Raw genomic sequence first — 72,089 nt, forward strand, 5'->3', positions numbered from 1 at the left:
TATAATGATAATTCTATTATAAAATAATAATAATAATGCAGAGGACACAATAATAATATAAGAGAACAAAGAGAAATTTCTATTGCATTTCTCTTCTTTTCCATCATCGTTACAAGTAGTATGCTCCTATCTATCTATCTATATATATATATATATATATATATATATAGAGAGAGAGAGAGAGAGAGAGAGAGAGAGATTAGACTCCTCATTTTCTAATATATAAATAGGAAAGGGGTTACAAGAAAATGAAAGGTGAAGAGTTAAGAAAGATGAAAGGTGAAAGGTTGATTATAATGAACATCCACTTAATAGCATTCATAACACTCCTCATTGGATGTTCATTGTATGAAGGATATGCCTCATTAAAAACTTTATTAGGAAAAACCTTGTGGGACAAAAACTTAGTGAAGGAAAAATGAGTACATTATCCTTTAATACACATTATGTCACAACCTTAAAAGAAAAATGTAGTGCGAATTTACTTCCCTCATGTAAGCATCACTTAAGATATTTGAAACTACACAATACAATTCTGAAAATTAACTTCTCAAATGTAGCGGTAGGGAGTGCCTAATTGAATCTCGATTATTCTTTGCATTGGGTGAAGGGTGTTACAACAGTGCATATTTTGCTCCCCCTTATTTGAATATCATTTTATAACTCAATATTGAGTCAATCAATATTATTTATCAATAATAAATCATCAACATATACAAAAAATTTTGTTGACGCGTATCAATATATCAATAAATTTCAATTGCATTCTCATCCTTTAGATGTCACCAACAACTTTATAAAGCATGATGTATTGTGTCATTCACTATTACTAATACAATGAGTGCATTGGACACATAAAGAAATGGCACTTCAAGACCATCGTTTTATAACATTATTGTTTGACCATTTATATTCCTCTTCAATATCTACAATCTACATGAAAAATTAGCTCGATTAATTTTGATTATATAAACACTATTGGATACTCAAAACAATTTTTATAATATCATTGTTTAACATTTTGTCATTATTGAACAATCGATCTTCACGTCGAGAAAAATTTCATTTTTAGATATACGTTCATTATAAAGTTTATCTACTGGATAATTATTACTCTTGAAAATTCTTCAAGAACTCCAATGATATTTGATACATAAATATCAACAATGATAATAATAACCTATATGTATAAATGAATTAATTAATAAAACTCCTTAACAAAATCATATTTACATTTAATGATGTTCCCATGAAACTCGAGTTTTATGCTTGAGAATCAATATTATCAAATAATTTATATCAACTTAATACAAATTCACTAGACCTAAATAAATAATTTTATTTAATTCTAGACTATTGTATCTACAACAAATTAATCATTTTTCATAACCAAATCCAAGTGTCTTGTGAAAGTTTGTGTTACAAGTCAATTCTATATATTATGACTTGTATTTTTTCACTATTATGCTAACATGTACTCCCCTTGACTTTACACCATCTGGATGTTTGGACTTCATATCCGAGATGCATTTCATAAGTTATAATAGAAGCCTTTATTTATTTTGATGGCTTGTTCTCATCTCAAAGCATTCAAGTATATTCTCATTCAAAATCCTCACTTTTCCATAATATTTCCTTTTTTCAGCCTCATCATCCTTGGTTTGACATAACTTATTGAGATATCTCATTTTATTCATAATTTTAGGTACCTGAACCTCTTTTAGGGTTTTATCAAAAGTTATGTCTTGGGTCTCTTCATGAATACCCACATCCTTTAGCATGTGACTATATTCGTTTCTTTCTCCTTTCTTTCAAGAAATTTTCGTTTTATGGAATCGAATGGTTTACCATGTTTCTAGCATGCTCAAGACTTATTTTTATCACATTGTCCTTCTGGGACATATAATTATTTGGAGCATTTTAGCTGTATATGTATCAGCTAGTATATGCAATCTCTAAATGTCATCACTAAACATGTTTGGAAAATTATTTTATCCTTCAAACTTTGTGCATATAATATTAGTGAAGATCAAAAAAAAAATGACATAATTATTTAACCAACTTGTCTCCCTTAATATTGAGAAAATTTGCAACATGACAATATATTTTTAAAAATTATAAATATATCTCCTTTCAACTTTTATCATCTAATGAAAATTCTAATTTTCTCAATTTCATACTTGATGATTCATCTTAGTGCATTATGGTGGAATATGAAATAGATATTGCACATCTAGACATTCTTAGATAAAATCTATTGGCTTATAAAAGAAAGTCAATTCTCATGAGACAAATATTTCTTACATGTTGGCTTGATGCAAATAAAATTACTTGCTTATTGTAAAGTTATTCTTATATTAATGGTTAAGCAATTAAATGGAGACATAGTTTTGCTAACCATTAAGTATAACATATATAGGCATAGACAACTTAATATTATCCCAGCTAAAACTACGAAAATCAAGCTTGGGATATAATGCATCAGCGTTGTTAACACAAATTGCATACTATAAAGATTGTGGACAAACAAATTATTTCAAGAAATAATATCGCAAACTTCGGGTTGCACACATGTGATACATGAGCTCATATATTATTTGGTTATCATCCAAAAATTCAATCAACCTCTAACTTTAGCTAGTGTTAGTTCAATATGTTGTCCAAAGAACTAGTATTGATGACAATTATTAAAATGTAACTTCTAATTCTTCAATAAAATCATATAAATTTTCATCAAATTATTTTGCATCATTATTGACTCGGGATGGTCTAACCGGTCATACCAACACTATGAACTTCTTTTCACTATCTCATATGTCAATCATATACGTGTAATGTATTCCTTCTAGAATATTTATAATACAAAAACATGAGTATCTCATGTCATTTTCAACCATGGTTTTAATGTAAAACATGTAAAGATTTCCTTCAATATTTATATCTTCTTGATCTAAAAATAACAATATTATGTTTTACAAGATTTTGCATCACAATAAGGTGCAACATTAGCTCTTCAAGAGCTTTTTACAATCTAATGCAATATTAATTAGCTCTTGAGAGTCTGTAATAAAATATTACTTTGTCATATAACCTTAATGAATGTCTAATTTATTTTAAGTAAAAAGAAATTTTGCTATTCATTTCAACATTGATGATAAAAATTTGGATCCTTAAAATTGTATTTATCCATATAAAAGAAAATGTATATTTGTATAAAAAATAACTATAAATAAAACAAATGTTAAACAAAAAATTCATGTCACTAATCAATCACTTTAATAAGGATGCGATTAGATAATCTTTTTTATATCATAACACAATAAAATACAAAATATTATAAGGTCGATTAAAGTAACTTTACAGATATAAAAGTTTAAACATAAACATTTTCTCAATCATGAAACTATCCAGATTTGGTAAATATCCCAAAATTCATGACAAGTATTTTTACTCCCATTTTGTAATAATCATACATTTTAATCAAAATTAAAATTAAATCAATCAATTCTATTAAAACATTTATCTCTACATAAAAATCTCAATACCTAAATGCATGGAGAGTTTATAAATTCATAGAGTTATGGATAGAGAATTATATAAATTACACTTAATAGAAATCAAATCAAATTTCAAAAGAAGTTGATTAGATAGACTTAGGTTACCGTAGATGAGAAATGATTATAAACATCCTTTGTAATGAAGAGAAAAATATCATCCCTGAGAAAATATCAAGTAGCCATTGATTCTAATGATTCTTAAGCCAAAAACTTGAATTTCAATGCTTGGATCCCAACAAAGTTTGACACAAATTAAGAACATATTAATCATCCTTGTATACATGGTCAACTTTAGCATCATAGTAAAAATTTTAATCTTTTTCCGAAAAATTATCCTCCATTTAATCATTTTGGGATAATAAAATTTATCTCAATATTGTTTCCCCTTTTTTTAATGGATGCTTTGGTAAAGTTTTACTAGATGCTTAAACATATGACAGGTATGTGACCAATGCATTTTCATACCACATTGGTAGCATGAATTTTCAATAACCTTCGAATATTTTGACCATCATTTTCTTATTTTTCCTTATTATTATTTTTCTAGTGGATAGAAGTACCACTATTATAACCACCATGATAATAATTATTAATACGTCTCCAACAACATCTTCAATTAAAACGAAAACCATGACTTCCATATTTTAATTTTTTATAATTGTTATGTACTATTACATTCACTTCAGGGAATAAAACCTTTTTCACTAAAAGGCATGAGATCGTTTTAAAATAATTTTTAAAGCATTTTTCACAATATTGTCGCTGCATGAGCACTGTAACACCCTGCCCGGTGTAGTCCCAATTGGTTTTTTGTGTGGGCGGATTGTTGGATAAAGTATAAGTCAAGAAAGGTTGATTTACGCCCTATCCTCCAGGTTAAGATAGTGCTAGTTGTCGCGTCATGATTAGCAGATTGTTTGGCCAATCAGGTAAGTTGGTAAAGACTTGGTTGAAGGTTCATCTTTTGACGAAGTATAGGCTATTGATCTATACGTCTTGCATAGTCGTTGTGTAGGACCCACCAATAAATAGATTCTCTAGGCAAGCCTTATGTTGACGGACCCTTCTATTAGTATCCACCAGTGGCAAATTGTTAGTTCATGGACCTGATAGTTTTCTTTATGACCACATGGGTATGTTGTATAGTTTTAGTTAGTGTCTTATTAAGACCTAGATGGAAATAAAATAGATTGCAAGGATGTTTAAGGTAGGATTTGTCTAGAAATTATATGTCAGCCACAAAAGGGTGTTGAGTCAGCTTTGCATGGTTGGCTACGTGTAGGGTTATTGTGAGAGTTGTGTGGGCTATAAATAATGGTGTGGTTGTTGTAACGAGGGTTCTTTTCTTTCTTTTCTTCTACCCTATTTTTATTTCTGGAACCCAAGAAAAGAGGGAATAACCTCGTCAGAGAAGAACCAACAAGTGTCCGAATAAAAGTAAAGGTTGTGGAGTGTAGAAAAAGACTTGTGGGGTAACCAGCTACTTGGATCTCTTCTGTGAGTATCCAATTTGTGTGGGTTTCCTATGAGTTTACTCTGAGTCCCTGTATATTGTTAGTTTTTGGGATGTAATAGTTAAAGGTTATGAATTAAAGTAAAATCGTCTCCTTTAAATGTGGTAAGTTGTTGCATGTAACCATTTGCATATCAGTGATAAGAAATAAACACGACTTTCTTGGTGTGCAAACTCGATATCTGAATATGATGGGCCACTGGTAGGACATGTTAGTTGCTAACTAGATTGGTGTATGTGTTGGGCCACTAGTAGGGCATGCTAGTTGCTAACCAAGTTGGCAAAGATGATGGGCCACTGGTAGGACATGTTAGTTGCTAATCAAATTGACGTATGTGCTGAGTTTTTGGTAAGGCATGTTAGTTGCTAACCAGCCTGACGTTATAGGTAATGCCATCAATAGGGCATGTTAGTTGCTAACTATGACAAAGTGCCCTAATCTTGTGGGAAAACATGCATATGTTTGAAATAACGTGGACTAAGACATCTTTGATGAGTTGTAAATGTAACACCCCTTACCCGAGACTATTGCCGGAGTCGAGCACAAGGCTTTACCTGACTTAACTTACTAGTTCGGAGCATAAAAAGTGTTTTTAAAATTAATTCACACACATTCAATCAATATGTCCCTAAAAGAACTCTCGAGACCCTAAAACATGCAACAAAAATGGTTCAGGTTCAAACCGGGAACATTAAAAACTTTTCGAATACTTAAACAAACCTAAATAATTTATTTCATTGTTCACGTTAAAACTGTCCACCTGCGCAACAGTCACTAATTTAATTATAACTCTAGTTACAAAACTTGAAATTTAGATCCGTAAATTTTCCCTGAAACTAGACTCATATATATTTTTACCATAAAATTTTAAGAATTTTTGGTCTACCCAATTAGTACATTTTATTCATTAAAGTCTCCCATGTTTCACTGCCTAATGGTTCTGACCTTTATTCACTAAAAATAAATTTTCTCATAGTATGATTTTCATATGGTGTTCTCACTTGTTTCTACAGAAAATATACTCACTAAGGAATCTATACATATAAATTATAACTCATAATTATTTTTTTACAATTTTTAATTATTTTCTAAAGTCAGAACAGGGGACTCCAAAAACCATTCTGACCCTGTCTAACCTAAATTCAAATATCTCAGAATATAAAATTCATTTACCCACACCGTTATTTTTCTATGAAAATAGACTCGATAAGCTTTAATTCTATATATCATTCACTCTCTAATTCATTTTATAATATACTTGATGATTTTTCAAAGTCACGTCACTGCTGCTGTCCCAAAACTGTTTTATTGCAAATTTTTACTCTTTCATAATTTCTAGGTATAAACTATCACCTAGGCATTCATAATACCAAACTTATTCTTACTTAGCCATTTTAATAGCTAAAAATTATCAAATATTTACACATCATCCTTTAGCAATATCATAAGGACATACATTCAAAATGACTAAGTCCCTATACATGTCATAGCTCAAACATTGATCATCATAAAATACTGAGTTGTTGTTGTTGATAGTGTGAGTGCTCTCCGACGTCTTTAAGATTCCCGACTTTGCTTGTAATACTATAAAAGAAGGAAAATAAAAGAAGTAAGCATAAAGCTTAGTAAGTTTACAAGAAAATAAATAACAACATTTAACACAAATAAATATACTCAAGTGTCATGATCTCTAATTTCCTCTTTACTTAATCTCTTACTGGTTCACTTACTTGTTTACTTAGATAACTCATGATTATAACTTACTCTTCTCTTGCTGAAATGTTGGTTCTCAATTGATAACATAATATGTTCTTAAATCTTATAACTCACCTAAATTTTCTATTTATACTTTTACCTGAACTTTCATGGAACATAATTTGTTTACTAGCTCGTTGAGCCACATTGGGATAATAAGGATACTTGGGTCTCTTTTCTGATAATAACATGCCAAAGCCATGTCCCAGACATGGTCTTACATGGGATGTTTCCTGTACTGCCAATGTCATATCCTAGATATGGTCTTACATGAGAGTTCTCAAATCGGTTCCCATGCCATGTCCCAGACATAGTCTTACGGGGGACCTCTCATCTCGGTGCCAACACCATGTCCCAGACATGGTCTTACATAGGACCTCTCATCTCGGTGCCAACGCCATGTCTGAGACATGGTCTTACATGGGACCTCTCATAATCTCAATGATGCCAATGCCATGTCCCAGACATGGTCTTACATGGGATCTCTTTACCCAAATGTCATGACATTTGTATCCGATACATTCCTTATGTTTCAACGGGACTTTTTAACACTAATTCTCTATCATCTCATACTTGAGTCAACATTAAATAATTTCATGAAGTAATTTCATAATTGCTGGAAAATAACAACATTATTAATAATTATTGAAATATTGCATTTATTTACCGTAAACTTACCTCAGTACAAAATATGATCAAATCTAGCACTTTAGTCCTCAACCTTCTTCTTTTCCCGGTCTAATTCCAGATTTCGTTCTTCTTGATCTATAATAGCAAATTTAGCTTATTTAATACTCACATTCATCAAAACAATCCTTGACTCAAACTTTGGAAAAATTACATTTTACCCCTAAAATTTTGCATATTTACACTTTTGTCCCAAAGCTCCGAAATTAAACGTCATCCCTTATTCTTATGTTTTATGACATGCTGAACATTTTTCCCTTCTATGGAAACATCAAATTCCCACTCTAACACTTACTTATGAACATTAGGTATTTTTACTGATTATGTTAATTTACTCGTTTTCACTTAAAATAACTTAGCAAAAGTTGTTTAACATAATTTCAAGCTTCATTTCTACCATAAAACATCAAAATAAACACACTTCACCTATGGGTATTTTTCCAAATATAAACCCTAAATTAAATTATTGCTAGAATAAGCTAAATCAAGTTATCGGGACTCCAAAAACGTAAAGAACATTAAAAAGGGGGCTTGGAATCACTTATTATGGAGCTTGGAAGCTTGAAAACCCTAACTATGGCTTCTCCCCTTGCTATTTTCGTTCACCATGGAGAAGATGAGCACATTTTTCCATCTTTTTCCCTTTTTAATTCTTTTTATTATCAAATTACCAAAATGGCCCTAACTAAAAAATTTCCTATTTCACTTATCTCATACCCCTTTTTGCCTACCAACTTAACCAATGGTCTAATTACCATATAAGGACCTCCAATTTAAAGTTTCATAACAATTGGACACCTCTAACATGTAGAACTCAACTTTTGCATTTTTTACAATTTAGTCCTTTTGACTAAATTGAGTGCCCAAACGTTGAAATTTTTGAACGAAATTTTCACGAAATCATTCTGTGAAATTGTAGACCATAAAAATATAGTAAAAATAATTTTTTTCTCATCGGATTTGTGGTCCCGAAACCACTGTTCCGACTAGGCCTAAAATCGGGATGTTACAGTAAATATGAGATCTGGGGTTAGCACAAGGAAGGGCATGAGAAAGAGTAAGAAAATGTGAATCTGGATTTTTTGCATGTAATGCATGTTACGTATATTCGTGGTAAGTTATGAGGCTGCCAAACAGAAAGGTTGACCATGTAGTTGTATTGCATGATAAGTATTAAATATTAATCTCAATTAATGTGTTTTGGGCAAAATGTATCTGTTAGTTGTAGTGCTTGGCATATTCTATCCGCCAAATAAGAGTCATAATCAATAGGCATATAGATGTCGGTCAACAGGTATGTCTAGGATGATAGAGTAAGTGAAGGTAGCTTTTGTAAAGTATTCTTTCTATTGATGTTAGCGAAACTGTTCTTTGGGAAAGTAGTTGCATATTGTATTTGACAGATGATAGAGTCCGCCAAGGGATACTATCCGCCAGGGATAGGTACCCACCATTATCGTATGTAAGAGGGAAAAAGCCCAATTGTCTCTGCGGGAAGTCTGTTAACTTCTTGTTATTTGTATATGTATATATATGCCCAATAATTCCTGCTCATGGAATTTGCTTGGAAAGGGTTGAGCCTTTTTATTGCTGAAGCTCACTAAGTTCTTTCGAACTTACTCCCTTTCTTTCCCTTTTTTCAAGTGGTACTTTGACGTAAAAGGGCTTGTAGAAAGGACTCAACCAGATAAAGTGACCTTTATTGTGAGCCTCATCTATGTTTGTTTTGTAACATGCATATACTTTCATTTTAGGCAGGTGGCATGTAGCTCTGTTTTGTAACCAACATTTTTAATAATTTACATCTTTCGCCAAATCACTGTTTTAAGAGAATGTTTATGTACTCTTGAAGTATAGGTTAAACCTTTGTGAATTATGGTTTATAAGACATATTTTAATCGTATACGCCAAACTGATTCAAACAATATTTAACTGCCTGCGATGCACTTGACACTTTTGTGTGGGAAATAACTCACCTTGTGTTTTATATGAACCTATTGACTTTGTAAGGCTTCTGCCGAAAGTTTGTTTCAATTATGTTTTATATTATATGGCGTATCCCTAATTTGATTGCTTTGTAATTTAAAATTTTGGGTTAACGCCCCAGTTCAGTGAGTATACGCCGAAATCTCAATAAGAGTACGAACCAAGTTTAAGCTTGCTTTCAGTGTAACACCAAAACCTAAACCCTAAACCTCATCGAACATCATTGAATAAAAATCCATAATACTAATAAATGACACATAACCCTTATAATTATACCAAATTCATTTATCCATATATTTATACAAACATTTTCATTAGTTTACCATATACCACATTATATCATATCATTAAGCAAGCTCTCATTATTACATTTCAACCACTATTAACCAAATACGAACTCAAGATCGAATACGCGAATTACTCCTATAACACTCCACAATTATGTGCAAAAGTAGTGGTGCGTGTAAAACACGAATTCGCCTAACACTTCACAATATGCACACAAGTGCCAATATATAATGTGCATAAGCACTAAGAAATGCACACAAGTGCCAAATACAATGTTCACAAGAGCCAAAGCTTCCTCCAGCATAAATGAATCATATGACATGCCAACTATAACCGAACCAAAATCCAACATTGTTTAATATAGTATTTTCAAGGTCAAATATCATTGAAACATATATAATTCATATTTCTCATCATGATACCACAACCAAGATTATACCATTTCTCAATATCATATAAACCAATCTCAAAATCATCAAATCAAAGTAACACATTATATATCATCAAATCATCACTAATAATTACTCAAGCTTGACTACTTAATTATCTTATGTAAGGTAAACAAATTAAGGTTGCAAAAATCGTAATTGTCATGCCTCTGACATCTTTTCCTTCCTTTTTTTTTTCTTTTGAAGATTTACCCAGTTCTTTAGCTTTAAAATCAAACAAACATTAAAGTAAGGTTAGACACACACATTCAAACAAAGAAATCATCTAAATTAAACATGAGATGCATTTCGACTAAATTTTGACTATATAGAATTCTAACATTCGGATTTCACATAACTCGAAAATCTTTCGTTCGAATCTAATTCTTCCACCCCACTTGCATTAGAATCTAAGAGTTCCCTAGCTATCCAAAACGCACCATGAATTCAAGTTTCTCCCTCTCTCTCTCTCTCTAGAATCTCTTTGTATTCAACAATGGTAACTTACACAAACCTTAACAAAACTTCATCCTTAACTTACCCACTCTATTCTAACTTATTCCTAATAAGAATCAATTTTGAATACTAGGGGCGAGCAAAACTCGATTCAACTCGAAAAAAAAATTCAAATTTCGAGTTAAACGAATCGAGTTATTCGAGTCAACTCGAATTTTTTTCAAATTTTGAGTTCGCATCGAGTTGAGTTTTCAAATTCGAATAACTCAAATAATTTGAATATCAAACTATAATATTTTACATTTTTACCCCAAACTCCCAAACCTTTTTATTTTTCCCTCAAAACTTTTACTCCTTCCCACTTTCTCCCCAAAATTTTTACTCCTTCCCACTCCCTCCCCTAAACAAAATTTTACTCCCACAAACCGTCAATTTTTTTTATTTTCCCCCAAAATTTCTACTCCCTCCCACTTTCCCCTAGAACTTTTTCTCCCTTCTCATCCCACCCCACCCCTCATCTACCCCAAACCCATCCCCCTCCCCCATTTTTTTTTAATATTTTCCCTCCAAAATTTTACTCCCCCTATTTACTTTCCTTCAAACTTTTACTCCCCAAAACTTTTTATTTTCTCCCTAAACTTTTACTTCTCGCCCTTTACTCCCAAATAAAAAATCAAAATCATCCAAAACAAAACCCCTAAACATAAATAGTAATAATTTTATTTATATATTATTTATATTATTAAATTAAATTTCACATTTTATATTATTTATATTATTGAATTGTTTAGTCATATTGAGTATTTATATTAAAATTGAATTACTAATGATGCCATAAAATGTACGTGTTAAAATTTTATATTGGTATCAATTTCATATTTTATGTTTAAAATAACTTTTATTAAAAATCACATTTTTACATTTAATATATTTTTAATTCCAAAATACATAGTGGCAAGAATTTGAAGATAATTGAAACAACTAAGCAAGCAAACAAGCTAACCCGTATATTAAATATTAATAAATAAATTATGAGGTGATGAAAGTTAATAAAAATTTTGATTATAGTGGAGAAATTTTTTTACGGTGGGTGACAGTGGTTACAAGGACCCAAAATTATTTTTTAAAAATTTAACTTGAACAAATATATTCGATTCGATTTGATTAGAATTCCATCTCACTTGACTCGATTCGAGAAAATTTCAAATCAAATTAGGATGATAAAATATGATTTGTCAACTCAATTAACTCGAAATTTTTCATTCGATTCGATCGAACACTCACCCCTACTGAATACAACAAAAAATGCAAGAACCAAAGCTTTTTTTGTTTACCTCCTCTTCAAGTTCACCATTAGTCCAAGGATGAAGTTACCTTGATGTACAAACACTACTAGAATCAATCAAGACCTTAAAAGAGTGGATCTTAAAAGTTCTTTATTTAAAGGTAACCTCTCAAATTAAACCTCACTTCTACCTTTGAATTTTTTTGCCTTACACATTCACGGCTTGGAAGAAGAAAAAACCATGGAAAGTTGTCATTTTGTTTATTTTACTTTTGATGGAGATGATAAGAATAAAAAAGTTGATTTGTTTAATTTACTTAATGTTTTCTAAGAATTTTATCTCTCCCACTAATTTACCTAGCGATGTAAATTAAATATGGATAAATACAATCATCGGTTATTTTTCTATTCCTTATAGTTATTTTTGTTTAGTTTGTTCTCGTAAGTATCTTTAGTAAAGGAGTAGGTCTCATTTTTGAACTGGAAATAAAACATTCATTTAAGAATATCTTTGTATTAAGCAAATGTCTGAAAATGTTTTGCAACACTACAATATACATTAAGATGATGCATGCATCTTACATTAAATCTTGAAAACATTTGTAAGTTGTTGCAATGATAATTTATACACACATTGAATCAAGCTACCGTGGGGTAATAATGATCAACTAGTAAGAACATGGATTTCTATCCAATTAGTACATGAACCTATTTCCTTAGGCATTCACATGTACCAATAATCATGTAACGTTTGACCATCACTCTAACTTAAGTAGAGCTTCGTGGAAAGTTACTTAACTAGATCTTGTGTTTATAACCACCAACTCAACACATATCGCATCATGCACCACAAATAAGTCCTCATTGGATAATCTTACCGAGTAGTGTGTTGTGACTAGTTGTCCTCTTTAAGGACAAAACTTCTTGACATATCGCATGATAATACCTACCATGGAGGCTAGTCCAATTATCATACGATCACAAGAAAAATCTATTTACTTTCAGGAAATCCTTTCTAAGATTCACATCACAATCTTACCGTGGGGTAGTTAAATTAACATGCCATCACAAGAGACCATTGATGGAGTTCGTAGGTCTTGTTTAGGGACCTTCTCCCACTTAATATTTTCAAAAACATGCAAGGTTTTCAATGTCCAGTTTCAATCATAAATGATCAATATATGCATGACAAGTACATGTGGCATTATTCCCTAAATAGTATGGCATGCTTATCATACATATGCATGAACATTCGCATTCAAATAAATATCATCATGCTTATCACTTATAACAGCTTAAAAATTTAAATGACCTTGACCAGCCAAAGTTTCCAAGATTCTATTCTAGAAAAAAAATAAAAATTACAAAATTCACCCCAAAACATAATTTGGGTCTTCAATTTTGCCACCACGGACTTCTGCTACGGTACCTGTTCATGTTTTTGTCATCACCGTCTTTCCATCGTTGTTTCCATGTTGTCACCATTGTCGATCACCGCTAAACTGTCGACGACCACCGTTGGCCACCACTGGCCATCGCCATCGACCTTCACCGCTAGCCCTTGACGTCAATCATCATCATCAGACCACCATCGGTCTCGTGCCAGTTTGGTTAGATCGATTTTGCGTTGTCTCATTCAACCTGGATGCGTCTCAATTTTTCAGGTTTTGTAATAAAACCTAGGTTACAAAATTCTTATGTTTGTTTCTAGCTCACATATTTTATTCTACTATAATAAAATAAAACCCTATGTGGAGATGATAATCTATGATTTAAAATATACATACCAGAGAAAATTAACAAATTATATTTAATTTTCTAGAATCACAACTTCAATAAAATTACTTTATCATACATAATAGTAAAATAATATCATAATTTATTTGCATATCTTCCCTAAACATGCATACAATTACAAGAATGTCATATCTTATCAAAATTAATCACACATGAAGAAGAGAGAGAATTTTGATATTAGTTTATACTACAAACATAGCAAATTCTGACGCATTGATACCAATTATTGGAAAAAAATTCGATTTTAAAATGATTTTCTTGTCAAGTGAAAAATAAAAAATTTTGAAAACCGAGTTGACTTGTGATATTTATAGCAATGAACCATTTATCAAAATCGCACGTGTATTTTTGGCTAAACGGATCCATGTCGTTCTTGGCTTTTGACCATATGACCTTTTTTGTTATTCTTGTACCAAGAACTGCTTTGAGTCTGGGCTTGAATGATTCGAATCAAACATAGAACCAAAAATAGTTTTCTTTACTTTTAGTGTGAAAACAAAAATCTCTTCTCAATAGAAACTGACAAAATTGTTATTTCGAAAAATATATATAATACTTAGAGAATAAACTCTCACTATTTTTGGGCAGAGTAATAATATCTTAAAGTTGTATTTCTTTTGCCCTCCCGGTGCCATCTATTTATAAGGAGAAGAAGTAAAGTCTTTGTTGAATTGTGAAAGCTTATTTCAAATAGAAAACAAACTCCTAGTCTAACTAGAAGTACAGGGGGCAGCAACCCTAATTAATAATGCTAGGGTTTGCCATCCCCCCTTTAACATGAGGGGCTTTTAGGTCTCTTCCATATCGGGTCCAATTAAAAGTACTTCCTCGACTTTTAACCCAGTACTTTATAATTCGATCCAACCCGATAATTGTTTTCTATTTCCTAAAATAAACATCTTATCAATTAAATAAATTTCTCAACCCAATTCGAATTCCGTTAAAATCATGACGACTTTATCGTAAAAGAATTTATGAGAAAATATATTTAATATTTTTACATTCAATAGGTTTTCAATGACCAAATGATTTATTTCCATTTTCGAACTTCATTTACTTCGAAAAACATAAATTCATTTCCAGGTCTTTTTCATTTTTCATTTTTCATTTTTCATTTTTCATTTTTCATTTTTCATTTTGAAGAAAAACACATTCATTTCCAAATGATTTCATTTCTCCATTTTCATTTTTATTTTGCAGAAAACCATAGTAATTTCCAAACGTTTCTCATTTCTCCATTTTCACTATTTCTATACATTTTTTGTTCATTTGATTCAACATGCAATTCATTTATGGTTTCAACGAGCTAGCGGAGGGACCAATTGGACATATGTGATTAGGGCTAAATGATTTATAATTAAGTTCTAGTTTTTCGCCTATTAATTATAAAGTCATTTAGTCACGAAATCATTGCACTATAGTATCGTGACTGAGCTCTCCCCAATGATATACTACTACAAAAGCAACTTGATCAATACTCGTTAATGACCTTGTAATAAGTGTGTTACTCTAATAAGATATCCTTAATTTTTTTGGGATAAATTTGTTCTCCAATATGATCCTATTTTATCTCATTGTAACCATTACATCTTACTTCATAAAAAGCTAATTACTATCAAATAGTAATAAAGTCATTCATCACAAAGATGAACGACTCGTGGCCATGTTTACTTTTCATCAACTATGTAATGCCAATAAGAGGATATCATTTACCCATGTCTCGAGCTATGAATTTCACTGTTGTGAATAACACTACATACTATAGAACTTGTATACCCAATGTAATAACCAATTCTGCCCGGGCCCTTAAACAACAACCAAAAATAAAATTTAAAGTCCAAAGTCCAAATGTTACAGACCCAATATGACCCAAACAATTATAGCCCAAATAAATCAAAACCCTAAAGCCCAAATGGCCCAAAATCTAAAATAATTTTCAGTAAAAAAAATGAGAGGCAGAAACCCTAGGTGCGCCGCACCTAGGTCCACCCCCAGCCACCAGCCTTCCCACGCGCGCCACCACCACCGCACACCATCGTCACACTCGTCTGACACCTGCAAGAATTGAATGCAACAACAGGAAAAGCATGCCAAGCAGAAGAAACGACCAGAAAAAATAAAAAAAATAGAAATCAAAGTGTAACTTGGCTATAAAAAGAAAAAGCTTTCTCTTTGTAGTTTTTTACTAACACTAGAAATTAAAAAGCAACACAGAAATATTGAAAGGTGGATATCAATCTTTAAACTGTTTTCTCTTCTTCTTTTTTTCTGCTTATTTTTTTATTTATTATTTCAGTATATTTTATTTTACCTTTTTTTTCTTTTTTTTCTTTTGCATTCAAAATAAAATGTATAAGAAAAGAGAAGAATGAGAAACTCACCTCCTCGCGGTCACTTGTCGTCGGCCACCGGCCATAGTGGTGGTGCGGCAAACCACCGAGCTGGCTCATCAGTCGGCATTCAAGGGGATTCGAAACCCTAGCAGAGGGGGGGAGACTTTTGAAAGTTTCTTTTTTCTTTCTCTAATGCTGCAGCAAACCTTTTTTAAAAAAAAAAATTGGCCCCTTTATAACACTGAAACGACAGTGTTTTGGGAACCCTCCCCAGACGCAAAACGGCGTCGTTTTGAGGGGAACTCGTGCGACCCGACTTCAATAGCTGGGGAACCCGCGTGTTTGGTTCTTTGGGGTTATTTATGCGGATAGTCCCTCTGAATTTTTGTGCTTTTAATCCAGTCCATTTTTTTACTTTATTTCCTTTTTAATTTATCCGCATAATTTTTTTCTTATTTCGTTCTGGCCCATGTCAAAACGCACAGCATAAGGGACTTCGAGCATTTATTCTTTCGCCCCTTGATACTTTCAGCATGTGACGAATCAGTCCATTATTCCATCTTTTAATTTTTAATTAAGCCCTTTAATTTTATTCTAGTTTCAATCACACCTTTGACCCTTTAGCCCCCATTTTTTCCATATATACGTTTTTTTCTCTTTTTAAACTGCTTTTTTTTTATAGTATTTAGGAGTTCCTCTTATATATTATTTTAAACTGTTTTAAATTCATCATTATTTATTTCAAGTTTTTTTATATACGTTATTTATTTTAAATATATATATACATTATCTACTTTAGTTCATTGTTTTGTTTAAAAATTTCTCTTCCTTTTTACATACTTATTTTAATCTTTTATATGATATAAAAAATTTTAGCTATTTATCTTAAGTACATTATATATTATTTTATCTTATATCAGAATGCATTATATACACTAATTATTTTAAAATTGTTTTGTACCTTTTCAACTTCTACATATTTTTTTAATGTTTTATCTATTAGTCATTTTAAGGTCTTTTATATATCTTTTATTTTACGCTTTTATACGTACATATATATTATTTATTTTAAAATTTTTCATATACAATATTTTTAAGTCGTTTTGTATATAGTTGATTTTAAATCTTTTTTCATGATTATTTATTTAAAACTCACTTATTATCATTTAAAATTGTACTACATTTTATTTATTTTAATTTACTTTATACTACTCATTTTGAAATTGTTATATATGTTAGTTAATGTATTTGTATTTCATTATTAATACTAGTATTTAAATAATGTATGTCGAGGGGTTATTGTTATTGTGTGTACCGTAATTCGTTCATTCGTATTTTCATATTATTGTCGTACATTTGGGTAATTTTTTCCATGCATCATTATTCCATGTCCATTATTATATTATCATTTCACGTCATCGTGTTGCAAATTAAACCCCATCATAGTTATCCAATTTAGATCACTGTATTTTATTCCAAACAAGATAAAGGCTTACTTTCAAATATCGTAACCGTTATTATTCAAGAAGGAAATTTTACTAAATAAGGCAATATTTCGCGTTTTAGGAAATTCGAGGAATCGCGCCCTAACTTACGGGGTTTCTATTTTCTCGTTAAACCTAAATAGCCAAATATCCTTTTAAGTTTCAAAATACATGAAATTTCAATAGCAATTAAAGACAAACTTGTGCTCGGGAGTTCAAAGTATCGTGTCCTAACTTACGGGATGTGATACTCCGATATCTCGAGACGAGAGAATCTTTAGCAATCGTTTTGACTTAATTAAAGCATTTTAAAATCAACATTAATAAAAGAGGACCGTGCTTTAAAGTCGTTTCAAACTTTCAGCTTTCGACATAAAGACATTAAATAATCAACTAATGTACCAATTTTGGGCGCATCGAGGGTGCTAACCCTTCCTCATGCGTAACCGGCTCTCGAACCCGTTTTTGAAAATTAATAGACCAAAAATGTCCGTTTTAATAAATTTAAACTTTTATTAAAATGGTTACTTCACGAGGTGATCCAATCACAACTAAATAATAAAAGATTGGTGGTGACTCCCATTTTCGTTTCATTTTCAAAATCCAAGACGACCCCGTTTTAACAAAAAAATGGTTTCGACACCCAAAGCACTGGTTTTTGGTTCTTTATCTATCTGAACTCAGGCTTTTACTTAAATTAAAGTATATGAGCCACGCATACGTAGTCCATCATCCACTCAGGATTAAGGTATGTCACACTATGAACATCACAAGTGAATAAATCCATAAATAGATTCAAGATCTATTCTTCTTGGGTTCAGTCCGATTATTGTCAGTCCAGTCAGTCACATCTATGTATCTATCTTTTAGGAGTCATTCGCTTCGATTCCCAAGAGAAAACTTTTCCCTAATTGTATTTGATAGACAGAATATTATTCTTTCAATCAGTTTGCTCATTTTTTATTAAACTAAAGACATGTTTAGGTTCGTCTACTAATACAATTTGTCTTTTCGTATTACGCTCTGACCACGTAATACCGCTTAATATTAGTTTAAATATTAAACAACCAGTGATAAAACATTTGCTTCTATTTTGCTTTGCGTACAAAAACCACATGAGGAAAATTATACAAAGAATTCTAATGTAATCCAAGAATTATTTTATTAATCAATCTGTTTGAGAAAATTGCAAGTGTACATAGACGAAAATACTATACTTAGGGCAGTAGATCCAACAAACTCAAAGGGTAGTTTTACCTAGAGTATGCCGACGATGAGGATGAGGCTTGGGAAAAGTTGTGTCAGCTTACGCAACAAGGCATATTTAAGGAGTATACGCGGGAGATCAGTGAACTCATGCTCCAAATTTCTGATTTGGGTGAGAAAGAGGTCTTCTTCTCTTTTATGGATGGGTTGAAGCCTTGGGCGAAGAAAGAGTAACAGTGTCGAGGAATCAAAGAACTTACCATAGCCATAACCATAGCAGAGTCCTTAATTGAGCTTGTTACGAGAAAAGACAAGTTTGACTCTTCCAGGCCCAAGAAGAAGGACAATGGTAGGGAAGATGAAGAAAGACTAATTAAAAACAACAACAGTGGCAACAGGAAACAACCTAATAGGAAGTGGAAACCCAACAACCATCCGAGGGATAAAGAGAATAAATGGAGCCAATGAAGTGCTTCTTATGTTGTGGTCCGCATAGGATACGGGACTGTCTAGAGAAATACAAGATTGCCGCTATCAGTAAAGAAGATGAAGTGGAGCCAGAAAGTAAGGCTTTAAACTTGGGTTGATGATACTTAATTCTACAAAATCAAAAAGAGATCACAAATAGAAATGGTTGATGTTTATGGACATCAACATCACAGGCCAAAGGAGTGCTTTTGTTGATACAGGGACATATAATTTGTTTATATCAAAGAAAGTCGTGGGTAAACTTGGTCTCTCAATTAGCAAATCGACTAAGAATATCAAGACTATGAATTCCAAAGAGGCCTCAATTGTGGGAATAACACAATTAGTTGAGCTACAAATAAATGAGTGGAAAGGAAAGAAAGATTTCGAGGTAATTCATTTAGATGATTATGATTTCATGCTTGGTTTGAATTTGCTTGACCAGATTAATGCTCTATTAGTTCTTTTTGCCAATTGAGTATGTATCTTGGATCCTTGCCAATGACAATGTGTGGTGCTATTGAGTCATAATGAGAAAGGTGAAACCAAGGTATTGTCGACAACCTAGCTAGCCAAGGATGTTCATTGTGGTAAGAACATCAACTTGGTAAATCAGAGTGCTATAAAGACCCCTTTGGAAATATTAGAGGTACAACAAACCGACGTGGACCCTGTTGAGTTATCAGTGGCGCTACCACCTATGAGAGAGGTGGATTGTGCATCAAACTTTGTGGGAAAAATGGTGATGCAAACTGGGCGGTCAAATCGAGTAAATGCTATGAGCGAGGTACATATTAAACAATCTGCTAGTGTTTTACATTATGATTTACCATTGGATTCGCAAAAACATGGGGGCTTTTTTAATGTTCTGAAGCGTGTAAGCCAAAAGGCTTACAAATCGGAGTTAGCGACTATACTCAAGGTAAACCCATTGTTCAATATGGGCATGCCTAAGCCTATGTGTGCAGATGAAGGGGATCTCGATCGAGGAAAGTCACGATAGTGTAGAGTAAGAGCGGTGGGCTTTTGTGAATAATATGTACAAGAGAGAAATACAGCTCAAGTTAAAAGACAACGGTGACATAAGTCGAGGTAAATGTTCCGAGGGGTAAAACTACTTGATAGTGGCAATTCTGAGACAAGTTGGACCAATGTCATTTCGAGGACGCGATGAGGTTATTGCGAGAATAGGTGGGGGAAAATGTCATGGGTCGCGAATCAAAGCCCATGACAAATGCACATGGAGCGCCCCATAGAGGTCAAGTGATGAAATGGGGCTCATTTGACCCACTTGAACTGCCCAACTCGGGGAACATACGGAGAAGCCTATCTACTTGAGGTCTTGGTGACCCAGTGAATCACTCTAGTAAAACTAGAGTTATCAAGGTCATTATTGTAAATTCTAAGGGATAAAGATGTATAGAGTTTGAATCTCTTAGGACTCTCATTTGTAGATAGTCACCAATCTTAATTGTTGAAAAAATTCGATCATACCATTGGATATGGGGGAGCCCAACTATAAATAGAGGTATTTTCCCTCATTTGTAATCATCTCATTGATAGTTAAAGAATATATTTGAGAGCATTTACTCTAACATTTGGTGTGCAATTTTTTCTTGTGGCTTTCTAAGTTTTTTTTGTTTCTCATTTGCTTTTAAGTTTGTTTCCATTTTATTTTCAATTCCTTAGAGAATTTCTGGGAGAATTCTCACTTTTCAAGAGTTAGGCTGACTTAGGTAGATTTGAAGTAAAGAAATCGCCTAAGGCGGAGTGGTTCGCCAAACTAAACTTCTAATCCCATGGCACTACATATTTAAAATATGCACTTTTTGGTTAATTGCACTAAATATCTCCAAATTATCTATCAGAATTTAAATTAGCCCTTAAGCTTGAAAATATTCTAATTGAGTCATTAGGTCGTTCCATTAGCTTAGCATCATGACATTAAATGTCAGTTTGAATTTAACATGGAGCATATTTAAAATACGCTAATAAAATTGTAAGCATGTATGTACCTACCACACGAATAACTTGGATATGAAAAGTAGACAATATCAATAAAATTTAGGAGGGTTATTTTTTTAATTTTCCCTCTACTCACACTTCAAATCTAAGTTATCCAAGCAATAGCAATACACATGTTTCTAATTTGTTCCATGTGTTTTAAATATGGTACACATCATATTTGAACTGACATTTAACACCCGGACTAATGACTAGACTAACAAAATAACCTTACGGTTACAATATTGATATTTTGAGTACTCAACCATTTGAAATTTAAAATCCATTTAAAATACAAGTGATATTTGTGTTACATAAGTATGATTGCGTTATTTTGTGTTTGTTCAAACTATGATAATATTTTATATGCTAACAATTCGATTAATGTAGATTTTGGCATGTTCCCTTATATGTTGGTTTTCATTTAGTTTTGTATTTCGTATAATTTGTTGTAGCTATTCAAGTTAATACATGGTATAATTTTTATAGTATATATATATTTTACTTTTGTTGTTATCAAAGACTTAAATATTTTATATTTTACATTGTTGGTTGTAGTTGTTGATTTTAAATTTTAAATTTTAAATTTTTCGAACCAAAGCGAGGATCTATAACCAAAGTAGTTTCTTATGCTAATAGTGAATAATACCAAATATCTTTGTGATGTGATATGAGAGAATTGTTTATTGGATCGTAATTTTGGCTGAAATCTTTTCTTTTGGTTCTATTTGCAATAGTTTTGGTATTAAAACGAATTCAGTTGTGAAACTTAAAAAAGTGGAGAGTAAAAGAAGGATAAATTTGATAAATCAATGAAACTTAATATATCAATGGTATTAAAATGGTTTGTACAAAAATATCATACTATCATTATTCAAAACTGTAGTGAAAGTCTAAATTTTGTCCGACTCGAAGGCCCACTTAAAAATGAGAGGATTTAGTAAAAATATAAGTCCGAAAAATGAGTTTGGGTAAAAAAAAAAAGGCACGTTTAGAAAATAGGTCGGGCCTCGGGCAAGCTTTTTTGGCCCAGTTCGAATTTGCAAAAGAGAATTGTTGTTGTTTTGCTACTATTTTTCCACTGTTTTGCTGTCATTTCATTATTATATTATTACTGTTTTGTTGTTATAGTTTAGATATTAAATAACTCTTGTTTTATTGTTAATTCTGCTACTATTTTAGATACATTTGCTTGTTAAGTTACATATATTTTAGTGTTATTTAAGTATAAAGACTCTTTTTAATTTATTTTCAATTTGTTGAGAAACATTTATTTTAATGTTTTAGTGTATTTTATTATTATATTTTTAAATTTATTTTTATATAAAAAATTTTAATACGGACAAATCGGATCAATTCAGATTTTAATTTTTATATAAGTTGAATTTAGACAAATTTTAAATTTACTTTTAGGTTAGGCTCAAAACCGAACTATAAAATGAGCCTAAAATTTTATTACCGACCGGATGATCCTCTCTACGCAAAACTTAATAAACATAACAATTTAAATAACGATGGTATTAACAAACAGTAAAAAAGTTGTGAGAAAATTAGAACTTGCTATCACTATGACTAATCTAACCTTATATTGTTTTGTGTTTTAATTATGTGGATTGGTGCTATTTATTATGTGATGCTTATTTAATCTAATTAAATTAAATTTTTTAAAAAATATTTCTTTTAATTTAAAATATAATCTAATGTAATTAAATTACATAATTTGAATTTTTGAATAGATAAATTATGTACTTTAAAATATACCTTTTTTAAACGTGATAATTATTTTTAGGTTAAAATCAAAATTTTAAATAGATATAGTATAGATAATATATAAATAAATATTTAAGTTAAATCAAATAGATAAATTATCTAATTAATTTTTATTTAATTAAATATTTATCTAAATTTTAAAAATCCAATTAACTAATTAAATATTTAAGATAATACAAATATATAATTTTTAAGATTATTTAAAATAATGATAAAATCCAATAAAATTAAATTACGTATTAATTGTATTTTAAACTATTTAATTTTATCAATAGCTAAAATCTAAATAGTTTTAAATATTTTTATTTAACCCAAGGCAAATGAGAGTGTATGATTATTGTCCCAATATACATATGATTAATAAAATTATTTGAATTATTTTTAATTAAAACCAAAATTAAATTTATTTTTAAAATTGAGGTTTAACACGTTACCTTTAAATTAGTTTTATTTAAAAATAAAAAATAGAGAGCACCATTTGTTGCATATATATAGTCCGTACGATACTGAGATTATAATTGTAGGGTTTCAACTAGCAACTTACGATAAGCTGTAAACAGCTTATAATAAGATATTAATTCCTCACTGCTAAAATATGTACAAATATTGATGCATTAATGACAAATTACCCTGTTCATACTATAAAGTCTTTGAAATCCGCATCAACAGAATTTTCCAAGTTTCAACTTTTTCTTACTAAAAAATATCTTTGGACTTTTTTCTTCCATGACCGACTCTCAAAATGCCTCCACATCTTTCCCTTCTTCCATTGTTTCTTTTAAGGATTTCTTTATTCCCTCGGTTTTTTTTTTATTTTAAAATTAAATCAAAACTATGGATGTATAATTACTAAAAATATCCTCAATGTTTATAGATTTTTACATTTAAGCCCTTAATCTTTTTTTAAATTGACACTAGCATTTCGATTTTTTCAAAAATCAGCTTAATTTTAACGGAAAATTTTAATTCACCATGAGTCAAATGACAGGTGCCACAAAAGCACGATTTTTTTTTTAAATATTGTTTCCATCTTCTTTCTCTCTTCCCCTCTAGCTGCTGTTAGAGAAAAAGAACACAATGACCCACCACCATTTTCATCAGAGCTCGCACCTTCATTTCATTCTCTCATAACCCATTTCAATTACAGTAAAAATAAAAACAAACCCATTTCTAAACGCTTGTTGAATATGATCTTTCCATTCCCCTTTGTTTAAACCTTGGACCGCCATTGAAGCTGCTTGGACTGCTTGAACTTCTTTCCAAGCTTTGAAAAACGATTTTCCCTGAGGAGTTCATTCTAGGACTATCCACTGAAACCCCCCAGCTTGTCGTTGGTTCTCTCTGGATCGGACTCTGACCCATTCTAGCTCCATCGGTGGATGTTTGATCGGACCGAAACCCTGGTCTTGGCTTAACCATCCTCATTCTTGGTGGGGTTGGGTTAGGGTTTATGTTTCTACATGGTGCAAAAGGGTTGGTGCTTGGCTTATCGGAATCTACTGATAGCCATAGGAGATCGTCGTGTTCATGGCCTGAAGATGATGAAGATATGGAAACTGATTCGAAATCTGAGCTTTTCAACAATGGGAGATTCAATAAAGAATCTGAGGAAGATTTGGAGTTTCTATGAAGGAAATGCTTGAGAGATTTTGGGTTACTATTGGATAATAATGAGACTTCACTGCTTTGAGATTGAGGTTTGATGGTGGATTAATGGTGCTTAGTGAACATTTTTTGAAACCCAGTAGCTCCCTCCACCTGCTTGAACACCTTGGAGCTTTAGGTGAAAACAAGTAATGATTTGACCCCGGAAACCTCCATTAATGAACCTGTTTCCTCCACCTGCATGTTTCTGATGTTTGTTTCGGGGGTCTTTTTTTTTCTGTAACAGCAGTCAGAGGGGAAGAGAGAAAGAGAGAAGAAAAAAGATAAAATCGTGTTTATGTCTACTTCTCCGACTTTGACTGATGGTCATCTAATATTTCCCGTTAAAATGAAGTTAATTTTTAAAAAATCGTAATGTTAAAAGATATCAATCTAAAATAAAAAGATTAAGAGCTCAAACACATTGAGTATATTTCCGATAATTATGCCAACTATGAAATACTCGTCTATATATGTAGAAAAAATATATATCATTTTGGTAAAGGAGAAGGGTATGAGATGTAGAAAGATTCAACCCAAGATTTGATATTAATGGAATTCTATTTTAATTAACAAAATTCAATTAATTTTTCTTATAAGAGGAGATTAAGTTTGAAATTGAGTTCTAGACATAACATCTACAAATACTTTAAATCAAATCAACGAAAGTATTTTATTTTAGAATCAATGGTTTGATTGATAAGTTTGTTAGATTAATTTCTCATGTATGTATGGATATGGTGATGGGTTGAGTTGAAGTCAGTTTTAAAAAATTCAAGTCTCGGCTCATTTTTGGATTGACCCGGTTCACTTAAAACACTTTTTCACTATTTAAAAATAATAAAATAATAAAAATTTATATTTTATATATATATATTTATTTATAATTTAATTTAAATTTTTTAAAAATATTTTTTATTATTTAAATTAAATTCAAGTTAAGCGGGGCTGAGCCGATCAAGGTGCAAAAATTCTTGTCCAAGCCCAACTCGACAACTTGGACAGGCCTACCTTACATGCTTATTTAAATATATAATTACTTTAATTTAATTAACTATATATTTTTATTATATTTAATTAATATAAATAATTATTATTATTTAATAATATATCTCTATTTCATGTAATATAAAACAATTAAGGTATTTTAATAATAAAATATTTTCTTACATTTAAGTATAGAAACAATTTTAAAATGATTTGCTTATATTAGTGTAAAACTCTTATTTTACATATTTGATCACTTTTTATAAAATTGGTATTTTTACAATCCAACTATTAAAATTATTAATATAATTTCATTTATAATATAAATTTTAAATAATTTAATTTTTCTATTATATTATATAAATTTTGACACGCTTTTTAATACATGACATTTTTATATTAATTTTTTTTGCGGTGCTGTAGCAACTCAATTTAAAAAATAATTTGAAATTGCATTGCTTGGTTGTCAAGTACACAATGACCTTGAATCTCCTGGGATAGCTTTTATATTAAGGGTAGATAATTGGAATTTTAAATAAAATTACAAATTGGGAATATATATGTGAACTCATAAATTCTTTATCTCATTTTAATAATTTGGGATTCAAGTGTAAATCACTATTTAAATATATTTTAATTATCAATTTATAATATTTAAGTTTTTGTTGAAATATGTGATGGGCGATTGTGTTTCTAAACTTCTCAGCCAAGAAAATACATATATTCGAAGAACTTGGGATTGTCAAAGCAATTACGTGTGAACCCAGCTTCTTCTTTTTCTTTTTTAATGCAAGATAACTACTTTGTAACATGAAACTTTATAGTTTTGAAGTCTTAGGAATTTTATTATAAATTATACCTGAAATTTCAAACCCGGATTAATATATATATATATATATATATATATGAAATTCTAAATTTAGAATAAATAATTGATAAGACGACTCTGTCATCCTATCATTTCATAAAGCTACTCTGTTACGCGCTCTTTCCCCATATGCAGAATCCTATTTCCATTTATAAATGGTGGTCATGGTCATGTATGAAAATTACTTGTCACTTTTGCTCCTCAGTAAGTAATCTCATTTATCAAACCTACAATAATTTATTTCATTCCCGATATTTTAGCTTGATTTTAATAAAATAATTTGTGCTTAATCCTTTCTCCATAGGAACAAATAAAAACTTCCAATTTTGAGTAATTAAATTTAACTAATATTAAGTATAAACGGATTAAAATCGAAATAATTTAAATTTAAATTTTATATTTTAAGAGATTAAAACAGAAATTTCTCATTTTAAGGCTGTCAAGAATATAAATTTTAATATAATTTCCCGGTGAGGAGTATATTGTAGTAATAAAATATAAATAATAAATAGAAACATATTTTGAAGCCTCCTGCAAAATTTGGGACCTTATATTATTTCTATAATATTCTGTACTTGGGCATGCCGCATTTAAATCTATAATTAGATGTAATTGGTTCATAAGTTGTCATGGATGGACAAATTTTCTCATCATGATTCAAAGATTGTAGAATGCTGAAATGAATAATTGAAAGACCTATCAGGCATCTTTGACAAGTAAATAATTTATAATTCCAGCTAGACTTTGACGAATTTAATAAAAAATTTGTCTATTTAATAAAAACCTGCTCAACAAAATTAATAAAACTAATGTTTGATATCTTAGAAAATTCAACTTGTTAATAATAATAATAATAATAATAATAATAATAATAATAATAATAAATAAGATAGTGGAAAATACATTTGCTATTATTATTGTTGTAGTGATTTGGACGTTGATTTAAATATTTAATATCTTAAATTTAGAATTTGATATTAGCCCTAAACTTAAATCATACATTTAAACTGACATAAACTGTAAACCATAAACTCTAAATCCGAAACGAGAAAAAAGTAAATAATAATTATAACTAAGGAGTAGGAGCGTGGTGATCAGTTACAAGTTCATATCCTTATGCCATTTCAATTAAGGACTGCATTTTCCAACGCCCCTTTGCCTTAATTACAAGTTGTAATGTATTTCGATTCCAATCCTCTGATGGCACCTCCACTTACCTTTGGTAATCTTGTCTGCTATCATACAAACTATATTTAGGTGTCGGAATCAAGAATCAATAAGGATGTTGCATCTCATCTATCCCATTTGATGAAAATAATACCAATCCTATTCTCACTATTATTTATATTTTTAGATAGATTTCTTAATTTTTAATTTTATATAAATCAAGGACAATGAAAGTAATATAGAGACCTTTGTATTAAGAGTTAGATTGCATTTTGTCCTCTCTGTTAAAAAAACATAAGCAAATTAGTCCATGTATATTAAATTAAAGAGCATACTAGTCATTTCACTTAAAATTTTCATCCATTTCTGCTATTAAAAACTAGTGTGCCTAACGGAATAATTAGACAGTTACATATGAATTTTTAATAGGAGAACGGTTTACTCTTAGAGCAAATGTACATGAATTAATTTACTCAATTTTTTAATAAAAAAGATAAAATACAATTTAACTTTTTAGTATAAACACCTTAATGATATTTTTGGGGCCTATAGTAGTATTTAACCCCTAAATTACACTGAATCTGACCTTCATTTGAAAGTTGTTTGGTCAGGATATCTCCTTGCCAGAGGATCAAGTTCCCACTCACCTTCACTCTCTCTATGCTTCTTAATGCAAATATTAGTATAACTAGTTTTATACCCATATTTAGTAATTGATTTTTTTCAAAGAAATGTATATATATCTCTGTGAACTTCTGTGATTACTTTTTCAGCAATTGGATCCTTACTCAAAAATGCATTGCGTCTTTTTAAAATTATCAAATTTTAATGACGTTGAGATAATAATTTATGTGTACTTCATTACTAATTTACATAATTTTTTTAAAAATCTGTCAACTCTTTTTGAATTTTATTGAATTTTAAATATTCTTGGAATGCTATAAGAATGGTCATGCCAGTATCATTACAAAATCAAAATAAAACAAATTGATTAAAAATTAAAAGTCAAAATGAATAATTATTAAAAATAAATTTATGATTAATCACTTTATTATACCCTAATTACTTTTTAATCCTTATTTGTAAAATAATAAAAAATGAATGTATAAAATATTTTTATAATTTTTTTAAAAAATAAATAAAATATCAATTGAAGAATATTATATTTAGTCATTAGCAGCATCCCATTGCCCCCCCCCCCCCCCAAGGCTCAAACGGCGTCATTAATGATTCCAATCCAAATCTCTTTCATAAGCCGAAATACCGCTAACATCACTCAGCTATTACGTCGGAGAAGAAAACAACCACCGAATGTTCGTCCAATTACAGATCTGCCCCACCCCACACTCCACTCTCTATATTTCAGCGCCCTTGTTTGGATGTCAGGAAAATACAATTAGAACGAATCAGAAAAGGAATATTTTATATTGTAGATTACTAAAATTTATCTACTTTTGACACCTGAAATTCATGCAATTGAACTCCGAAAAAGAACCGTTAGAAAAAACTCATAAAGAACCGAATTTGGTTTAAAATTAGCCAGTTAAAAGACAAAATAATGGCTTGATTGTATTTTTTTTAATCTTTCCCTTTTCAGTTTCCTTCAAAACCAAACAGAAAATTTGCAGCACTTTAAAACCGCTTTACACATGAATGACATCTGTCAGAATCTCAAATTTTCTCATGTCTCGCTTCTGTATTTACAGAAAAAAAAAAAAAAGACTTCTTTCTGTTGATTTTTGCTTCCTCCTAGTAACCCAAAAAACAGTCGTCGGAGAACGAAGCAAGGAGATCCTTGAGGTCACGTGAATCAACCCCGAGTCTCAAGGCTTCCATAACGCGCTCAAAAACCAGCACGTGACACGGTATATGAAGCACCCCTTTTTGCTCGTACCCATACTCCTGAGCCGACTTGTTAAGCAATGCAATGAAAACCGGGTGGTTCAGCAACTCCGCGTTCACAACGAACAGCTCCATCTCTTCCCCTACGTAAATGGGCACGTGACCCTCGGGGACCGACCGGCGTGCTTGCTTTTTCAACAAAGAGACGGCGACGCGGAACGGTTCGGGTCGGCGGGTGGAAGTAGTGCGATGTCGAGCGGTGGAGTCGGAACGGAGAAGGCAGTAATGGGAGGAAGCGTCAGCGACGCGGGAGAGACGGCGGATGAATCGCTTCATTTTGGAAGGGTATTTTTGTGGTTAGATTTTGATCTGAAATTGTGTGTTCGTTTGTATGGAAAATAGAGGAAATGTAGGAGGTAAGAAGGCAGGTGAGGGGGAATATATAAACAAGAGGAAGACGAGGAAAAAGAGAATAAAATGCTAATGATGAGAGAGAAAGAGGAGTGTACAGGTAGGCCTAGGAGTACTTTGCAGGTACACTTATATTTAATTCGCATTTTTTTTATTACACTTTCTTTCTTTCTTTTATATTTTTACCTATTATAGATCGCAATTTTTATTAATTTTTATTTATATCGGAATTTTGATTTTTATATTATAATTAGTATGATTCCACCTAGGATTCGCATGAGTCCTTTTTTTTTGCTAAATTTTAAAATAAAAATTAAAGGTTATATTATGTTGTATCTATTTTTTATATTTAGAATTTAATTCTCATATTTTATTTTAAAGAATTTAATCATTCTATTTTTGAAGTTAAAATTTAGGTTTAGTTGTTATCATTCAAATTCTTTTGTTAAATTAGTTGGCATAACATTTTATTTTTTAAAAAAACACTTGGAAGCCATTTGACAAAAAATGACATTGTAATGGACCTATATTTAACAAATATTTTAATAATGTTAATGATTCTTAAAATTCATATAAGCATTTTAATTAGAATAAAATATTTAAACTAACTAATAACATTGTAAAGGTTGAGGTATCAAATTATGTCAAAAGTTAAAATATAAAGGTTAAATCTCAAATTTTAGCGTAGTATAGGGACAAAAATTAATATTTGACCTTTGATACACAATATTAAAAAAAGGGATCGAAGTTAAATTTAACCACTATCTTATAATGTAGAAAAACAAAAGAACTTAGACGTGTGTCATGTAAGGAAGGGTTAACATTATAAAAGTTGAGATACTAAATTATATAAAAAGTTAAAGTATATAGATTAAATTATGAGTGTAGTGTAAGGACCATAATTGAAAATTGACCATTACTATACAATTTGACTTATCTAGCTGAGATCCTTTTGGTGTTAGAAATGAGTTTTAAAAATAATTTATGTCAACATTTTAACCAAAATAGTTGAGGACAATAACTATTTGAATGAACTAATGTCATTGTAAAAGTAGATGTCCAAATTATATCAAAATAAAATGAAAAGATTAAATCCCAAATCTAATAATAGTAGAAGGATCAAAACTAAAAATTACCATCATCTTATAGTGACAAAACAAAGGTACGGAGCAAAACACATATCATGTAACGAAGGCCCCTATTATATATAGTTTATAGATTTTTTATATTTTATTAATCTGCATACAGGGGGTTATTTTTTAAAATGCGTATTTTGGGGATATTTTAACATTTGTGGGTGTCGAGTTCGAGGTGTTTGTAAATGCCTCAATGTTTTTCACGTCTTTTTGGAATCAAGGCAATTACTATTACATGATTACAATAATCTCTGTAACACCTAAATCCCGGCCCGGTTACCGGATAAATGACCGGAATGTTACATAAGCAAACAGAACAATTTATCTTAATTCAGAACAAATATTCAATTAAATTATAAACATATAGTAATTCATAGAATAATTATTCACATGGGCCTTATTTCAGGTTTACGGGCCCTAAAATTTATTTGGAAATAATCAGGGATTAAATTGAATCAAAACATAAAATTTAGGGAAAACTTGGAAAACTTGGAAAATAGGAGTCACACACCGATGTGACATAGCTCAAATCATGTGAGCATTCGAATTAGGGGCACATTGCCGTGTACCAGCCCATCTCATAGACTGTGTAACTCACTGACTTGACTCACACAACCGTGTCGCAGGCTGTGTGCTAGTACGTGTAACCCACTGACTTGGTTCACACAGCCATGTCGTAGGTTGTGTGCTAGCCTGTGTAACTCATGGACTTGAGACACACGATTGTGTCTCAACTCGTGTTCCAAATCGTATGAAACCTATACCTATTTTTATAAATTACACACGACCATGTGGTCAAGCCATGTGAGGCACACAACCGACAACCGTGTGATAGCCCGTGCCTAGGTCGTGTGTACCGAAATTTACCCTTACAACAAATCATATCATCACTCTTTCTGGCCCAATAAGACACTTCATTTGCTCATTCATTCAATGACTCAAAACACATCTTAAACACTCACCCATATACCAAATAACAACCTATATGCCATTCAAGGCACCTCAATTTATAAGCAATTCAATACTGCACTTTATCCAAGATTTTCTTTCATAAAAACAACCATATCTAACTCAACCATATTAACCACACATATAAACATTTCTAATCCAAATACACACCATGATATTCATCAATATGTATGTATATATATAGATATCTTATTTCAACATTACATGACACATTTAAAAGAGTTATTTAGCCTACTATCATCCATAATTATTGACACCAATATTCTTTCAATAAGACTTATATACATGCCACTACCCAAAGTAAGATGCAAAAGCTACCAAGATAGATGTGATAATGTAAGTTTTGTGGTTGATCCTTTCAAACGGTCAGCAACGATTGTTTACAAAACAACATAAAAAAATACCATAAGCTTACATAGCTTAGTAACTTTAAACTAATTGCACTCAAATTATTCAATAGATCAATACTCCATTTTCAGGGGCATCAATGTTTCCATACTGAAGCACTAAAGTGCATTCAGAGTACTAATGTCTGTTAAGGGTATCAAGGTACGAACAAGAGCACGTATGTGCAATTAAGGGTACCGAAGTACAAATAAGGGCACGTGTAACACCCTAAACCCGACAGACCAAGTCTAGAGAGTTACACCATCGATATTAAAAATACCATATTTATAACTTAGTCAAATCATTCAACTCATGATATCAAACACAACGATTAACTAAGTATAGAATCTTCCTAAACATCATAATATCAAAGAAGACCGAAATTTCTAATAGTAGTATTTAAAGGAAAGATAAAAGCTTGACTGAGCTCCCACAGCGCTGACCCGTTCAAGTTTGAGAACCACCTGAAATTCAATCAGTAACAAAATGAGTTGTGAAATCAATGCTTAAAATACGTTCATTCAATTGAAACACATTTATAAGATAATTCTCGAATCCTAAGATTCGGTTAAGTGACAGAAGCAATTTTAGTTTCATTTACAGAACAGATCAGATTCATATATAGATATTTCTACCCCAATCTACTATACACCATCTTCGGCCATCCCAACACACTGTTAATGGCATTAAATACCTAGCCAACCCTACACACCATAGAGTGTCTATCTAACACGTTTACAAAGACGCAACATAGCTGCTAGACCGAGAATGCGACAAAGTGCCTGATTCATGTTTATATGCATCGTGGCTTAGCTACTAATTCAGAACAGATTACTTCCTTCTTCACAATATCCCAAACCATGCAAATGTAGAGTGTAAGTATCCATAACATGTGTTCAGTCATTCACATTCATTTCGCAATAGATAATACAGTTTAGTGTCAGAAATAATCATTACGATACACATACAGTTATGTTATCCATATCAGTCATAGAGCATTAGAGAGTTGTCATACAATCAAATTCAGATAATTCATACATTGGGGAGGTCTGTGTAAATGTTGGACGACCCTCACAGCGTCATAAACAATATTTGAACCCTATTTATATGCCATACGGCTTGGACACTAGCCCATGTCCTTGCCCGTATAGCTCACATGGCCTGGACACATGTACATGTCCTTGCCCGTGTAGCTCATACGGTCTGGACACACCCCTATGTCCTTGCCTTTGTGACTTACACGGCCTGGGCACACGCCCATGTCCTCTGTGCGTGTGGTTCTAAAACATAAGTAGTGAGTTACACGGTCTGGACACACGCCCGTGTCCTTGCCCGTATACCTCACATAGCCTGGGCACACGCCCATGTCCCTGGCCGTGTGGTACTAAGTCACAAATAGTGAGTTACATGGCCTAGACAAACGCTCATCTCCTTTGCCCGTGTGAACCCTACACTAACATGGCCACACACAACCTAGACGCACGTCTATGTGGCTCCAAATCAAATAACAGTGAGTTACACGACCAACCACACGGCCGTATGGCATCAATAGCCACATTTTCTGGAATCTAAAATTCACAGAATTTAAGGTTTTTGGTATGCACTTGAAGAGATTTTGAAGTAGAAACAACACGGAGAAATCCTGGAACTTAATTTAACCATTCAACAACTAAAAAAATGAATCATCGCATACATTAACACTCAAGCAAAAATGTCGAAACCTTGACATTAAACTTTCAACGACGAACGCTTGCTGACAATTCGACAGCACTAATTCGAAACAACATGCGAATGACCATTTTCCCCAATATTTATGCCTAAGGAACAAATTAACGACCAATTATTAGAGAGTTTACGCAAAACAATAAGAAAATTCTCAATTTAACAACACAAATAAAACTAACAAAACTTCGCAGAGACATAAGGTTTTCCGACAAAACTTACACAAAAATCTTCTAACAATACTCCGAACAACTTAAGAGTCTTAATTATTCCGATACTCACTTGTCGAACGTAATTGAAAACGAAAATCCAAAGGAGTAAAAAGAAAGAAAGAAGAAAAATAAAACGAAATAAAAGGGAAAGGAAAGAGAATTAACGTAACTTTAATTGTTAACTAACTACCAGCACAATTCTAGCATGTAACAAAAAAATAATAACACCAATGCTGATACTCAAACACATGATCAGAGAGAGCTTAAAAGCTTGACTGAGTTTCCACAGCACCGACCCGTTCAAGTTTGAGAACCACCTGAAATACGATTAGTAAAAAAATGAGTTGTGAAATCAGTGCTTAAGATACGTTCATTCAATTGAAACACATTTATAAGATAATTCTTGAATCCCAAGATTCGGTTACGTAACAGAAGAAATTTCAGTTTCATTTACAGAACAGATCAGATTCATATGTAGATATTCCTACCCCCATTCGTTAAACACCATCTTTCGCCATCCCAACGCACTGTTAATGGCATTAAATGCCCAACCAACCCTACACACCATAGAGTGTCTGTCTAATACGTTTACAGAGACGCAACTTAGTTGCTAGATCGAGAATGCGAAAAAGTGCCAGATTCATGTTTATACGCATCGTGGCTTAGCCACTAATTCAGAACATATTACTTCCTTCTTCACAATATCCCAACCCATGCAAATGTAGAGTGCAAGTATCCATAACATGTGTTCAGTCATTCACATTCATTTCGTAATATATAATACAATTCAGTGTCAGAAATAGTCATTATGATACACATACAATTATGTTATCCATATCAGTCATAGAGCATCAAAGAGTTCTCATACAATCAAATTCAGATCATTCATACATTGGGGAGGTCCGTGTTAGTGTTGGACGACCCTCCCGGTCTTAAAAATAAGATTCAAACCCTATTTATATGCCACACGACTTGGACACACGCTCATGTCCTTACTCGTATGGCTAACACTGTCTGGACACACGCCCATGTCCTTGCCTGTGTAGCTCATATGGTCTAGACAAACGCCTATGTCCTTGCCTATTTGACTTACACGGCCTGGGCATATGCCCATGTCCTCTACGCGTGTGGTTCTAAAACGTAAATAGTGAGTTACACGGTCTAGACACATGCTCGTGTCCTTGCCCGTATGCCTCACATGGCCTAGGCACACACGCATGTCCCTGGCTGTGTGGTACTAAGTCACGAATAGTGAGTTACACGGCTTAGAAAAAATCTTATTTCCTTTGCCCGTGTAAACCCTGCACTTACATAGCCAAACACAACCTAAACACACGTCCGTGTAGCTCCAAATCAAAGAACAGTGAGTTACACGGCCACCACAGGGCAGTGTGGCGTCGACAGCCACATTTTTTGGCATTCAAAATTCACAAAATTTAAGGTTTTCGGTACGCACCTGAAGAGATTTTGAAGTGGAAACAACACGGAGAAATCCTGGAACTTAATTTAACCATTCAACAACTAAAACAACGGATTATCACATACATTAACACTAAAGCAAAAATGTCAAAACCTCCATGTTAAACTTTCGACGATGAATGCTTACTGATAATTCGACAGCACTAATTCGAAACAGTACGCAAATGACCACTTTCCTCTGTATTTAAGCCTAAGGAATAAATTAACGACCTATTATCAGAGAGTTTACGTAAAGCAGTCAGAAAATTCTCAATTTAACAACACAAACAAAAACTAACGAAACTTCATAGGGACATAAGGTTTTCCGATAGAACTTTCACAGAAATCTTCTAACAATACTCTGAACAACTTAAGAGTCTTAACTATTTCGATACTCACTTGTCAAACGTAATCGAAAAGGAAAATCCAAATGAGTAAAAGAAAGAAAGAAAGAAAAATAAAAAGAAAGAAAAGGGAAGGGAAAGAGAATTAACGTAAATTTAATTGTTAACTAACTACCAGCACAATTCTAGTAGGTAGCAAAAAATTAATAACGCTAACGCTGAGACTCGAACATATGATCAGAGAGTGGACAGATGCTTAGTCATTGAACCAATAGGCTCATTCTTGACATATATTTATATTGAATTCAACTTAAATGTGTTATTCACGGATATCAGTTACCTTAAATTAAAATAACAAAATTCTTAAAGATACGACTCAAACTCCTAACCTCGATCACATAAATAGAACACAGAACCACATATACGGAGACTCAATTACAATGGAATCTAACAGTCAAACTTTAAAATTTTGGGGCATTACAACTCTCTCCCCCTAAAAGAAATTTCAACCTTGAAATTTACCTGACTTAAACAGATACAAATATTGTTTTCGAATTGAATCTTCAGGTTCCCAAGTGGCTTCCTCAGTCCCGTGATTTCGCCACAAAACCTTAACCATAGGAACATTTTTCTTCCTCAATACCTTAACATCGCGATCTATGATCCGAATAGGTTCCTCCTCAAATGTTAAATCTGATTGCAACTCGATTTCGTTGGCAGAAACAAGGTACAACGAATCAAATTGATACCGTCTCAACATCAAGACATGAAACACATCATGAATTTGCTTTAATTCCGGTAATTGTTCTAACTGATACGCAATAGATCTGACACGTTTCAAAATACGGTAAGGTCCAATGAATCTCGGGCTCTGCTTGCATTGGAGTTGTTGGGAAAATGAATTGAACTGTTGGAGGTTTAAAAACCATAGCATTAATGATTCCTGCAATAAAAGGTATCGATAGATTTGAAAGGGTATCGATACTTTAGGCATTTAATGCCTAAACTTAGTGATTGTTAAGCCTATGGAATCGATACAATTTGGAATGTATTGATACTTGCTATAATGTATTGATACCTTGATGTGGGTATCGATACTCGAGCAAAATTTTTTAAAATTTTCAAAACATCTAACCGTAAAAATGATATTGATACTTTGTGAAAGGTATCGATACTTTGTTAAGAGTATCAATACTTTTGATTTTTGCTTAATTTTTCTAAAATTCAAAGCTCAAATTGGTATTGATACTAGGTAGGGGTATCGATACTTGGGTCAGGGTATATATATCGTATAGAAGGTATTGATACCTTGATCATGTGGAGTTTTTTTACACTTGGTAAAGATGTTTTAAAAAATTATTTATCATTTTGAACAAGTTGAAAATATTTTTAAAGTGTTTGAAAGATAGATTTAAAAGTTTATCTCTTAGAAATATTTTGAAACAAATTGTTACTTGAAATTTATCAAGTTTTATTCAAAAAATTATATTTGTTATATCAAAATATTTATCAAATAAAGCTTAGCTTAACAACAATCCTACTAATAGGTAGGTAAATTGTCATGTCATCACAAGAGATCATTGATGGAGCTTGTAGGTCTTGTTTAAGGACCTTCTTCTACTCAATATTTTAAAAACATGCAAGGTTTTTATTTTTGGTTTCAATCATGAACGATTAATGAATGAATGAAAGTACATGTAGCATTCTTTTCCTAAACTATATCACATGCTTATCATACATATGCATGAATATATTTTGCAGTCAATTTAAATATCATCATGCTATTATAGAAAAACAAAAAAATTAAAATGACTCTTGACCAACCAAAGTTTCCATGATTCCAACCTAGAAAAATAGATAATAAAAATTACAATTATTACCCCAAATCATACATTGGGTCTTTTTAGTGATAGATATCCAAATGACTGAAAAACACCGAAGGAATTTACTACCGAGTTGATGTCACCACCACATAATTTTGTTGCCAGCACAGTCATTATCATTGGGACACCATTTTTGCCACCGCTGGGTCGTCGACCACTATTGGACCACCGTCGTCGGCCATCATCAGTCATCACTGGCCACCACCCTCAACCATTGTCATTGGGCACCATCATCGAACTACCAACAACCTCCACCACTTGACCACCATCGATCTTTTACTAATTGCCTGGGTCGGGTTTGCAACATCTCGATCAGTCCTGGACACATTTTGGTTTTACGAGTTTTGCTAAAAAAATTATGTTTCATAAAACTTATGTCTACTTTTGACTCACTTGAATCATTATAAAAATAAATAAATAAAACCTACATGGAGATGATAGTCCACGGTCAATTACATACCTCAAAAATTATTAAAACATAGAATTACAACCACTTTAATTTCTAAGAATCACAACACTGGCAAAATTACTTTATCATATAAATAATAAAAATAATATAATACATTCATTCACATTTATAACCCAAAACATGCTAATATTTCTAAGAATGTCACATCTTATTAAAAATTAACCAAACATGATAAAGAGTAAAAATTTTGGTATCAATTTATACTATAAACATGACACAACGACACGATACCAATTCTTTGGAAAAATCGATTTAAAAATGGTTTTCTATCATAATAGAAAATTAATATTTTTGAAAGTAGTGTCTATTTTTTATATTTATATTAAGAAACTTTTTTTGAAAGTATCTATACTTCATGCAAGACGGATCCTTGGCATTCCTAACTTTCAACCGAACAACCTTCACCGCTATTCTCGTACCACAAATCGCTTTTGAATGTGAGCTCGAACAATCACAAATCAAACACAAAATCATAAACAATTTATTACTTTTAGTAGGAAAGTAATTCTCTCTTAATAAAAACCTATAGGATTGTTATTGCTGGTAAATAAAATTTATACTTAGAAAATAAAGTCTCACTATTTTCGAGCAAAATAACAATATCTCAAAGTTGTGTATAACTTGTATATTTTTAGCCTGACTTTTTTAGTGGGAAAGTAAAACTCTCTCTCAACAGAAACCAGTGGAATTGTTATTCCCAAAATATAGAATTTATACTTAGAAATAAACTTTGACTATTTTCTGGCTGAATAACAATATTGGCAACTTATGTTACACTTCAATTATTTTTTAGCTGTAACGCCCCCAAAATTTGAATTTCTGATATGTCAAATTTTGTTATAATTAAGTATCTACTTCAGTGGTTAAGGGCTTTGATTGTGTGTTTGAGGTCATGGGTTCAAATCTCACTATTAGAAAATTTTGTTATTTTTGTTCCTATCCCTATCTCTTCGTTAGGCTTAAGTATTATTTTCACTCAACCTATGATAAAAATAAGCTAATTGGTTTAGTGGTAAGGCTTTAGCTTACCTTTTGGTCCCGTGTTCAAGTTCCCGCGTGAGCAAGTGTAAATATTTTTATTTTCATGCCCTAAGCCATCCATGTGAATAAGTTTAGGTTAAGTTCTAACTCTTGAAAATCTAAGTAGTTATAATGAACATTTTATTTATTTATTTATTTTAAATAGGATAGTTGAAAAAGGGGGATTAATTAAAAGATTTTTATTTTATTTTTTCCCCAAGTTTGCTCCCATTTCTTTTACATTTTTTTCTCTCACGTTCTTTTTTGTTCCTTCCCACTTTCAGTCGTTTCTTTTCTTTTTGCTTTGTTCTCATGTTAGTTGCATCTTCTTTCCCTTGTCTTTCTCATTTTCTTGTTGTTTATTTCTAGTTCTCTTAGTATTTGTGGTCGTTGCTATTTTACCAATCTTGTTTTGATCAATAGATGAATTTTTGAAAAGGGGTTTTGTTTGTGGTTAGTCTTGGCGTAAGTAATTAGTTTTCGTTGTTTAAGTTTGGTTTTTCCTAGTGCACGAGTGTTGTTTTATCGGTGTATGGATTTCATTATTAATTGTTTGAGCTTTTAGGTGAAGTTGACGAGGCATTTAATCCTTCTATGACCTAGAATCATTGGTGGGATGCTGTTTGCTTGAGGGTAAGGATTCAATTTGAGGTTTAAGGTCAAATTTCTTCGTTAAAACTTGTTGTTGCTAATAGTGATTAGTGAATCGGGTGTGGGATATCATTTTCAATTGATGATTTAATTGATGTTTTTAGTTCTCGAAGTATTTTGGTTGGTTCAACATCAAAATTAGATCAGGTGTGTAATGAAAACTAAAAAAAATAGTGAATGGTTGAAAGTCAAAATTGAGACTGTTGACGCCACACGGTCTGGGCTAGTTGGGTCGTGTGGGCCACACGAGAGTGTGTGAGACATTGTGTAAAGCTGTGTGGGCCACACGAGCCGGCCAAGTAGGTCGTGTAGGTCATACGGGTGTATAGGCCAAGATTCTGAATTTTTTTCCCTAAGACTATGATTGTTGTATGAATTAAATGTAGCCCTTCTGTAGGGTCTATATGGTACAGATTAGTCTAGGAATCATGATTTCTAATACTTTGTTAGAGTTAAATAAGATTTATGTACGCATGAATAATCTGTTGTTTTTGATAGCATAATCTATTAGATGCTAATAATATTTGATTCTGTTGTGAAAAACATGTATGCCATACACATATCTTTTTCTTCTGCATGTACACTGGGGTAAGAGTTATAATTATGGAGAAAGTGTGGGCAGTTTAATTTATTTGTCATATTTGGTGGCTCAGCCACATATATATATATCTGTTTCTAACGGATTATCGCTTAATGATCTAGCAGCTAGGCTGCAAATATTCTGAAAAGTGACATATAGTCACTTAACGATGTGTAACACTGGATGGATATTTAATACCCTAAATGGTGTGTAGGGATAGTTAGAGATGGTGTGTAGTGGATAGGAGTAGGATTTTAATCTATATATGATATGTATTGATTTTGTTACTGTTCATGAAATATATTTGATTGGTCTTTAAATGCATGTCTAAAATCGTATCTGTTATTTCTATTATTATACGTAACACACTAAGCTCGAAAGTTCACCTCTGTCTATTTACTTTCTGGTAACCCCTAGGCATAGGACGGGTTGGTGCAATGGAAGCTTAGTTAAACACTTTTAATTTGTGCTATTTAAAAATCTGGTTGATACTATTATGGTATTGTTGGACTATTTTAGACATTTGGGGTTGTTTTTATTTTGGAATTTTATTTTCTATCTTAAATCGTTTAATCGTTTTAAAATCATAACTACACTATCAACAAAATGTTGGATTTTCAAAACTTCAAACTTCAATTTTCAAACTGAATTTAACTAAGACTTCCACTGCAAACATAAGCGTTTTGTAAATATAATTTAATTGACAAAACTAATGAATTAAGTAAGGAAGATGTTTTCATTTAAGATAAACCAGAATTGTTTTTATCAAAAGCTTACATTTTTTTTACAAGCCCAAAAGATTTTTGAATTCTCAAAGCTAATCAAGGTAACTTTTCCAGATCTGGCCGTAACGTCTAAGCTAGGTTTCGAGTGTTACATTTGGTAGTATCAGAGCCTAGGTTCAAAGCTCAAGCTGAGCCATCCTCAATGGGCAATATTCCAATCTGGATACGAGCAAGACTATGGGTAGACCTACTGTTAAGACAAGGTATCATATTCAAACGGTTGAGGGCGACGCATTGTCCCAAGCCATGTTAAAAGTTCTTAAGAGAGTCACTGGGACCTATTCTAAATTGGAGAGCCAAGGGTTGATAACTGAATGACTCCGGTCCAATGAAGTGAAGTTATTTAGGGACACCACTGGGTCACCCCGACTGTGGTTGAGTATTGATTGGTTACCATAGAAAGGATTATGAATGACTTAGACTGCACTCCTTAGCTGAAACTAAATGGTGCAATGATTTTAGTTCACAATGAAACCTATCAGTGCTGGCTGATCGTTGATGAAGGTACTCAGCCCGAGTGGATAACTTGAGATTATTTTCGAAACGCCTTCCAGAACAAGTACGTGGGGGTAAGTTATGTAGAGGCTTATAGACGCTAGTTTGTGGGGATAACTTAGGGAGATAAGACTGTGGCTGAGTATGAGGTCAAATTTTTTAGGTTAAGCCGATATGCTTATAGTTTAGTAGCAACTAACTAGGATAAGAGCATCTGATTTGAGAAGGGGTTGAAATATAATATAAATGTATTTTTGGCTCCACAGAGGGAATGAGTCTTCAAAACTTTGGTGGAGAAGGAAAAGATCGCCAAGATATTAAGCGCATAGAGCACGAAAATAGAGAGAAAGAGAGGGGCCAGAATAAAAATTAGAGGGATTTGAGTCTTTCTAGCTTTTTTCAATGGCCTAAAAAATGGGCCAAGTTTGATGGGCCTCCATGGATTGAAGCATTGATTGTTACTTTTAAGATTCAGTTGTGTGGAGGTTATGGTAGGCGCCATCTGGGTGAGTGATAGAGGAGATTAGGAGCTTTTCTATGATGCGGGTCTTTAGAGCACGCTATTAAGGATTGTCCATGCCGTTCTGATCAGATGCAAGCTGCAACTCTGGGTTTGGTTCAATCTCAGAGGGTCGAGGTGATAATGGTATCGGTAGAGGACAGAGAGTACTGAGTAGAGGTACTAATCAGACTGAGGCTAGGCAACCTGCTTTGGTATATGTGGCAAAGAGCCATGAGAATAGGGACGCTAATAACGTTATAACCAGTACGTTTTATATTAATTCCATTCTATATTTTGTATTGATAGATATTGGTTCAACTCACTCATATATAGCTAGTATTATTCCTGTAAAATTGGGAATTCCTGTTTAGAGTACTTCTGACGAGGTTTCTGTAATTAGTTCACTAGGTCAGTCAGTACAGATTAATAAGATTTATAGGAAGTGTCCGCCGGAGATACAAGATGTTATGTTTCTGGCTAATCTGATAGAGTTACCATTCGAGGAGTTTAATTTAGTACTAGGATTGAACTGGCTTGTGGAGCATCAAGTCATCTTAGATTGTGCTACTAAGAGGGTAACTCTAATTTCTGAGGATGATATGGAGATTATCATGATCGGTGAGCGTTGAGATTATCTTTCCAATGTGATCTCCGCTCTAGTAGCTGAAAAGTTAGTTCGAAAAAGATGTGATGCATTTTTGGCTTATGTGCATAACTCAAGTTCTGTGGAATCTTCTGTTAAGGATATTCAAACAGTTAAAGAATTTTTGAATGTCGTTCTCGAGGAACTGTCGGGGTTGCCTCTAGATAGGGAGGTTAAGTTGGGTAATGAGATTTTGCCTAGTACAGCTCCAGTGTCCATTGCTCCTTACTGGATGGCACCAAAAGAGCTTATGAAATTGAAAGCTCAACTTCAATAACTTCTAGATCAAGGGTTCATCAGGCCTAGTGTGTCCCTATGAGGAGCACCAATTCATTTTGTAAAGAAGAAAAATAGAACAATGAAGATGTGTGTAGATTACCACCAGTTAAACAAATTGATGGTAAAGAATAAATACCCACTTCTGAGATTGACAACTTGTTCGACTAGTTTTGTGAGGCATCTGTATTCTCGAAGATTGATCTTTGTTCTAGGTACCATTAGCTAAAGGTTAAAGAGGTTGATGTAGATAATATCGCCTTTAGAACTCATTATGGGCACTACAAGTTTCTACTAATGCCATTCGGTTTGACGAATGCTTTGGTTACATCCATGGATCTTATGAATAAGGTTTTCTAGTCGTATTTGGATCAGTTTATTGTGGTTTTTATCAAAGTTATTTTGGTATCTCTAAGATAGAGGATGATCATGATGAACATCGTATAATAGTTTTACAGATACTCCGTGAGGAAAAACTCTACGCTAAGTTGAGCAAATGTGAGTTCTGATTAATGGAGGTCACTTTTCTAGGACATATGGTTTCTTCTGAGGGAATTTGAGCCGGCCCTAAAAAGATCGAGGTTGTTCTTGAGTGGAAACAACCTAGGAATGTGTCTAAGATTTGAAGCTTTCTTGGTTTAGTGGGGTATTATCGAATATTTGTTGAGGGGTTCTCACTTATCGCAACTCATTGGACTAAATTGTTATGTAAAAATGGATCTTTTGTGTAGACCGATGAGCAACAATCGAGCTTTGAGAAGCTTAAGTCTATTTTGACATAAGTACCTATTTTGATACAGTCTTTTAATCTGGTAAAGAGTTCGTGGTTCACTACTACGCTTCTCACGTCTGGTTAGGTTGTGTTCTGATACAATATGGTAAAGTAGTTGCTTATGCATCCTGATAGATTAAGTCGCATGAAGCCAACTACCCTACGCACGATCTTGAGTTTGCTGCAGTTGTCTTTACTTTAAAAATTCAGAGGCACTATTTTTATGGTGAGAGGTGTATCATCTGCACTGATCACAAGAGCCTTAAATATCTATTTATTGAGAAAGAGTTGAATCTTAGGCAACGTAGATAGATTGAGTTACATAAGGACTACGACTGCATCATTGAGTATCATTCTAGAAAGGCCAATGTTGTGGCTGATGCTCTTGGTCATAGGTCGATGTCTGATTTGAGGGCAATGTTTGCTCACCTAAGTTTGTTTGATGATTGTAGTCTGTTAGCCGAGTTGTAAGTTAAGCAAATTTGGATTGATCAAACTCGAGTTAAATAGTTAGTGGATGATTCTCTGATTTTGCGATTTTGACAGGAAGGTAGGACTTCTGAGTTTGGGCTAAATAGTGATGGGGTTTTATGTTTCAGAGGTCGAGTTTGTGTGCCTAACGATGCTGAGTTGAGGCAATCTATTTTGTGGGAAGTTCATAGTAGTCCATATGCGATGGATCCTGGTGGAAATAAGATGTATCGGTATCTTTGAGAATTATACTAGTTGTCTGGTTTAAAATGAGAGGTAACTGATTTCGCTCTCATCGTCTGACATACCAGAAAGTTAGAACTGAGCACCACCTACCCTCGGGTTTGCTTCAACCCGTTAAGATTCCCCTTTGGAAATGAGAACGTGTAAATATAGGCTTTGTTAGTGGGTTGCCCTTGACACCCAATAAGAAGGATTTTGTATGGGTCATCATGGATCATTTGACCAAGTCTGCTCATTTTATTTTGGTCAGGACAACCTATTCTCTATAGAAGTTGGCTAAATTTTACATTTCCGAGATTGTTAGACTTCATGGGGTTATGGTCTCGATTATCTCTAATAGGGAATCTCGTTTCACTTCTCAGTTTTAGAAGAAACTTCATAAGGCTCTTGGTACTTGGTTGGACTTCAATATTGCGTTTCATCCTCAAACTGATTGGCAATCTAAGAAAGTGGTTCAGATTCTAGAGGATATGGTACAGAGTTGTGTAATCGACTTCCGTGGTAGTTGAGAGGAGTTTTTGCCACTGGCTGAGTTCGCTTATAATAACTCCTTTTAGTATAGTATTAAAATGGCACCTTACGAGGCTTTGTATTGTCATAAGTGTCTTCCCCCTTTGTGTTGTACTGAGTTGGGTGAGAGGTGGATTTGGATACTGAGTTGGTTTCTTAGATTGAGGACAATGTTAGAGTGATTCGAGATCATCTTAAGGTAGGTTTTGATAGACAAAAGTCTTATTTGGATCTGAGGAGGAGTGATATCCAGTTTTCTGTGGGTGACCATGTAACAACTCGATAGTCATGGGTGTCGAAAAGTGCATCTTTGGAACTCCATTTTCATAAATCGGAGTCGTAAATATTTATTAAAAAAATATTTAAAAAGCTAGTTGTGTAGTTAATTAAGTTTTGGTTAAGTGAATTTGCATGAATTAAGAGTAAATAGGTAAAAGGACTAAATTGTATATAGGGTAAAAGTTGAATTATAGATTAAAAAATTAAAGGGACTAAAGAAGTAATTAAGTTGTGTAGTTAATTAAGTTTTGGTTAAGTGAATTTGCATGAATTAAGAGTAAATAGGTAAAAGGACTAAATTGTATATAGGGTAAAAGTTGAATTATAGATTAAAAAATTAAAGGGACTAAAGAAGTAATTATGCCATTTTTCTTAAATGAGGCGGCATAAGGTTAAAATATGTGTAAGTTTATTATATATATTATAATATAAAATCTTAATGTTTAAGTATATATATATTATATGATAATAATAAAATAAGTAATAAAAAGAAATAAAGAAAGAAAGAATAGAAACGAAACAGAAAGAAGAAAGAAAGAAATGAGAATGACAAGGCTAGGGGTTTCAAAGTTTCCAAATTCAATTGGTTTGTCAATTTAGTCAATTTTCTTGTAATTTTTATGTTTTTGGAATCCCGGTGTTAAATACTACCCGACCCGTGTCAAAATTTTAGAAATTATTGAGTTTTTAAGTGTTGTCTATGTTGAGTAATTTTAGTATTAGGGATTAAATTGATAGATTTTTTAAGTTAGAAATGAAAAGGATTGAATTGTAGAATAAATTGTAAATTTTGAGTAATAGGGACTAAATTATGAAAATTTGAAATTTAGAGATTTAAGTAAAAATAGGAGTTAAATTTAGTCTAAATTGGAATTTGTATGAAAATATAGGATTAATTGTAAAGAAATAAAGTTAGTCTCTGTTTAGAGACTAAATTGAAAATTTGGCAAATATTGAGTAAAATTAAAATTTTCAATATGAAATTAAATTGTGATGTATTGATGAATTTTAATTGTTTTAATTCCGTAGTTAACTTCGTACTGAAGTCCTCGACTAAAAAAGGGAAAGATAAAGTCGACGAGGAATAGCTTGGAATTTCTGGTTTGTATTTCTATAATCCAAGCTTAGTTATTAATTGTTGTATTTTTTATTTAATGCATATGGTAAGTGTTGCGGTGAGTATTTGACACTTTGTCATTGAATTGAATTTAAGTTGATTAAATGGATTGGATTGGTATATATATTTTGAATATATTGATTATTTGAATTGAAATGAATATTGGTTGTATTTGAAAGGTGAATTGGAACCCTATTAACTGTATCGGGCTGAATCAGATATAGATGGCGTGCTATAGGATTGGAAGAGTTCAGGGATTTCTTCGACTTCGAGTCGATGAGACACTGGGTGTCAATTTATTATTTCAGATTTATTTGATGAGGCATTGGGTGCCAATTTACTTCGGTTTAACCGATGAGACACTGGGTGTCAATTTACTACTTCAAATTATCCGATGAGGCACTAGGTGCCAGGCTGGTTTGTTTTGGTTGGATCCGTGTATCCGTCCGAGTCTGAGTCGTGTTAATATGGGTAATTAAATGAAATGGCACTATGATTGATATTGGATAATATTGAATGTGAATTGAAAATGGGACAGTGAATTGAAATATGGATTGAGACACATGAATTGTGTATTCATGAATTGAGTATGGTATGAATGATGTATTTATGAATTGAATAATTGAATGACTAATGTCATTGTATGAATAACTGTGGTTTTTAACATTCAATTGTGCATATTATATTATCTTATCTTCGAATATTCGGATTATAGAAATTCCACTGAATTTTACTCAGCGTACAGTTTTGTTTTCCGTGCGCAGATTAGATACTTCAATTTTGATCGGCGATCCAGCATCCAACAACGGTCCCGATCTCAAACGTGGTGATGTTTATCCTTTTGTGTCGGCATGTACCTAGGGTGTCTAAATAATAGTTATTTTGTGAATTGCTTGTAAATAAGGTTATAAATATAATGTTAGTTTGGTATATATATAAACATGTGAAATTAAGTTAATGTTTAAGTGTTCATGAATTAGGCAAAATATATTGAATTATGCATGATTTAAAATGATGTTTTAATAATATGAAATGATGATATAATTGTGGTACCTGTGAGGGTACCTTGGTTAGGCACCTTGAATGTTTGTTTAATATGATTTGGATGTGTTTGATTGTGTTTTGAAATGGTTAAACAAATGGTTTTTGAGTTGCTTATTGTTCAAGCTTGCAGGGAATGGTAAACTTGTTGTTTAAGGTACATTTTGAGTCCATACGGCCAGACACACGGGCGTGTGACTGGGCCGTGTAAGACACATGGCTAGCACATGGGTGTGCGAGGCCATTTTGAAAGGGCACACGGTTTGGCACTCAGGCGTGTGGCTTGGCCGTGTGACCCAAGTCAGAGAGTTACACGGGTATAGACAAGGGCTGGGACACGGCTGTGTGTCCCTATTTCAAATGCCCACACGGCCTGAGACACGGGTGTGTCTCCTGACCGTGTGAGTCACACGACGTGGCCATACGGCCATATGAACCCTGCTGCTTTGAAAATTTTGAATATTTTTCAAAAAATTCTCTGAGTTTCCGAATTAGTCCCAATTTGTTTCTAACGCATATTTTAGGCCTCAAAGGCTCGAATAAGGGACAGTATGTATGAGTTTAATTGGTTTTTAACCTGAATATAATATGATAAGAAATGTTTGTAAATTATGTTTGTTTGATTGATAAGCTTTGATAATGCTCCGAAACCCTATTTCGGCGGCGGATGTGGGTTAGGTGTGTTACATACTAGGTTTTTCTTAAGGTATCTCCGAGGAAGAAAGTTATTCGGTTTGGGCATAAGGGCAAGTTGAACCCTAGGTTTATTAGGCCTTATCGGATTCTAAAACGTGTTGGGCCGGTAGTAAATCAATTAGAGTTACCTTCGGAGTTAGATCGTATTCACGATGTGTTTCACTTCTCTATGTTGAGATGGTATTGGTTTGACCCATCTCATATTGTATCTGTTTAAGAGATTGAGGTAAGACGGAATTTAACCTTTGAGGAGGAGTCAATTCAGATTCTGGATCGAGAGGTTAAGGTCTTGAGGTGGAAGACCATCCCTTTGCTTAAGGTTATGTGGCAGAATCATGGCATTAAGAAAGCCATTTGGGAACCTAAGGTCTCGATTCGACAGCAATACCCACATTTGTTTGAATCAGGTAAAATTTAAAGGCTGAAATTTCTATTAGGAGGTTGACTTGTAATGCCCCAAAAATTTGAATTTCTAATTGTTAAATTCTAGCATAATTAAGTATTTGCTTCAGTCGTTAGGGGCATGGATTGTGTGTTTGGGGTCATGGGTTCAAATCTCACTCTTAGAAAATTAAGTATTATTTTCGCTCAACCTATGACAAGAATAAACCTACTAGTTTAGTGGTCAAGCTTCAGCTTTCCCTTTGGTCTTGTGTTTGAGTTCTCATGTGAGCAAGTGGTAATATTTTTATTTTCATGCTCTGTACCGTCCATATGGATAAGTTTAGATTAATTTCTAACTCTTGAAAATCTGAGTAGTTACAAAATCTGATAAGTTGTTATCATGAATATTTTATTTGTTTTCTTAAATAAGATTGTTAAAAAAGGGGATTAATTAAAAGATTTTTATTTTATTTTTCCCCCAAATTTTCTCCCATTTCTTTTACGTTTTTTTCTCTCATGTTCTTTTTTGTTCCTTCCCACTTTCAGCCATTTTTCTTTTTGCTTTGTTCTCCTGTTAGTTTCATCTTCTTTCCCCTTTCTTTATCCTTTTCCAGTTTTTTTCGTTTGATTCTCTTCGGATTTGTGGTCGTTTCTGTTTCACAAATCTTGTTCTGATCAATAGCGGGATTTTTAAAAGGGGTTTTGTTCGTGGTTAATCTTGGCGCAAGTGATTAGTTTTCATTGTTTAAGTTTGGTTATTCCTTGCGCACGAGTGTTGTTTTATCGGTGTATAATTTCGTTGTTAATTGTTTGAGTTTCTAGGTGAAGTTGACTAGGTGATTAATCTCTGGCGACCTAGAATTGTTGGTGGGCTACTGTTTGCTTGAGGGTAAGGATTCAATTTGAGGTTTAAGGTTGAATTTTTTCGTTAAAACTTGTTACTTGTAATAGTGATTCGTGAATCGAGTGTGGGAAATCATTTTTAATTGATGATTTAATTGACGTTTTTAGGTTCTCAAAGAATCGTGGTTGGTTCCGCATCAAAATAGATCTGGTGTGTAATGAAAAGTCGAGAAATTAGTGAATAGCTGACAGCTGAAATTGGGATTGTCGACGTCACATAAACGTGTGCGACACAAGACTATGTGACAATGTAATGACCTAAAATTCACGGGCATCAAAAAAGTGCAATATCGGGCCTCCGTCTTAGTAAACCTTGTTCGTAACTAATTATTAGGTGTAATTATTAGTCTAGTAATGTGTCTAATTAAGTTTTAATTAGATGAATTTAGTTTAATTAAGAGAAATTAAGAAAAATAACTAAATAGAATAAGGTGTAAAAGTTGAATTAAATATTAAAAGAAAGTATAAAGGGCCAAAATGGGAATTAAGCCAATTCATAAATATGAGGCGACATAAGTTGATTGAATTGAAGATATTACATGATATTTAATTAATAATTAATAATTTTAATATTAAATTATAAATTATAATAATAATTATTATATTATGAAATAAGTTAAATAAAGACAAATGTATGGTAATGATTTAATACAAGTGTATGGTATAGATGATATTGTACATTTATGAATAAAATATATATGTACATTTGTAATATTATTATTTGTTGTTAAATAGATTTTATTAAATAAATAAGATAATTGAAAAATAAATGGTACAAAATTTATACAAGTGTAATAATATAAATATGTACAAATGTAATTAAATAATTGGTTTACTTAACATTTAAGCATAAGATATTTTATATTGATATTATATTAATTATTAAGTAATTAAAACAATAAAGTAAATAAAATAAAATAAAGAAATAAAAGAAACAAAAGAAGTAAAAGAAACAAAAAGAACAGGAGAAGCCATTCGAACAGGGGAAGAAAGAATAGAAAAGAAAAATAAAAAGGAAAACTAGGGATTTGAAGTTTGAAGTTTAATTGCTAACAAGGAACTCGAGGCATCGGCACATAAAGGACAGGAGAAGATTATTGAGGAATAATGGAGCAAATTCAAGTTTGTATTACTATAATTCGAATTTAATTATTAATTGTTAAATTTTAAATTAATATGCATGATAAGCAAATTGAGGTAAGTATCATTATCGAATTGAATGGAGGTTAAATTGAATGATAAATACGTATTGGTATTAAATTTATTATTATCAATTGTTGAATTTTGAATAATATGTTTAGTAAATAAAATTAAGGTGAATATTGATATTGAATTAAATGATTTTGAATTATATGTCAATTGAATGGAAACTATTAGTGATATGATTTGAGTTAAAAGAATTAAGGTGGTATCGAATTGATAATAAGAGAAATTGTAATTGGAATAACTTTGATTGAAATTTAATTGTGATTATATGTGAACAATTGAAATGCATATTGGATTGAGAAATTTATTTGAATTGTGAGCATGAGAAATTGGGATTGAATTAAGATTGAAAATGAAATAGATATGTAATTTGAAACCCTATTAACTAGTTGGGTTGAGTCGGATATAGTTGGCATGCCATAGGATTTGGAAGAGTACGGAATTTATCGGCTTTGCCGATCAGACACTTTATGTGTCGTATATCAGGCACTTTATGTGTCGTATATCAGGCACTTTATGTGTCGTATTTCAGGCACCTCGTGTGTCGTATCAGGCACCTCGTGTGTTGTTTCAGGCATCTATGTGTCGTATACTAATTAGGTACTATGTACCGTTTTAGGCACAATGTGTCGTACTGGTGTGTTTGGGTTGGAATCCATGTATCCGTCAAAGTCTGGATTTGTTAATAGGGTGAATAACTGAAATGGGAAAAATTTAAATGAATTTGATTGATTGTACTATTGAAAATGTGAGAAAGTTGAATTGTGTATTGAAATTGAGATTGGAAATGGAAGACATGAACTTAATGTTCATGTAGTGATTGAAATTGAGACATATGATATGTGAATGAAATTGAAGAATAGCTAAAAAAATTATATTGTTATTGTTAAAATGAAAGTTTAAGAATGAATTGATATTTGAAAAAATTGGATAGTTATATGCTTGATAATTATATTCCATTATTATTAATATAATTTGAATTATGGTAATACCACTGAGTATGAAGTACTCAGTGTACGGCTGTTTTCATGCGTAGGTCAATAGGAGTCCAGAGTCCCAGTTTAGCATCCGAACAATCCCGACCCCAGCACAAAAATTTTGGTGATGTTTTCTTCCTTAAATGAAAGTGGCATGTACATAGGTGTTGCAATGGTCACTTTATAATGTTATATAATTTTGGTTGTAATGAATGATATTTGGTGTTTTGGTACTAAGTTTAATAAAATGGTATGACAAATTTGATAAGCTTGGGTAATAAACCTGGAAAGAAAAAAAATGCATAAAGTTAAATAGTAAAATTTTATATGATTTTATGGATGTGATTTGATTACATGGTTAAGTAGAGTTATAGATATAATTTAGGTGTATTTAAATGTGAATTGGATTGATTGTGATTTTTTTGGATTAGTTTCGATTTGAATTTGCAGGGAAGGTTAGACATTTATAAAGGGGTTATATTGAGTCGCACAAAATTTTTTTTCCCAAGTGCCCAAGTTAGTCCCAAATCACTCCGAACTAGTATTTTGGGCCTCCAGGGTCCATCTAAGGTACTTGAAGCTTATTTTATATTATGTTTGATAATTATTTTTATATTAATTGTATGTTTTTTATAGGTCTGGTAATGCTCCATAACCCTATTCCGATAACGGTTTAGGGTTAGGGGGTGTTACAGACAAGCTATGTGCTAGACCGTGTGAGCCACATGATTTGAGCCAATTGGGTCATGTGGGACTCACGGGCATGTGTGAGAACATATATCAGGCCGTGTTGGCCACACAAACTGGCCAAGTATGTCGTGTGGGTCACACGTGCGTGTAGGCCCAGATTCTGAATTTTTTCCCTAAGGCTGTGTTTGTTATACGAATCGAATGTAGCCCTTCCGTAGGGTCTTTATGGTACAGATTGGTCTATGAATCCTAATTTCTGATGCTCAGTTAAAGTTAAATAAGATTTATGTACGCATGAATAATTTTTTGTTTGTGATAGCATGATCTATTAGATGCTAATGTTATCTTATTATGTTGTGAACAGCACTTATGTCATACACGTATCTGATGTATGTTTAGTTCTGCACGTACATTAGGGTGAGAGTTATGATTATGGAGGAAGTGTGGGAAGTTTAATTTATCTGTCGTATTTGGTGGCTCAGCCATATATATATATATATGTTTTTGGCAGATTATCGCCTAATGATTTGGCAGCTAAGCTGCAAATATTCTAAAAACTGACATATAGTCACTTAGTGGTGTGTAGGGCTAGATGGGTATTTAATACCCTAAATGGTGCGTAAGGATGGTTGAAGATGGTGTGTAGCGGATGGTAGGATTTTAATCTGTATATGATATCCACTGATTCTATTACTGTTTATGAAATATGTCTGATTGATATTTAAACACTTGTCTGAAATCCTATATGTTATTTTTATTTTTATTTTTATAAGTTACACATTGAGCTCGAAAGCTTACCTCTGTCTACTTACTTTCAAGTAACCCCTACACATAAGATGGGTCGGTGCAACGGGAGCTCGATCAAACACTTTTAATTTGTGCTATTTAAAAATCTGGTTTATATTGTTTTGGTACTTTTGACTGCTTCAGACATTCGGGATTGTTTTTGTTTTGGACTTTTATTTTTTATCTTAAACCGTTTAATCATTTCAAAATCATAACTATACTATCAACAAAACGTTGGATTTTCAAAAATTCAAATTGTGTTTTCCAAACTGAATTTAACTAAGACTTCCACTACAATAATAAGCGTTTTATAAATATAATTGAACTGACAGAATTAACGAACTAAGTAAGGAAGATGTTTTCATTTAAAATAATCCGGAATTGTTTTTATCAAAAGCTTGTGTTATTTCTACAAGCCCAAAAGATTTTGAATTTTCAAAGCGAATCAAGGTAACTTCTCCGAATGTGGTCGTAATGTCTAGGCCGGGTTTCGAGTATTACATTAGCCCTACTAGTGTCATCTATTTATAGGGAGAGATAAAAGAATCCTTATTGAATTAGTATAATACAAATAATACGTATCTGATAGAAATATAAGCATACAAACAAATATACTACACTTAAGGCACTAGGTCCAACATAATCTGTCATACCCTAAAATTGGGCCTAGGAGTTTTAGGAGTATTTTAGGAATTTTAGCTCTAGTGAGCTCGAGAATTTCGTAAGCATGGTAATCAGAGATGTTCTCGTTTATGGTATTTAGAAGATCAAATCAAATTTTGAAAATAATGTTCAAAAGGTTTTCAATTTTGAAATAGGGACTAATTTGTAAAAGAAGCAAAATTATGTGTGTTTATGAAGTAGTTATGCCAAGTTTTAAAAATACAACCTAATACCATCCCCCACCTTCAGCATATGACGTTTGTTTCTTCTCCCCTCATTCTTATGTCGTCCTTTGCATCCCAAACCTTAATTAATCAAATTTTGATGTCCAAAACTATATTCCTTTGATTTCTATCAACACCCAAGCCATAAACCTCTATAAAATTTTTAGAAAAACACCCAAAACACCATAGATTTCTCCATTGTTAAGTTTGTGGGTTTTTCAAGTTTTCAATCAAAAGCTCGTTTTTCTTCCCTCGAAGGTAGCCATTTGTCTACCCATTAGTTTATAATATTAGTTATAAAACTGAGTTTTCAGCTATTAAATCACATGTTTTCAAAAAAAGTAAAAATTTGAGCTGTTAATGGTGAATTTCGGGATTTTGGGTAAAAACGTGATTTTTAAAGTGTTTTTCAATTAGTTTTGATGAGATTAAAAGGTTTGTAAACTTACTTTGAAGTTTCGTTAAAGATTTCTATGGTTTTAATGAATTTTCGTGAAAATTACCATAAACATGTCAAAAATTTTGATACCATGAATTGAGTAGTTTTACGTAGTTTAAAGGTTGAGAATCTGTCGTAGGTGAATAATTTAATGAATGGAATTCGTTTTAGGCAAAATGATTAAGTATAGACTGAGATATTTGAAATTTAAGTTTGCTATGTCGAAGGTTTTGGTTACTTGAGAACTTAGCTTAGGCTTATGTTTTTGATTGCTTGAGGTGAGTCCTTAGCTGATTGTGATTGTGTTATTCTGTGATTTATACTATTGAATCCTCAGATTCGGTAAGACCTTCTACGAGTTAAAGAAAGGCTAGTTTGAGCTTTCGGTATTTCAACGAAAGAATAATTGGCGAGTGTTTAGAATCACTATTTGTGGACATGATTCATTGCGTTAATTGGGAATTTAGAAGTAGCCTAAACCCCTACTCTAAATTCCTAGTGTAATCTTTCTCATACTCTTAATTTAATTTGTGAAGTATGTGCTAGTGTGATTGTGAAAATGTGAACTGAGACGAGATGCTATAGCATGTGTTATGTGTTCATGATTACCATTGTTAAAGTGTAAATGTAGGCATGTTATACATGCTAAATGACAGAGATAATGTTGTGTTTATAATGCGATATATGTAGTGAATAAGTGTAATGAACGGTAAGTAAATGTGTGTATTAATATCATAAATTTTGGCCTTGTGATCTTTGAGACCATTGGATATAGTTGGCATGCCATAGGATTGTGAGTACTCACCTATATGTATTGTGTTTTTGGGCATTGAGGTCCTGGGACAGGTTGAAGAGATAAAGGAATGTGAGCTAAGCTCCATTCAACGAGACATGTTTGGTGTGTTAGAGAGTGCTAGCTTTATGCTTCACTTTTTGGGATATGTTCGACTCTATAAGTCAATTGGTGTGCTAGAGATCCATGTATCTGATATTTGGTGATAGATATGTTTCATAGCTGAAGTGCTTATCTTTAAATGTGATTATATATGTAATGTGATATATGCTTAAAAGTTTATGTGATCACTAAGTAAACGAACCATTAAACAATGCATGAGTAAGTAGAATATAACATTAAAGTTAGTATTTTTGTAATTATGCTATATAGATGTTTCGTTAATGCATGATGACTTATTTGCGTGGTAGTTATTCTGGGCATTCATTGAGCTTGTTAAGCTCACCCACTCCTTTTAAACCATTGCAGATTAATAGCGTTTTGGTGTGAGCGATGTGGTTCCAATGGATCAATCCAAGCTTGCCTCTAGTAATTCTTCGTAAGTGATTTATTATCCGTTTATGTTTTGGGAAAATAAAGTCAATGTGGTAGACTTTTTACTGGTAATTTCCATGATATTTTGGATGTTTCCATAGCTTATTTGTTCTTAGGATTTAAAGATATATGTTGATTATTGCTCGGACTTGTTTTCAATGTTTGAAACTGTTGTTATAGTTGTTCTGACGTTTATTTGATATGGTAAAATATGCATGTTGAATAAACTTGTGTGGGAATGGTTTGTATGCTTTTATATGCTGAATTTTTACTGTTTGAAGCAGAGGTATTGATATTCAAGTTTTTAAAAGGATATCTATATGAATTTCAAATTTTTAGGAAGTCAAAATCGTAATTTGGTATCGATACCATATCACGAGTATTGATACTCGGGGTAAAATTACCGATACGTATTGAAAGGTACCGATAACTTCTAGTGTTTTATTTTTAGGCAAGAAACAGAATGCTATTTTGGTATCAAATTTTCAATCAGTATCAATATCTATGCTCCAATATTGATACCTACGTAGTCAGTTTTGAAATTTTACTAAGTGGCACTCATGTATGTACAACTGTTGTTATATGACCAATTAAAGTGTGTGTAGTAAGTCTTAATGATAATTAAGAGTATATTCGACTTAAAACTCGTGTAAATGCTAAAATGGAAGACGTTTCTTTAATAATAAACTCATTTGTACTGTGTATGATGTGAGACGGTGGTGTGGCATCCTAATATTCGGGCTCGGCGACCGGGCCAGGTATAAGGTGTTACATAATTAGCATCTAAATCTCGACTCAAACTCAACTTGGCCTTGAAATGTACCCCTAGACTCAATTCTAAGCTCGATTTAGTCCAAGAATTGGCTAAACCTGTAGCTTTGATACCATTAAATATAACACCCATACTTGACCCAATCATCGAATCCAAGATGCGAGATGTCACATTCGTTGCCAGAGCAACTACAACTACATTTTCATATTAAATAAGCGATTTATACAAGGACTTAAGATCTATCCTAATTATAATATGATATTAGATCAAAACCATGTTATAAACTGGCTAAAGTTTTAAAATTTCCCAAGTTGGTGTCACAACGTTAAAGGTATCATGTGGTGACATTGAAAGTAGGGCTTGTCATCACGACTTCGGAGGGGATGTTGTGACTTTGAGAAAACAATTAGAGTCATTGTAACCATGGAATAGGGGATGTCACGATGTTACATTCTGGCAAACTCACGTCGTGACATCGGAGGATTGTGGTCACGACACCACTTATTGGAAAATTTACGTCGCAATATATCTTTTTGGAATTACCACACCTTTAATCAACCTGGTTCATAAACTAAGTTTTTATATACATTTGTTCATGATTAAACATTCCTTCATTAACTTGGTAAGCAAATAACATTTCAAACTTCTATTCTTTACACATATTTAGCTCCAATTCATGTTTAAGTTAACATTCTCTATTAAAGATTTCAAAATGACAACTCAAAATATAAAACTAACTCAACTATAAATGTAATAGCCTATTTTTCAATGATGTCAGAAACAGTGGTTTCAGGACCAAAAATTTCAACGAGTGAGTTTGTAAATATTATTTAATATTTACGAGTCAAATATAATATTATATTGAATTTTGATTTAATAATTTTTGCAAATTGAACGAATAATTAAGTACAAGTGATTTGTCCCTAAAGTCAAGTGGCTTTTGAAAATGAGGTACCATGACCTTGCTTTTGTAAAGCGAACCCGTAAATATTTATATTAAATATTTATGGAGTTATTATATAGATGTATTTAAATTTGGTCCAAAAAGTTTAACATTTAGATAATTAATTTAATAAAAATGACTAAATTGTAAAAGCTATAAAAATTAATCACTACTAGTTTATTTGTGCTAAATGGTTATGAAACCATGATTTGAGGGTTTTATGAGGCAATTTGACCATGTTGGATTATTATGGTCGGTTACTATGTACATTTGGTGTAAAATTATGTTAATAAAATATTGTTTAATAACTTAAACATGAATTAAAAACATAAAACATAGCTATTTTATTTCACTTTCCTCAGCCTATTACCATCAAAGCTCCATGGTTGAGTAAGGAAGCTTTCGGCCAAGCTTTAATTCACTTCCATGGTATGTGTTTCGGGTCTATTTTTCATGATTTTTATGTTTTTGAGATCGTTGTAGCTTAATCTAGCTAACCCAGGGACTAATTCATAAAACTGATAAATTTTTTATTTATACCATTGATGAATTCTTGATGTTTTTGAAGTTTGATGATAGATTTATAAGTTGGATAGTTAAATAGGCTATTTTGTAAAGTAGTTTTGGTGATTTTAAGTTTAATGACTAAATCGTTAAAATAGTAAAGTTAGAATGAAATTATTATGAAAATTTCATAAATATGAGTTGTATAAGGACAATAGAGAATTCAGATAGCATTGGTTGGGTTTAATTGTGATCGATTTGAATGTTTTGGATTTAGGGACTAAATTGAATAAAGGTAAAAGTTTAGGGTAAAAATGTAAAATGTTGATAAATGGTTAAATACATGAAATTAAATATTTTAGGATATTTGAACTGGTTAATCGAATTAAATTATTATATTTAGATCAATAAATGGATCAATTAGTTGATAATCGTAAGAAAGGAAAAGTCATCGAATAGTTGTCGCGAGGTGTCGCTAGCTACTGTGTTTTGGTAATTCGTACTATGTTTATTATAGTGTATGACAGTTGAATTTAATTATGTGATTATATATATCTGCATAGTTAATGTGATTAATTGAGATAGTTTTGAAAGTGGAAAAAAATAGATTCGAATGTAAAGTATGACATTGTACATGGTTGAATGGATATATGCTAATCTAGGGAATGTATGTGATCAATGTGATCATGGTTTAAAGTTATGAACATGTAATGACTACAGAATATAGGTTAAAGCTTGTGTGAAATTAGTGAATAGCTAGGATACAAATTATATGTCATTAGGGCATTTCAAGCACTCTATGTTGGTGATTACACTTCAAGGTACTATGTATTGGTGTTTCAGTTCCAGACACTCTGTGCCAGTGTTTACAGTTCCACGTACTATGTACTGGTGGTGGATACCTTACTAATGGCTTGAGATCCTGTATGTGTTGCGGATTCTCTAAAGCTTGTTTGAGCAGCATCGTGTATTGGTTAATGTCTTGTTTGTTAGCTTGTGTGAGCATTAGCATATTCGAAGTTAATTTACTATAGTTCTCCGGGCAAAATATTTGATAAATGAAATGGAAATGAAACAAGATGGTATGAGGAACTATGCTATGATGGTTATAACTTGGTATGTGAATTTTGGTATGTTATATTTTAATGATATGATTTATTTATGCTTAACCATTTAATATGGTAGGATTTATGAAACAAAGCAAAGGAATGTTAATCCTATGTTATGTATGAATTGTAAACTTAAGTTGACAAGTATGTGACATTTTATTTTACAAACTTACTAAGCTTTATGTAAGCTTACCCTATTTGGTTTTTTTTCCTTGTAGATTGTTGGACTCCTGCTATTGATTGGATCATTGTTGGAGATCACACAATCCGTCATCTTTTTCAATAGCTATTCATTTATTTTGGCTCGGTTATAAGTGACATGTAATTAGGAATTTTGGTACATGTATGTTTATGATCATTTGGTTATGTTTTGTGTCATTTGATATGTGAATCAATGTATAAGTTTGTTAGTTAATGGTTATTTTAATGCTTTGTGGAAGTATGAACTTATTTGATATTGAAAATGTATTTGGTTGCTATGAATTGTACCTTATGATGCGGTTGGTTGAAGAACTTGGGTTGATGATTTGGTCATGTTAAAATGAGGTATAAGTGATGGTTTATTAAGCATGAAAAGTTAAGTAGTTGTGCTTGAATGGTTTATGTTTATGTTGATTTGTGGTGCCAATGAATGCATATTGGTTAGACACTTAGGTTGAATGTTGTTCGGTATATTTTGACATGATTTGATGCATTTCAAATAGGTTTAAGTGATGTTAATTGTATGGCTTGGGGCCTAAGGAATTTTAGGTGAAATGGCTTGATTTTGAATACACTTTTAGGTGCACACGGCCTACCACATAGTCGTGTGTCACACACGGTTGCATGACACACCCATGTGGCCTATTTGATTTTGGTACTGGATTGTCAACACAGTCAGAGAGAGTTACACAGTCTGGCCACACGACCTTGTCTTTGATCCACACGGTCTGAGCTTTGTCACATGACCTGGTCACACGGCCATGTGACCCCTGTTTTCACTTTTTACCTAAGGTTTTGTAAAAGTTTTAATTTAGTCCAGAATTGTTCCCGGTCTGTTTTAAATGTTTCATATGCTCAATTTAGGCTTAGATACGATCGAATAACATGGAAATGATTGTAACTTAATTGTAATATCCCTAAACTGGTTCTAGTAGTTTCGGGTATATTTTTCAGGTTCTCAGTGTGAAACTAGCAATTTATAGGGTTTCTAGTAATTTTTAATTCAATTTAGGAGGTTAATTTCATCTAGAATCGATTAAACAATAATCCAAAAAAATAAAAATATTTTTGAAAAATTAATTTTAAAGTAATTAAATATTTATTAGTGAAAATAATTAATTTGGGTTGAAAAGAATTTTAAAATAATTTTCATTGGGGTTAATTTGAGTTAAATTTAAATATTAATTAAATTAGATTTAATTGTAAAAAAAGGGAAATTTTAGAGTATTTATTTGGAAAATAAACCTTAAATTTTAGAACTTTGGAGGGAAAGGATTAATTGGTAAAGTACGAGAAATGTGGGAATGGCCATTAGGCAAATTCCCTAATTTTTAAATTTCTGGTGGGTTGTTTCAATTTTAAAAGTAATGCATCTAGCCTACTTTTCACACCATTTATATCATATTAGAGAGTTATAAATTTCGATTTCTTTGCATGGTTTTAAAGATCTATCATCAGAGAATAGATCCAACCAATTTTCTTCTCAAAATACTTTCTCAGTTCATTCGAAATTATTCTCAAAAGTAGCCAAAAATATTCTAAAATTTCTCAAGATTCTTGAACCAAGATTTTCAATCGAAGGATTTAGAACGAATCAAAGGTAATTATTATTTCTAAACTTATTTTTATAATGATTAGAAATATTTTTACATGATTTGAGAGTCAATTACATGATTTTTATCAATGTCATCTTCTTCAAAAGTTAATGTGTTTTAATGGTGGACCTTGAATTTTGAGAGGAAATCCACAGATCAATGGATGTTCCAACTCAAAATGGATATATTAAAAGTTTTTTGGTCTTATTTATCAAGATTAAACATGATTTATGAGGTAATTTGAAGAACTTCAAATTTCATCATCTTCATGAACCGATTTCCCAGATTTTTGTGAAATTGATGCTTAGTTTATGTGTATTTGGTTTAATATTGATGTTTGAAAGTGATTAGGAGGGTTGGAGAGATCGATTTTGTGAGGAATCGAGTTTTCAACTTGATGTTACAAATCTGGTAAGGTATCCTTGTGAGAGAATTTCGATTAGCATAGTTGTAACATCCCCTAACCCGAATCCGTCGCTGGATTAGGGTTACGAGGCATTACCGATCAAAACATGGTTCAGAACAGTCATTCATTACAATTTAAGCACAAAGTAATATAATCTCCTTTACAATTTTTTTTTCTGAACTCAACTAATAACCATCCTCTTATTCCTACTAATCAAATTCGTAAAATTGAATCACATAGTCAACACATATCACACGGTATATTATTCATTAGCATATAAGACAATAGCTAACATTACAACATGACCAATATAATTTTGATACTACTAATTTATGCGCAATTCACCAGAATAACAATAGCTATTTCTAAGTTCAATTGCCGAACCAAACATACCAAATTTATATGCCAAGCATCATGCCAAAATTTCATATACACAACTAATTCACTTCTCATTTATTCGGCTAGCAAATTAGCCTCAAAATTCATACCATTTTCCATCATTCAATATTAAGCTAATTATACTATTTCATAACCTAATACAAACATAAATATGTCACTTTATAACTATATATCTAACCAACAAAACATACCTAAAACATAGTCATTATTTACCAATTAAAACCGTACCTAAGTAACCAACCAATCAATCATAAAACATATTCATTCTTTGCCATCATTTAATCATCAAAACGTCACCTATCATAATAGGCATGCTAAACACATAGCTAATATACGTGCACATCAATTACCATGATTCATGTCATAACATAATCCTAAACACAACTCCATCATATATACCATTTCCAAGCCAACTCACATGGCTAGAATTACAATTCAAAATATACCAAAAGTTCACTAGCCTATACATGCCATATACCATATATACAAAGCCTTAAAAGTACCAACAAGATGATCGATAGTGTGATGACGTTTCCAGATAATCCCCGAGTCCGAGCTAGCTTTGATAATCTATAAAACAGTGGAAGAATGCACAAAGTAAGCTTTGGAAGCTTAGTAAGCCATAAGAAAATAAATCATTTCAATTATATATATAATTCAATTCAACTAGGTCGAATTCAAATATATCTCAAACACATATACATTTAACTAACTCATATAAATTCATATTATTATATTAAGTACTAAACTTACCTTTATATTTCATAAACATATAACTTCACACATACCTGAACCATTCAGCTCAAATTCACATTCGGATTTGTTAGGAACACACAGAAATCATATAAAGCTCGTACAATGCCATATCCTGGATATGGTGTTATATGTTAATGCATATCCATGCCACTGTCCCAGATAGGGTCTTATACGAGTCATATACGATGCCAATGTCCCAGACATGGTCTTACACGAAATCACACATTCAAAGTCCTAATATCATGTCATCAATATCAAATACATTTTCTAAGGTTCATTCAGATCTATCGACTTCGTAATTAAATCATTTCATACACGAAACTAGTCATCCAATGCTCAAATCAATTCAACAATATATATATTCATATACGAATCAAATTCGGCAATGTATAATCATATACAAATCAATTTGGCAATGTATAACCATATATGAATCATGTTCGCAATGTATAATCATATACAAATTAATTCGTAACTTATATCCATATACAAATTAATTTTAGCAAAGTATAATCATATACTGAATCAATTCGCAACTTATCTTCATATACAAATCAATTTCGATAATGTATAACCATATACAAATAAATTTCAACAATTTACAACCATATACAAATTAATTCAAAGAACTTATATCCATATACAATTCAATTTCAACAATGTATAACTATATACAAATTAATTTCAGCAATTTATAATTATATACTAATTAATTCGGCAATATATAAAACAATCAAATTCGGCAATATATATATCTATAATTAATCAAATTCAGCCACGTATATAATATTTACATTTAAACTCAAAAACATGTATTTACTTATGAACTTACCTCGTTTGGAAACGAACTGATCGGAATGACTATTCGACAACTTTCGATTTTCCCCGATCCAAATCCGATTTCTTCCTTTCTTGATCATGCACCCAAGGATACCATGGCCGAACCTTAATAGCTTAAATGGTGTTCTTCCTTAGCCAAAATCGGTTGAAGATGGTGAAGAAAGATGATAACTATGTTTTGTTTTATTTAATTTATCTTTATTTACTAATTTACTTTAATGCCATTAATGAAATCATTAGAAAATCATATAATGGATGACCATTTATGTCATTATCCACTAACTATGGTCTAATCACATCATAAGGACCTCACATTTAATTAATCATAGCAATTGAGCACTTTAACAAATAGTATGCAACTTTTGTATTTTACGCGATTAAGTCCTTTTATCAAATTAACTAACCAATCGGTAAAATTAAATCATGAAATTTTCACACATATTAAATAACATACTGTAAATACCAAAAATAATATTAAAATAATTTTACGACCTCGAATTTATGGTTCATCAAGTCCATAAAAATAGTCGGAGCATTAGTCAACCCAAAAGGCATTACCAGAAATTCATAATGTCCATACCTTGTTCTGAAAGCGGTCTTTGGCACATCAGACTCATTAACTCTCAACTGATAGTAACCAGACCTTAGATCAATCTTTGAAAACACTGTTGCTCCTTTTAGTTGGTCAAACAAATCATCAGTTCTCGGTAAAGGATACTTGTTCTTTATAGTCACTTTGTTGAGCTGACGATAGTCAATACAAAGTCTCATAGAGCCATCTTTCATTTTCACAAATAATACAGGAGCACCCCAGGGAGAAAAACTCGGTCTCACAAATCCTTTATCTATCAACTCTTGTAGCTGAGCTTTTAATTCTTTCAACTCAGTCGGAGCCATCCGATATGATGCAATAGAAATTGGTGCAGTACCAGGTAACAAGTCAATAGCAAACTCAACTTCTCTAATCGGAGGTAACCCAGGCAATTCCTCTGGAAATACATCTGGAAATTCACAAACTACCAGCACTGATTGAAGCTTTGACCCAGTTATATTAGTATTCAACACATAAGCAAGATAAGCTTCACATCCTTTTCTGAAATATTTCTGAGCAGACGTGTGCGAAATCACCATAGGCAATTTATTCGGCTCCTTCGCTTTAACCCGGAGAATTTCACCATTTTCACATTTCAATTTAAGGATTTTTCATCTACAATTTACCTTGGCATCATGCAATATCAACCAATCCATCCCCAAAATAACATCAAACTCATCAAATGGTAACAACATCAAATTAGCTGGGAAACAGTGACCTTGAATCATCAAAGGACAATTCTTGCAAACCTTATCGACTAAGACATATTTGCCTAAAGGATTTGATACTTTAACCACAAATTCAGTATTTTCAACAGGCAATTTCTTACTAGATACTAAATTCACACATACATATCAATGAGTAGACCTAGGGTCAATCAAAGCAACAACATCAATATCATGAAGAGAAAATGTACCAGTAATCACGTCAGGAGATGATGTATCCTCACAAGCACGTATGGCATAAGTTCTGGCAGGCGCTTTAGCTTCTGATCTTCTAGCTGTATCTTTCACCACACTTTTACCACTGACTTTGCTCCCAGTATTCCTCGGTGGTCTACCTCTACTAACAGCATCGCCCGATCCCACTCTCTATAATCTCTCTTCTTCTATCCTCTCAGGACATTCTTTTGTATACTGCTCTTGAGAACCACACCTGAAATAGGCTCGTCTAAATCCCCAACACTCACCTACATGCCGCTTGCCACATTATTGACACTCGGGTCTATTATTCCCCACATTTCCCATGCTTGCCATTGAGGTAGCTTGAGTTTTAACTCCGGGATATGACTTCCCTCGATCTCTACGTAAATACCCGGCTGAACCAGTTGATCGTGGATCCATCCCTTTAAGCTTCTTTGGTTGGGATTGAAATGTTCTGCTCGTTGACCTTTTTCTTACATCTCGAGCTTCAATCTCCGCTCTTGTCTTTTCTTTACTCAGTTCTTCAGCCTTACAGGCTCGGTCAACCAATACTACAAATTCTTTCAACTCTAAAACCCCAACATACAATCTGATATCTTCGTTTAACCCCTCTTTGAATCTTTTACACATAATGGCCTCCGTAGGTACACATTCTTGGGCATATTTGCTGAGCCTAACAAACTCCCTTTCATATTCTGCCACAGACATTCGGCCCTGCTTCAACTCAAGAAACTCCTTACGTTTCTGATTAATAAACCGCTGGCTTATATATTTCTTTCTGAATTCCTCCTGGAAGAAGTCCCAGGTAACTCTTTCTTTTGGAACCACCGATATTAATGTTTTTCACCAACGGTATGCTGAATCCTTCAGTAAAGACACAGCACATTTCAAACATTCCTCATACAAGATAGTTCATTAAATACCCGAATAGAGTTTTCAAGCCAAAACTCTGCTTTTTCTGGATCATCATCAACATTAGCCCTGAAATCTTCAGCCCCATGTTTTCAGATTTTGTCAATGGGAGGTTTACTTGATCTTACCAAATCAACACTTTGTGGAGCTACGGGGACCGGTTGAGGAATAGGAAGGGGTGGAGGAGGTTGAACATTCGGATTTGCACGAACAAAGTCTGTATACCAATTACTCATCATTTGAAGAAAGGCTTCCCGAATCTCATCCTGACTATGCGTCTCATGTCTACTTTCTTCATGCGCGGCTCCCGCATACTTTCTTCATGCGCGGTCCCTTATGCGGGAGCCGGTGCGTTACTCTCAACATCATCTGCTACACTTCGGTCAGGATCCATTTACTATATAAAACAAAATTTTAAATTGTCAGAAATCATCACACTATCACAATATATTTATGGCATGTATAGATTGACTTTCACGCATATTTTATTAGTCCGAGAACCGGCTAAACCGTAGCTCTGATACCACTAAAATGTAACACCACTTACCTGTGTCCCTTACCGAAACAGAGTATGAGGTATTACTAGAACTCAAACACTTATATTTTTTTTTAAATTTCGGCAGTATTTCTGCTTATTTTTACATAAAATCCCCAGCAAATTTCCAAAGACAATTTCAAACAACTTCAATATTTCCAACCAATTTCAGTTATATGTTCAGACATAATTTATCCATTAATAAACACCAACATATTAAACCGAACAATACTATATATATACATATTTATACCACATTACATAAAGTCATCTATACATGCCATGTTTCAACAGTGTTGATTGCCAAAATACCCAAAAGTTGATGATAGTGTGGGTGATGTTCTGACTTCGTCCAGTTTTCGGGCTGATCCATGTCACTATAATCAAGGGAAAATAAAGAAGAGTAAGCATATAGCTTAGTAAGTAAGCACATGACGAATAAATAAATTTCTCACATGATTACAAAGTAACATAATTTTAACCACACAAAAATTTCATTGTTTGCTCAACTTCCAGCAAGCTATTTTTTTCTGCGTCACAGTCACCAATTTATTTTTATCTGGAGCTACAGGGCTCCAAATTAAGTTTCGTAAATTTTCCCCAAAACTAGACTCATATAAATTTCTTCCATCAAATTTTTAGAATTTTTGGCTTAGCCAATTAGTACAGTTTATTCTATAAATATTCCCTTATTTCACTATCTGATAGTTCTAACCTCTCTTTACTAAAATTTACTTATCTCCCTGTAAAAAATTCAAATAATGTTCTAGTTTCTTTCTCCTAAAAATAGACTCATTAACGAATTCAAACATGTAAATATCAAGACATAATTATTTTTGTACAATTTTTGGTGATTTTTCAAAGTTGGAATAGGGGATTTCGAAATCAATCCAACCCTGTTTCAATAAAATTTAAATGTCCCCAAATATACAACTTCTTTGCTTGGTCTGTTCCTTTCATATGAAAATAGACTCATTCGGCTTCAATTTCATATATTATTCAGCCTCTAATTCATTTTCCACCATTTATGGTGATTTTTCAAAGTTTCCCAACTATTGTTATACAAAACAGTTTTATATTTAAATTTGCTCTTTTAAAGTTTTGGTATTTCCTTTCACCTTACACATGGTTTGATTAAGTATCAAACCCAATATTCCTCATATAACCTTGTTCACCATATATAAATATTCACCTTTCCAATTTTCCCGTTGAACACTCGGAATGTTATCCGTTATCGGTGGATTCAGCACTTAGCAACCACCAATGATTCGGGGAATCAGCACTTAGCAACCCCTTTTCACATTCAAAAATACAGTGGAATCAGCACTTAGCAACCACCAATGAATCGGGGAATCAACACTTAGCAACCCTTTTCACATTTAAGATACGGTGGGATCAGCACTTAACAACCACCAATGATTCGGGGAATCAACACTTAGCAACCCCTTGGGGGAATCAGCACTTAGCAACCCCCTTCACATTTAAAATACGGTGGAATCAACACTTAGCAACCACCAATGAATTGGGGAATCAGCACTTAGCAACCCCTTGGGGGAATCAGCATTTAGCAACCCCCTTTATATTCAATGTACTCCGGCCTATTCCGAGTGTTCAACTAAAAACCGTGTTTTTCAACACTTTACCACATTTCCCAACTTAACCACATTTTTAAGATCTTCGTCAATTAATTATTTTATGTTCAATTAAATCTCAAAAAATATTAAATAATATCAAAACAATGCATTAATTCACATGTTTACTTACCTCGGTGCAAAATATCGTAATTTTGCAATTTACTCCACTATCTTCTCTTTTCCCCGTTTGAAGTAGTCTTCTCGTCTTTATTAATCTATAATAGCAAATTTAACTCATTTAATGTTCACATTTATTAAAATAGTCCTCCACCCAACTTTTTTGAAAAATACAATTTTGCCCCCAAACTTTTGCATAGTTACACTTTTGTCCCTAAGCTCTGAAATTAAACTTCATCTCTTATTCTTATGTTTTATGACATGCTGAACATTTTTCTCTTCTATGGCAACATCAAATTCTCACTCTAACACACACTTTTGAACATTAATTATTTTTACCGATTTTGTCAATTTACCCGCTTTCATTTAAAATCGCTTAGCAAAAGTTGTTTAACATAATTTCTAGCTTCATATTCTACCATAAAATAGAAAAATAAACACATTTCACCTATGGGTATTTTTCCAAATATGAACCCTAACATGAATTATTGATAAAATAAGCTAAACCGAGCTACGAGGATTTCAAAAATGCGAAGAACATTAAAAACGGAGCTAGGATGCACTTACTATGAGCTTGAGAAAGTGAAGAAACCCTAGCTATGGTGTCCTTCTAAATTTGGCAGCAAGCTATGGAGAAGATGATGATTTTTTCCATCTTTTTCCCTTTTTTATTCTTTTTATTTCCAAATGACTAAAATGCCCCCATTTTAAAAAAAATCTATTTCACCCATTTCTTAAGTCTATTTTTGTCCATCAATTAAATAATGGTCTAATTACCATATAAGGACCCCTAATTTATAATTTGATAACAATTAGACACTTCTAACATGTAGAACTCAACTTTTGTACTTTTTACAATTTAGTCATTTTGACTAAATTAAGTGCCCAAACGTCGAAATTTTCGAACGAAATTTTCACCAAATTTTTTCATAAAATTTTAGACCATAAAAATATTATGATAATCATATTTTCCCTCGTCAAATTTGTGGTCTCGAAACCACTGTTCCGACTAGGCCCAGAATCGGGTTGTTACATGATCACTTGTTGTGATAGAATAAAATTGTGTGGTGAGTGTTTCTAAGGGTGATTTGGTAAATTTACCCTCAATTATATTTAATTAGTAGCTTAATTAATGATTTCAATTAATTAATTATGATTGAATGACTGATTTTGCAATATTTGAATTAAATGTGCAAAATTGAATTTGTATTCAAAAAAATGGTAAGTAAGCTTTAGTGGTGTTTGTGCTATTTAATTAAATTAATTTTAGGGATGATTTAAACCATGTATGCTGAAATTTTAATCATGATATGTTGGAGTTACAATTGGTAATTGAAAATGGGAAATTGGTAAATGAATTGCTTGATTTAATTGAATGCTAAATGGCTATGTTACAAGTTATACATAAACATCTTGTCACATTAAATTAAGCACAACAATGACTGATTTATATGCTATGTTGAATGAATATATTGGCACCATGCATGGTGGATCCATTGGATATAGTTGGCATGTCATAGGATTTGTGGGTACTCACATTTGTTTGTGACATTGTGGGCATATGGCTCTAGGTGGACTGATTTGTTTGGAGTAGATAAGGGAGTATTGAGCATGAGTCTCCACTCAATAGATTATTTGAGGCGCTATAAGGGAGCGTGGGCTTTGTCTCGCTCAACTCGGTGGACTGTATTTGATATTTGTGGGAGTTCGGAGATCCATTTATCCGATGTATGATCACCCGATTAAGCCATGAAATGTGTATGCCAATATATTTATGTGTGATTGTTACTATATCAATTGATGATTGAAAGCCATGAATAATTGATTTTTGGTATTGAAAATGCTTATGGAAATTAAATTGACATGTTTAATTATTTTGGCTAACAATTGGTGAATGATTGGTTATGAATTAAGCATGAATTGGATGTTAATTTACTAGTTGTTTCTATTAACATTCACTGAGTTTTTTAAAGCTTGTGCCCTCACAATTCGTGTAGATAATCGTCGGGCTTGAGGAGCTAAAGAGCCGAGCAAGAGAGTTTCAAGAGATTTAGGCTTGGTAAAGACTTTATTACACATTTTAGAGACTGTAATCGGGCATTGTGGAACTCCTATAAATTAGTTTGATTTTGGTTGTAATTGGACTTTGGACATTTAATTTGTATGATTTTATAATAATTTTGAAGCATGTTTGAGTTTAATTATTGAATGATTTACAGTGTATTGTTGCTTGATAACACGGTGATTGATAACATGGTGTGTGAAGCATGAAATTTATACTAACGATTGTTTAATTGAAGCTTCCATGGAGTGGTTTACTAGCGACTAAGGTACGCCACTTGTATGATTTATTCGGTGTTTGATGTGCATGAAATTGATTGCCTAATTCTATATAATTGAGGCTTAATTGATTTCAATAAATTCAATTGAAGGTGTATGTATATATATTAATTAATCGTAGTTAAATCGGGTTTAATTGGCCATTAAAATATGCAAAATCGGGTTTTAAAATGAGTTTTTCAGAAAAATAGGTGCAGTGGTTTTCACACGGGCGTGTGCCTATCCGCACGGGCGTGTGCCTGTCCACACGAGCATGTGGGTAAGTGACAAGGGCGTGTGGAAACTAGAGCTATCACACATAGGCATGTGTGATTTGGCTAAAAGTTTTTCGCTACACAAACACGGTCATTTAATGACACACAGTCTGTGGGATACGATCGTGTGGGTTTTTGGGGTTTATTTTTTGTCTTTTTTATATTGATATTCTAATTTGTCTAAGTTACAATTTAGTCCTAAAAATTGATTAGTCTAATTAGAGCCCTAGATGATAAGGAAACTTGGTAAAATTTTAAGATTAGTCTCGTAATGGGTAAACTTTGATGGAGACACACTTAATTTTTAATTCAGAATAGATCTTATCGTTTGTATTTGTTACAATAACTGAAAAATATAAAATAATATATCACTTGATTTTACCAAATGAAGGTGGTGATTAATCTTTTCCTTTATCTTCCCTTACTCATTTTAGATATCCAAACGAAAGAATGTAATTTCCGAGGGATTTACCAAAAAAAGCCAATTTTTTTATAAAATTACCGAAATAGGCCGGTTTTTTAATTATTTACCGGACTGGGCCATTTCCCCCAAAATCGTGCCACGTCGGAGCGATGTCAAGGGACGGGGCAGAAGGTCGCGTCCACGTCAGCGCGACCTGCTGACGTGGAAGGAAATCGCTCCCTTGAGGGCGCGATTTCCTTCCACGTCATCAGGTCGCGCTGACGTGGACGCGACCTCCTGTCACTTAGTGCGGTATCGGGAACGCGATTTTGGCCCTGATTTTTACGCCTGGGTTTTATGGCTTTTAGGGTTTAGGGTGCAGGCTTTTTAGGAGTTAGGGGTCCAGGAAATTTTTTTTTCGAGTTGACGTTTCTGGTTAAATAGTGGGAAATCGCTTCTACTAGGATGCTATTTAAGAAGAAATTGTGAAATAGTGGCCTCGTGGACGCGATTTCGCTACAGTGGTCATGTGAGAAATAATTTTTTTTGACGTTTTCTGAGGAAATAGTATAAAATCGCTGATACCAGGATGCTATATGAGAAGAAATTGTGAAATCGCGCCCTCGTGGACGCGATTTCGCTCTGATTATCATGTAG

At 32.5% G+C, this 72,089-nt stretch overlaps 2 protein-coding genes and 1 pseudogene across 2 annotated transcripts; all 3 read right to left on the reverse strand.

The window, feature by feature from the left end:
- Nucleotides 1-23,978: 23,978 nt before the first annotated feature.
- LOC105767088 (uncharacterized) lies at nt 23,979-24,928 on the reverse strand (annotated as a pseudogene).
- Nucleotides 24,929-29,251: 4,323 nt separating this feature from the next.
- LOC105767677 (auxin-responsive protein SAUR71) lies at nt 29,252-30,000 on the reverse strand. The gene has a single exon (XM_012587249.2). The coding sequence runs from the start codon at nt 29,860-29,862 to the stop codon at nt 29,434-29,436; it is 429 nt and encodes a 142-aa protein (XP_012442703.1). The 5' UTR covers nt 29,863-30,000; the 3' UTR covers nt 29,252-29,433.
- A 35,522-nt stretch (nt 30,001-65,522) lies between these two features.
- Nucleotides 65,523-66,543, reverse strand: LOC105767089 (uncharacterized). The gene is made up of 3 exons (XM_012586612.1): nt 66,507-66,543; nt 66,278-66,366; nt 65,523-66,026 (listed from the first exon to the last, which is right to left on the reverse strand). Exons 1-3 carry the CDS (start codon nt 66,541-66,543, stop codon nt 65,523-65,525), a joined length of 630 nt encoding a protein of 209 aa, XP_012442066.1.
- Between the last annotated feature and the right edge of the window lie 5,546 nt (nt 66,544-72,089).

The sequence above is a fragment of the Gossypium raimondii genome, chromosome 5 (assembly GCF_025698545.1).
Source record: "Gossypium raimondii isolate GPD5lz chromosome 5, ASM2569854v1, whole genome shotgun sequence".
Classification (NCBI taxonomy): Eukaryota; Viridiplantae; Streptophyta; class Magnoliopsida; order Malvales; family Malvaceae; genus Gossypium; species Gossypium raimondii.

Bases quoted from the DNA above. Each gene is read 5' to 3' on its own strand.
- LOC105767089 (XM_012586612.1), bottom strand. From the start codon at position 66,543: ATGGATCCTGACCGAAGTGTAGCAGATGATGTTGAGA. The intron at 66,367-66,506 runs GTAACGCACCGG...ATTGGTATACAG, and splicing joins TGTAGCAGATGATGTTGAGA to ACTTTGTTCGTGCAAATCCG. The intron at 66,027-66,277 runs GTAAGATCAAGT...GACTTCTTCCAG, and splicing joins CTCCACAAAGTGTTGATTTG to GAGGAATTCAGAAAGAAATA.
- LOC105767677 (XM_012587249.2), bottom strand. From the start codon at position 29,862: ATGAAGCGATTCATCCGCCGTCTCTCCCGCGTCGCTGACGCTTCCTCC.